Genomic DNA, 72089 nt, shown 5'->3' with positions numbered 1-72089 from the left:
ATGAAAAGAAGTATGAATATCTTCATAGACTAGACGTTCACTAATGATTACAACATATTCAGAATTGTAATACAGTTTTTATTCCTTGTTTTATTTCCTTAACCATGTGATAGTTTGTCTTAATATTTGAGGTGTAATCACTCTTTGTAAATCAATCCAATTAAGAGAATTTTCTCAAATATTGTATCACGGGCTTCTAGTCTTGGAGTTTTGCTTTCGCGTAAAAGAAAGTCCTAGCTGCCTTATTTTTCCCTCCTTCATTTGCTGTCTTCAGTGTAGCCCTTTTTGCACGCATTTTGTACCTTTGCTCTCACTATGCACTTCATTTGACCACCGCTTGTGGCCAATCCTATTTCCACTGCCCACATTATCAATACAGCATCCCAATTTCCGGCCAATCCCATAAATTTATTGCCATCAAACCATGGGCACACCACCACATGCGGCCATGCCAGCATCGATTCACCATTTTTTTTGTCCCAGACTACACGCCGGTGCATCCCCTTTTGTGTTCCAAGGGTCCTTTCTTCCAAAAACAACATGTTTCTAACAATTTCTTAGCCATTTTTCGGCATAACTGTTTCGCTGGTTTGGTTTTTTTTTTCTTGTACATTTATTTGTAGCGAGTTACCAGGTCTGAAGAAAGTCCACTTTTGTCTTTGGTCTAAAGAAAGTCAACCATAACTGTAAGTTCATATTTGCTGCCAAAGAAATTGGTAGTACCTTTAACAGATTATTATATATATGAAGAATGAAAACCAGATTTTCAATATCAAGCAAGGTAGCCTTTCAGTCGTAGAACACTATGGCATGTTGAATGGTTTGTGGATCGAGTTAGATCAGTATCAGAATTTAACTATGACATGCACTTGTAACTCTACCACTCTGGCCAAGTTCATCGAAAGAGCAATATACTTTAAGTTCCTTTCTAGACTCAACTCTGAGGTCATGTTATTAGACTTCAAATTTTAGGGAAGGAAACACTTCCTACTCTCTCTGAGGTGCTCCACACTATGAGGAACTATAATGTTGCAGGGAGTAATTCCGTCGAGGGCCCAACCTTGACCATCGGTAAAGGTCGTACAATTCATCATCTTCTATTTGCGGGAAGTCTGGTCATGCAAGGGAGACACGCTTTAGACTTTATGTGAAGGAAATTATTCTTGAGAAAATATATGGATTATTGGCTCCACAAAAAACAAATGACTGTAGCTAACAGATCCCGTATTTCCGTTACTAATTGTGGTAAAATTAAACTTCAACTTTCCATTCACTTGAAAAATGTGCTCCATATTCCACAATTATTCAATAATATATTTTCTACTCAAAAACTCACCGAAGACTTAAACTGTGCAATTACAATTTTCCATTTCCACTATTTTTTTTGGATCTTGCCATGGGAAGAAGTATGGTTGGAGTGTCTATTAGTACTTTACAACTAACAATCCCGTGAATATTTGCCTCATTACTTTCAAAATTTTATGACCTATAATGACATTCTTCACCAGACATCATGTTCTTATACTCATACACCTCAACAAAATGGGGTAGTCGAACACAAAAATCCGCATCTCATTGAAACCACTCAGATCCTCCTTCTCCATGGTAATTTTCCATCCTGCTTTTGGGGGGATGTTATATTAATGCCATGTTATCTTATAAATATCCAGCCCTCTTCTTCCCTTGCCGACAATGTCCCTCATTCGATCCTTTTTTCCTATACTCGTCTTCACCCACTTCCTCACATCTTCGGGTCCACATGTTTTGTTCATAATCGCTCTCTTAATCTTGACAAACTGTCAGCCAATCACTAAAGTGTGTCTTTCATGACTATCACCGATCCCAAAAGAGTTGTTGTTATTTTCCTACACTACAATGATACATTATATAGGCCGGTGTTACCTTTTTCGAGTGTTTGTTTAATATTTTTAGTCAACACATGTAGCCCCTGAACCTCTTCAGGCACTTGTTTATGTTCTTTATGTTATTATTCCTCTTGAACCTTGAGAGTCTCCTGCCATAGACCCCTACTGTCGACCCACCACTTCTGACATATCATCGTCGCCAACCATCCTCTATTCTGCATGTTCCTCTCATTGAGGCCATTACACACTCTCCTCTGATGCCACCTACACTAAGGATTCAACCTTGCAACCTTCGTCCGATATTCACGTTTATTATCTCGACTTATTATCTCCATTCTCTTTTGCATTACACGTGTTTGTCTTATGTCTTTTGTTATATTCCTAAACCTTAAGGTGAATCATTATCCCACCCTGAGTGGAGGCAATCAATGATTGACAAGATGTGTGCTCTCCAAAGAAGTTGTACTTGAGAACTGACTCATTTACCTCCTAGGAAGTCTGAGTGGAGGCAAGCAATTATTAGACCTCATTGCTTTTGGCTTTGTATAGTGAAGGTTGGTCCCAATGCTATGATTGCTAAATTTAAAGCTCGCTCGATGGCCAAGGGATATATGGTGTTTTTTTGGTTGGATTATAGCAATGCTGTCACATGTAGCTAAAATGACATATGTTAGACTTGTCTCTGTTGCATCCATCCGACATTGGCCTCTCCATCAACTTGACATTAAAAATGTCTTTTTACAAGGTGATCTTCAAGTGAAATCTCGACTAGTGTGAGGACAAAGGGTGGAGATATTGGTGATTTTTCCATAACAATAGAACTACACCAAGGTTCAACACTAAGCCCTTATCTTTTTACATTAGTTTTAGATCTACTAACTGAACATATCCAAGATCTATCACTGAGATGTATGTTTTTTTTTTTTTATAAATGAGAGGCTGCAGACTTCGAGACAAGCCTTAGAAACCTATGGCTTCCGCTGAGCATAATCAAGACACAATATATGGAATGCAATTTTAGGAGACGGGTCTTGCAATTTCACAGTGAAACAGATCTATTGAATGTCAGTCAGGTGATACACTTATGAATTCAAATGTCAAACTTATACCTAATTAAGGGGAACCTCTATTAGATTCAAAAACAAAAAGGAGATTGGTTGGGAAATGAAACTATCTCACAATTGTGAACACGGGAAAATGATAAAGCATACTTTTGTGGAATTACCACATGCATGACAATAAAACATATTTGACAATATGGTTGTCTTTGAAATTTACTTTCGGTGCACTATTGTCAAACAAGTTGGTTGGTTGTTGTTCTAAAGTCCATGGTGTGCCTTAAATGTAAGTTGTTGAGGCAATGGATTTTTCTCCTATAAATAGCTTGCTCGTGAGCCATTGTATTTATCCCAAATCAGTAACAACACAACAATAAGTAAACCTTGTTTAGAGTAGTGAGAGGAAAAATATAGAGAGGTATAATAGTTTCTCCTATGAGGTTTCTCCTAGTTTGTGTTAGTTAGTATTCTCCTATTTATAAGAGAGAGTGGTAATCATACTCTCCTTGTATTTAGAGAGAGGTCCTGTAATTTCTTCCACTTAGTGAAAGTTCTCTACTCTTGCCCTGTGGTTTTTCCCCTTATTTTTTGAGGGGTTTCCACGTAAATATTGCGTGTTCAGTTCCTCTTTTCTCGTCTCTTATTTTAGCTGCGTGATAACATTTGACATAAAGCTCTATATAAACCCTGCTTTAGATAGCGCTTTATACAAAAAAGGTGCTATATTACCTTTACCGACGCCATTTACAAGAGCGCTTTAATCCCTGCTTTAGATAGCGCTTTATACAAAAAAAGCGCTATATTACCTTTACCAGCGCCATTTACAGTAGCACTTCAAAAGCACTATCTAAAGCAAAAAAAAAAAAGCGCTATATAAGCCCATTTTTGTAGTAGTGTCACCAGAAATATCTATGGGAGGAGCAAAATATTTTGTGTCATTCATTGATGACTATTCTAGAAGATTATGGTTGTACCCAATCAAGAAGAAGTCAGATGTGTTTCCAGTATTCAAAGCACAAATAGAGCTTGACACTGGGAAGAAGATTAAGTGCTTTAGGACAGATAATGGAGGAGAATATGTAGATGGCGAGTTTCCAGCATTTTGAAAACAAGAGGGTATAGTAAGGCAATTCACTGTTGCACATACACCTCAGCTGAATGGTGTGGCAGAGCGGATGAATAGAACTCTCCTAGAAAGAACAAATGCTATGCTGACAATGATCTAAACAACGATTGATTTGAACAAGTGCTATTTAAACAACGCTTGATTTAAACAAGTGCTATTTAAGTTCTATGCTAAATGGTGTGGCAGAGCGGATGAATAGAACAAGTGCTATTTAAACAACAATTGATTTGAAGACACCGATGGATATGTGGAAAGGAAAGCCAGCAGATTATTCTTTTCTACATATGTTTGGTTGTCCTGTGTACATGATGTACAACTCCCAAGAAAGAGCGAAGTTGGACCCAAAGTCCAAAAAATGTATCTTCTTGGGTTATGCTGACAATGTTAAGGGGTATCGCCTGTGGGATCCCACTTCCCGCAAGGTTGTTGTTAGCAGGGATGTAGTCTCTGCAGACAATGAACTGCAAAGTGAGCAGAAAAATGACAGCACTTCTAAAGAGACTGCTATTGTGCAGGTGGAAGAAAAATCCAATGAAAGAGATTTTTCTAAAGCGGAATCAGTGCACGAAGAACAAGAACTAGATGAGGTCTATAATGCTATTCGTAGATCAACACATCAGATGTAGAAACCAACTTGGCAATCAGACTATGTTATGACGAGCCACAATGCATATTGTCTTCTAACTGAAGAAGGCGAACCTTCAACTTTTCAAGAGGAGTTGAATGGTTCAGATGCTTCTCAATGGATGACAGCAATGCATGAAGAAATGGAGGCCTTACATAGGAACAAGACATGGGAACTTGTTGAACTTCCAAAGGGTCGAAAAGCCATTGGAAAAAAATGGGTATACAAGATCAAACGTGATGGCACTGATCAAGTGGAACGATATCGTGCAAGACTGGTGGTAAAAGGATATGCTCAGAAAGAAGGTATTGACTTCAATGAGATATTTTCTCGGTTGTCAGACTTACTACAATTAGAGTAGTGTTAGCGATGTGTGCTGCATTGGATTTACATCTTAAACAACTAGATGTAAAGACTGCTTTTCTTCATGGAGAACATGAAGAAGAAATTTATATGCTCCAACCGGAAGGATTTAAGGAACAAGGAAAAGAAAACTTGGTTTGCAGGTTGACCAAATCTCTGTACGGTCTAAAGCAGGCGCCAATATGTTGGTACAAGAGATTTGATTCTTTCATAATTAGCCTTGATTATGATAGGCTGATTTCAGACCATTGTACATACTACAAAAGGTTTGATGGTAATGATTTTATCATTTTGCTATTGTATGTGGATGACATGTTGGTGGTAGGCCCCAACAAAGATCGAGTCCAGGAATTGAAGGCACAGTTGGCTAGGGAGTTCGATATGAAACACTTGGGCCCAACAAACAAGATTTTAGGGATGCAAATTCACCGAGACAGAAAAGACAGGAAGATTTGGCTTTCTCAAAAGAATTATCTAAGGAAGGTTTTGTGCCGCTTCAACATGCAAGACTGTAAGCCAATCTCTATCCCACTTCATGTGAATTTTAAATTATCCTCAGGTATGAGTCCTAGCGATGAAGCGGAGAGGATGGAAATGTCTTGAGTACCGTATGCATCGGCGGTGGGAAGCCTTATGTATGCCATGATATGTACAAGACCGGACATTGCACAAGCGGTGGGAGTGGTTAGTCGGTTTATGGCGGGTCCGGTTAAAGAGCATTGGAATGTTGTTAAGAGAATCATGAGGTACATTAAAGGAACCTCAGGTGTTGCAGTATTTTTCGGAGGATCAAAGTTAACTGTCAGGTGTTATGTTGAATCAGATTTTGCAGGTGATCTTGATAAAAGAAAATCTACTACTGGTTATGTGTTCACGCTTGTTGGAGGAGTAGTAATTTGGTTATCCAAGTTACAAACTATTGTAGCTCTGTCAATGACTGAAGCTGAGTGCATGGCATCTACCCAAGCATGCAAGGAAGCTATTTGGATGCAAAGATTAATGGAGTAACTCGGGTACAAGCAGGAGCAAATTACTGTGTATTGTGAAAGTCAGAGTGCCTTAAACATTGCAAGGAATCCAGATTTTCATTCAAGGACGAAGCACATTGGCATTCAATATCATTTTGTTCGAGAAGTAGTGGAGGAGGGGAGTGTGGATATGCAAAAGATTCACACCAATGATAACCTAGCAGATGTAATGACAAAGTCGATCAATGCTGACAAGTTTGTATGGTGTCGATCCTCATACGGTCTACTGGAAACGTAGCAACTGAAGTTGGCAAGGTAGAGAGATTTTGAATGCTTACAAAAGAGACATTAAGTGGGAGATTGTGAACACGGGAAAATGATAAAGCACACTTTTGTGGAATTACCACATGCATGACAGTAAAACATGTTTGACAATATGACTTTGTCTTTGAAATTTACTTTCGGTGCACTATTGTCAAACAAGTTGGTTGGTTGCTGTTCTAAAGTCCATGGTGCCTTAAATGTAAGTTGTTGAGGCAATGGATTTTGCTCCTATAAATAGCTTGCTCGTGAGCCATTGTATTTATCCCAAATCAATAACAACACAACAATAAGTAAAGCTTGTTTAGAGTAGTGAGAGGAAAAATACATAGAGGAAAAATAGTTTCTCCTGTGAGGTTTCTCCTAGTTTGTGTTAGTTAGTATTCTCCTATATTTATAAGAGAGAGTGGTAATTGTACTCTCCTTGTATTTAGAGAGAGATCTTGTAATTTCTTCCACTTAGTGAAAGTTCTCTACTCTTGCCCCGTGGTTTTTTCCCCTTATTTGTTGAGGAGTTTCCACGTAAATATTGTGTTCAGTTCCTCTTTTCTCGTCTCTTATTTTAGATGCGTGATAATATTTTGTTACTCTGGTACCTAACAACAATCACTTGTCCTGATATTTCGTTTGCAGGCAGTGTATTATTCCATTTCATACATTCTCCTTCCCAAGAACACATGGATGTTGAAATTCATATTATGAAATGCATCAGACATGCTCCATATTATGAAATGCATCAGACATGCTCCAGGGAAACACCTAATTCATGAAGATAGCATACTCAAACATATTCACCACAAGACTTCCCATTGAGCGGGATCAAGATCTTACACGCATGTTGGGATGAAAGATATCTATTCACTAGCTAGAGGAAGTCTTGAGTAATCTAAAATCATAAGGAAATATTTTAATTTGATTTGATTTGTACATTTTCCATTCCTTTTTAATTTTCTTTATTAGGTGATGGACTGTCTATATATTTGAGGTGTAATCACTCTTCGTAAATCAATCCAATTAAGACATTTTTTTTCAAATAACAAGTAACAACTACGGTAATCATAATAATGAAATCGTCACCAAACTAAGCAAAAACTATCTTATAATAGGATAAAGAAATTGACCTCTTGGAAAACTATAGGAATATCTTGGGATCGTAGAAATGCATGAATCAGCCAAGAAGTTATTTCTTTAAGCTCGATTGAAGCTTGATTGCTGAAAATTTTACTGCAGCAAAACCAAAATGTACAAAATATAAGAAAGTTAAATAAAAGATGTTATGTTTCAAATCGAGCAATGCACTAAAACTTCATAAATATAGCCCATAAGGAGATAGACCTGTAGGAGTACAAATAAAGACATTACAATTTATTAAGCATTTTCATTAGTGGATTCTAAATCGTCATTGATTTTATGGAATGTTTTGTTTCTTTTCTTATTTCAGAATATCTCCATAAACTATGCTTTCTGCTTCATTATTACAATCAATACACTCCTTGTTTAGAAGACAATTATTGGAAAGACCCAAATAATTTCAGAAAGCCCGTCATAAAGTATCTTATACATTATCATTTAAATATTACCTCGCAGAATCGGAGCGGTAGTTCTTCATAAAATACCAGCAAACGTCAAGAACAATCTGTGCACGCTCAAATGCAAATATGTCATTTGGTGTCCCCATTTCAACCAAATGACTAAAGTGACGTGGTTGAATGCATGAAAATGTGTACTTAAATTCATTTTTGGAAACCAAAATGGATATTCTTCTTAGAAGACTTTTTTGCACTTCATTAGTTTCGTTCAAATTTGCAAAGTATTTCCCTGTAAATAAACAATCACATTAGGAAAAGAAAAAAAAACCAAATTACTGCATGTCAAAACTAAACCAAAGCTCACACATTAAAAAGGAGGGATAACTTCTCAATCATATCATATAGTATAATGCAAGTTATATGCCAGCTCGTGTACACTTTCACATTTAAAAAAGTATGCAGTTACATGAACAGAATTTTCTTAGCAAGCTAATCATCATCAAATATAATTCGAATGTTATGGTTTGCGCTTGGAAATTACTACCGTGTAAAATCAATCACTTCACATTGATTTTTGCTACTCAAGCTTACATTTACAAAGAATTACAACCATAAACACAATAATAGTGTAGGAGAAATAGGAATATGATTTGATTCTGCTTGATTTTATTTTAATTGATCACTCAATATTATTTTAAATAATGGTACAACCTCTATTGTATTTTCTTTCTCTATATAAACATTATAACATTGTAGTAATAAAGTGTAATAGTATTATTCCATCAATGACTCCCTTCGTTCTTTCTCATAATGCACAACAATGCGTGTAAGCAAGCCGCTATGGGCACTGCCACCAACGTTGTTACTAACGACAGACTAGACGTGACCAGCAACGGTCTTGGCGATGGACTATTAGTTTCCAGAAGCAACAGAAATGACCTTAGCAGTGGCTAGCAGAAGCCCTAGAAGTGGACAAAGTGTGACCGGCAGTGGCTGAGGCAACACCGCAACAATGACCCATGCATTTTTTTTTCTTTCAGTTGCGGTGGTTTGTCCTGATTTTTTGGCCACAAGGGACTAGTCAGTAAGGGAGAATACAGGTTTCTTACAAAGGATATGCATATCCTGCAGTAACGGATCGTCCAAGTTTCAAAAGTTTGAAGTTTGATAACTCCTTAATTAATATATGGCTGGTTAACACTATAAAAGCAACAAATGTGAAGCCCTTTAAGTGCTTGCCTTTTATACGGATTTCTTTCTTTGCACATCTTGTGGTACTGTAGGCTTGGGCATCCCCACTTTGATGCTTTTAAAACTTTTACAACTTTGTAATATTTCAATACCTAATAAGAGTACCATAGATTTTTGTACTGCATGTTGTTTAGGCAAGGCACGTAGTTTTCCATCTTCACCTTCTAACACTGAATATTCTAACCCACCAGACCTTATCTTTTGTGAGTTGTTGGGGCCTGCCCCCATTGAATCCTCTTGTGGATACTGTCATGTCCTAACTTGTGTAGAGTGCTGGGTACACTTGGTTTCTCACATGAGTGTTATAAACTAACTTGTTTGTAGAAAGAATACACTTCTACCAATAAGAAATACTGAAATGCACCCATCCTATTTCAGAGCAAATATAAATTTCCCAACGGACTGATTTACATAGACTAAAACACGCATAGCTTGTGGCATTGTATGAATAGATTTTTTTTAACATAGAAATTAAGTGGCAATTGTCAAGAAGGAGTGAATGCTTCTGCAGATAAAACTCGAATAATATGAATCTGGCCAAATTATACAATAACCTATCTTCAGATTGAGTGATAAATACTTCAAAAATATTACAGAACCTGTACATGCTACATGTTTTTATCTTTGTATCAATATACTTTTCACAACCACAAGCATTGCCATCCAGAAAAAGTAAAATTACTCCCAAAATGATCTTCTAAGCCTAAGACTCTAAGACCACTTACAAATTAAATCTAGGAATAACAATCTATTTAGAGGGATGGAATGATGTATTATCGAGAATTGCTATATGTGCTGTATAGAGACATGTCCCAACTTTGAAGTAAATAACAAAAATAGATAGCCAATAATTAACAGAAGGACTGTATCCCAATATTACTCTCAGGCGAACATTTCCAAGAGTAAAATTAATTCTTCTTATGCACATTTTACTCAAAAGCAACTCAATAACTCTGTATCAAGATTGAAGTTAGAACTTTGACATGAATTCTTTCTCTGGACTATTCTAAAATGACTCTATTTCGATCTATGTTGTTGCTAATAATACTTCCAATTTAACATCTAGCTTTGGAATCACTTCTTATTGAACTTACAATTCATATACAGTATTATTGAAATGGGGAAAATGATTTGCATTGAAATCACATCCCTCGTAGCTTAAAGTTCTTATTTAGACCTCCTTGGGCTTATTGAACTTTTGAATTTGGACCCCTAAGCTAAGGGAAAGTTACAAGAGTCCATACAGTCTATTTTTTTACAAAGAGTATCTTTATATTGTATAAACATTGTGTACCGATTTGCAAAGTCATATTAAACCCCTAACTATACCTTTAGCTGACATTTCGGTTTAATAGTTTAATAGTTTTATCACTATGCCCCTTTTCATCTTAATCCAACCTTGAAATGAAGCAAATCTGAGTTCTACCGGTTAGATTGATTTATCCCCTTGATTCCACATTCGTTTTCAACTTAGGAACTATCAATGAAGGGTTTGTAAAATTTTCTACAACAAATTTGAGATTTGACCCTTTAAGCCACACATTTCATTCTTAAAGTCTCAGTTTCGGTTCTAGAGATCAAACCAGAGATCTGATTGTTTTTAATTGGTCTACTTTCTTTCTTACAATTAGATTTTGTAAAATTAAGACCACAAGTACAAACCTCATGTCAATATAATTTTTCATTTAAGAGTTATGCCTATTTGAAGTTAGACTTAGAATAGTACTTCGGTATCTTTAACTTAGAGGCTCAGTTCGAATTATAATGAAAATACAGCTATGAAACTTGGTTTACCACATCATATCAGTGTATATATGTTGTGAGGAAGCTTATAAATCAATCCTGACTTCTTTTGCCCAACTCAGTATTGTAAAGCCACTATTTAAACATTATGTTATGTTAAACCCTGCTTTCAAGGCCATTTCTCCAAGTCTTTACTTCTTTCCAATTATTACTAGTTCTCCATGTATCAAAGTAGGTAACAACTTGTTTCGATATACTGTAAAAAACCAGTAGTTATTCAAAGCCATGGAATAGCAAAACATTGCTTCATTTGATACCTTAAACCAATGCCTATGTGAAGTTAACACCATTTTAATATATAAACTTTGTTTTTGCATAAAAAAAAAAAAACACATTTAAACCCTAGGTGACATAAGCAAGAGTCTACATCTAATCTCTCTAGCAACTTATGGATTTTCAAGCTAAACACTAAAATACATTTATATTGACCTATCACCGTGTCATTTCGGTTTGACCTAACTGATGAACTATCTATGTTTTGTGTGCTAACTCTTAGTCACATCCTTAGGTAACCCAAAATCATGCCTATTTACACAAACAACAATTAATTACACTTCCCTTTATACTGCCTAATCACTTAGCCTAAACCTTCAAATACACCCCTAAACCATAATTAGGAACCAAACATTGCTAATAGAATCAGAACCTGCTCTGATACCATGAAAAATATGTAAACTCTGTAAATTGTGTGTCTAATGAGATCACACGCCTTGCATTTATAGTTGTTTTACAATAAATGTATTGAGTACTTAATAAGTAAGCACTAGTATAGGAAGTTGTATACTCTAGGAGTAATAACAATCAATTTAGGAAGTTGTACAATTAAAGGAATATCTAAAGATTCTTAATTTGAACAAAGGCAAAGAACATGAGTCCAAGCATCAAGTAACATGTTTGGGCAGTAACTGGTAATCTAGACATTAGCAGAAAATTTGTTAGCTTGTAGATACTTGGACAACATCTTTCTAAAGATTACAACAACAATAACAACAAACAAGCCTCATCCAACTAAGTAGAATCGGCTAAATGGATCAAACATTGCCATAATTTTCTATCAAATACCATATTTCTCTCAAACTCGTAAGGACAAATACAGAAATTTACTTCCAATTTAAGCAGCCAAAGACTAGTAGCTATGTTCCATATCAATATTACAATAAGGCAAGCATTCAAGCCATAATCATGTAACTTCAATTTGTTTTCACTTAGACAAGAACAACCGAATTAAATGCTTGAAAGATAAAATACCTTGGCATGTACTCATGTCAAGTTTATGTCCCAAAATATAAAAAACAACTGTATGATTGAGGGAAACAGAGCTCATACCTGATTGAGAAAGTAGTTTCATTGACAATTTTCTTCTAACAAATTCCCACTTAAGACTGATCAAATCTGTAAACGACCCCGATTTCACAACTTCTGCCGGAAGACAGTGCCAACACCCCATTTTGGAGAATTCACATTCAGTTAAGCACGTAGAATATGTTGTGCAGCCTATCTGCTCTAAAACCTTATTCTTTTCTAAGCTCTTGCTCGCATCTGGCTTGCTTGGATGTGGTTTCTGCGAAGCTTGAAGATTAGAATGAGTCTTCCTTGTCTTCCTTGATTCACTCTCATGAATATTGAGGGGTCCTGTTTCCCTTTCTCTTTTAGTGTTCCTTTGTTGTCTTTCATCCTTCTTATTTTCTAGCCCTGCGCTCGTTGACTTCATTTTATATTCAATTGCTTCAGTGCATGAACATTCTACATGTTTTATCTTTGCATTAATACGACCGCTAATGGAGTTATCCCATTCTGAATCCATCAATTTCTCCATTGCTGATTCGTACAAATTTCTTTCACGCTTTCGTAAAGCAATCCCTTCACAAGCGTCAGGTTTCATTTGGCGCAAATCTCCAACGTGCTCAATCACAGTAGCATGCAGAAGTAATATGCATTTTTTGCATCCAAATTCCCTTTTAGAGTTTAAAAGGTCTAGAGCAAGATTAAGTTCCACTTCAGCTAACTGTAATTTTCGTTGCTGAGCATACAACTTTCCTAGAAAAATCAAACAAGTGGAAAATCAATTTTCTATAAATCGAAGAATGAAAACTTATCAATTTGAGGAACGCTGTAAAAGTATACCTAACAAGGAAGAGAAAGAAACGACAAACAAAGGCAAGCTAACAGAAGAAGCTATTTCTTTTCCCAATTTGAGATGGGCTACAGCCTCAGCGCCATCTCCTATCATTTCATATATCTTTCCAACCTGCATGTACATATTAAATTGAAATGTAGAGAATCACATAAATCTTCCTAATAAATTCAAATTTCATGTGGGAGAAGGATGAACAAAGAGAAATCAAACCTGTAGGATGCTCTCAAGATAACCCTGCAAAATTTTCCAAGGAGAGATATATGCGTTATCGAAGTCTCTCAATGAAGAACTCGACGGCAATACATCTCCAGCTACCGAAATGATCATTTTCCAGAGATTAGTTGTGAAATCAGTTATTTCACTCTGTCCATCATTAAATTTACTGTTGAAGAGCTGGGAATGTAATCTATGAGCTTCTTTTGCGTATGCAAGAGCCTATATGTATATAAAAAGGACAAAGGAGAAAACATGAGTCCAAGAAGATCTAAAACAAAAGATTATTTCAACGGTCTCACAACCCGGAGTTAAAATCCTCTCCATTTATAAAAATAAGTTGATAATGCTGTTTAAAAAAGGATATAGAAAGGTTGTGGGTCTTGCCATTGAATGAGTTCTATCATCATTAATTTTTTTTACTTTTTATACGTCTAAATCTCTCCAAATGAAATAAATAGAGAAAGACATAAATAGAGAGATCTTAACTCCACAATAAGTGTCAATTTCAACATTTATGATGTATCCATCATTATCATAAATAAATAAGGAGTAGAAGATGATGACTTGGGAGTGATGCAAATAATACTTCCTTTATCGTACTTATAAGTCATTTTACAAAAGAATTTATTCTAATTAATAAGTTGTTTTACGATATCACAAATGCGCATTTTTTTATCATACATGTTACTAATTTATTACTCTCTCTTCATCCAATTCTATTAATTTATTTTTTCTATACCAATCAATTATCATAATTTTGCCATCAATTCATAATTTATTTTTGTCATACAAGAATTAACTATATTTCTTGATTTGTATGAAATTGTCAAAGTGGTTTTTTTTTTTGAAATTTTTTTTTTAAACAAGCCAAAGTGACCTATAACCTTTTTTCTTTTTCTTTTTTTTGAAAAAAAGTGACTTAATTTGGGGAGGTAGTATTAATCAGAGGTATAATTAAAAAAAGATCAATAGTGCATTAAAAATTGAAAGGTTCCTTCGTTAATATCTGATTTTTTATAAATTTGACGCTCCTTATAGGACATACGGAGTAAGACCAGAATCCTATCCTAAAAATGTAAAACCAAAAAATAATATCTGAATTTCTTTCATTGGCAGGTTACTTCAAAGAACCACCATTATCCTTAGTTGGGGCTTGTGGTATGTCTAGACATTAGGATCCCCTTCCCTTAATTTGTTCAGTTATTAAAAATGAAACAAGAACTAAGTACTCTCTCTGTTTCACATTATTCTTTTTTTTTTGGTCAAGTGTTTCACATTATTCTTATTAACCTACATAGAATTCATTATAAAGCACAGGTTTTAGCTAAATTCAAGATAGAAGTTTAGCAATCAGACAACATGCCTGAATCAAACAACAATATCCCACACCAAGAATATCTAGTTAAAAACCATATAGTAGGAGTTAAAAATTGATCACCAGTACAACAAAATCCCACAAAAACAACAACACTTGGACAAATATGAAATGAGTTTCAAATAGCAAGATCTTTAGTAAAGTTAAAGCACTGATGATGAATTATAGGAATCCAAATCAACTGTTTCTACTTACCTCCATTAACTTCCCATTTGCAGTGAGTTTCTGGCTCAAGTCAAGATAGAGATATCCCGCAAGAAAAGTAGAATGACTCTCCATAGGATTCTAGGAGAAGAAATAACAGACAACATACTAATGAATTTTCTTTATATATAAAAGAAATGAGTATGATGAATTTTGTCTCAAAAGAACCTTACCTTTGAAGACAGATCATGTGCAACTTTTTTAATATCATCATCTGAAACGTCGGTTTGAAAAAAATTTCCATGATCTTCAGCACTTGTGTGCGAGCTTTCAAATAGAAAATTGAAATTCTGTTGTAGTCCTGATTTGTTTTGCTTCAAATAATCTATACAAGTTTCATTCTTTACAAAACCAGACGTATCCGTTAATTGTTGGATGAATGACATGTTTAAAGGAGAAATGCACATAGGGTGACTCAGCCTTCTACTCTCCCAAAGTAATGTTAATTTTTTCTCTAATGAAAAATTCCTGAATTTTGGCATTCTGATCAGAAGTTCATATGCTTTACTGGAGTCAATGATACAACCCTGAATAAATTACATGAAACCAAAAGACTATTAGCATAAATCATATGCAGAAATAATAGAAAACAAAATTTTTAAAGAAGAAAAACAAACCTTCAATTGTAACAAGTCATATATGTTGTTAAGTAAAATCATTATACTTTCGGACAATGCTATGGGATCTTCAAATGTTGTCTGCTTAATGTACAAGCCAAGATAAGTTTTTCTTGATAAAATAAGGAAAACTATTAAGATAAAGTGAATTTGTTATCACAAAAAGTTAGCAGAAAGGAAAAAAAGAATCTTCAAAATACTTAGAAGAGATAAATAAAGGAGAACAAATAAAATATCAATCATGTAAAACTGCTTAATATCTCCATATAGAAGTATTAAATCATTAGTAACAACTTTACATCTTAAAAAAAAAATGAAATCAGAAATCTTCTGTAATGACAATAAGGAAACTATTAACATATGTTAGTACCTTTATGATAGGGTTGGCTTCTACTTTAAACATGTCACGTAGACAATATGCTACATACAACGTGTGATCAATGGGATTTGCTTCAGAAGGCGTCTGCTCAGTTCTGGAAATCATCTCCTGTTGAAATGAACATACTTCATATTAGATAGATATACATCTCTAATATATGTTAAAAATATTTGCGAGAAACAGAAGAAAACCATCATGTTTATTGCTTTTATCAGACACGTAGTGGCTTCATCAACACTCTTTCCCTTTGTTGGCTTAGCTTGTGCTTTTTCAGAAAAAAATTCTGGAGTTGTATATATGTGTTGCATGAAGACGGCTATGATCTTCCATTTCATTTTTTTACAAAATGAATTATTCATTTTCCCATATGACTTGTATTCCTAAACAAAGATACACATTTGAAAAATTCAAGTTTACTATACATTAAATACGAAACAAAATATAATGAAATTTTTATATAAAGGAAATGTTAACCTGCTCCAAAAGTATCCCAAGGTTTCTTTTTGATACTTTTTGAGATGATGACAATAGATCGTATAAGGTCGGAGAACTAAACCTGTCATCCTTATCGTGATACATGCACTGGCACTGCATGCATATATAATATATGATAGAATGATCAGAAGAAAGAAGTTGTAACATGCTAAAATCTATCAAGTGAATGCTTAGCAAAGCTACCTTCACCCAAGTGTTCACAATAAGCACAGGAGTTGGAAGAAATTTTAATTGGTCTCTCACAGTGGACCAGTCTTCGAGAAATTCAATCATGTAATTTTTCATCTTGGAATAATCGGTGTCATAAAGAAGATTCAACAATTCATCACTTTTTTGGTAGGAGTCTGATGAAAAGTTTACTAAACCAGCTTGTTTCAGATTGTGTGGGTGCAATTTAAGGAATAACCAAAATACTTCACAGCGCAAGCTTAGAACCGTTAAAACCTGTGGTAATACAATGGATAAGAACATGTAAATCCGAATAACTATCTGAGTGATTCATAAAGGATTTACATCTATATACAGAAGAAGTAAGGAAAACGGTCCCATAATATCGGGATCAAAACAAATAAATTACCCTAAGCTATGTAAGGAAACCAAGATCCTATCAAATAATAGCATAATCAATAATAAATATAACCATATATATATATATATATATATAGGACCATATATGTAATCAACACTCTGTTGAAGCACTAAATCAGACACTCTCTCAGCAAGCAGATATAATGAAATAGTTCAAGTTTACACATTAAATACAAAACCACATGTAATGAAATTTTTATTTAAAGGAAATATTAACCTGCTCCAAAAGTATCAACACTCTCTATGCAAGCAATAGTGCCTAATATATATAATAAACACTTTCTCTGTAGTTGGAGCATATATACATGAGTTATCCTAGATCTTTGTAAGGACTTAGTTAACATGTATGCGAATTGATCATTAGAGTCTTGACCATGCCTAATAGAATCTTCTCTCTAATGAAAGGATAATCAACCTGAGTGGATTTAACCCTTTCATGAAAGATTAAATTTGGCAAATTAATAGTTTGTCCTTATTAGTTGTCCCTTGTAATGCAGGTTAAGTTTGCTAGTGTAGGATAATAGTCACATCCAAATAATTTATAAAAAATTAATAAACCAATGAGCACAATCTCTTCCATGATTTTCTTGTTTATCTGTCGATTCTTCTACAATTTATCACTAAAGCTGATCATATTACTAGTGCACTAAATCCTGATTTACGCATTTGGAGCCAACAGGATCATATATTGCTTTCATGGATTCAATTTAACTGACTTCCGTTTCACTTGTGCGCATGTCTATGAAGTTTGGGAGGAACCCCTTGCTTACTTCTAAAAGCAAACATGTGCATGGCGCTTCAACTGTGTGTGCAATTATGAGCTACGCTACTGGAAAATTTGCATGGTTCAAGAGTATCTCTTTCGCATTTAAGTGATTTTCTACTTTTTAGTCTCTATTGGAGATCGTGTCCCTATTAATCATCATGTTTATGTCTTGAAGGTTTGCCTGCCGAATACGAATTTGTAATATCTCTGACTTTATAAGCAAATTTGAATCTACGGATATAGCATATAGGTGAAGTTGTTGAAGCACTACTGCTTGCTCATCAGTTGCGCTTTGGAGCACTACCCCCTACTCCTAACAAAACAACCCAAAAGGAGGCACATGTCATGGCTAGAATGATAGACTTTATTCATTCTAATATTTTTTTCAATCTCAGATCCTTCACCATGACAGATGTGGCAATATCTGAAGAAAATTTATTGCCAAAAATATAAGTCGTAGGTTCCATTTTGAACATGAAATTGTCATTTTAAACAGAAAATTCTCTTGTTATATGAATCTTATTCTCATTTCATGATTCTCTGGGATGAGTATACTGACATTATTTATAAAGATTTGTCAACTGAGGGGCTAACTACAATCATAACAGTTCATGGAACCACAAAACGAGACCAACTTTCTTATGAAATTGAGATTTGACTTTAAGAGCACTCAGACAAGTCTCACAACTAGAGCTATTCTCCCCTCGAATGAATGCCTAAATGAACTGATTCATGAAGAACAATATCTCCTCACTAAGAAAACCATTGAATAAAATGAATTTGCCTCCGTCTATGTGGCGTATCTCGTAAAAGGCAGACCTTAAGGGTGTGACATGAGTAATGTCCAGTGTTTCTTTTTCACAATTCTTGTACATTTTGTTTACCATTTTTCTAAAACATTTTGCAATTATAGAAAAAAAGAATGCCGCGTCACTAAAGTGTCCAATCAGACCGCCGAGGCGGAACGCAACAACATTCACCACCCATACTAGCTTTTCTTCTGTTGGGTGTGTGCAACAGAATCTGCCTAGTTTGACACTTGACATGGTTCAACATGTTATTGTTTCAGAATTTTCTGCTTTTTGTCATTCGGGATAAAGCGTTTTCACCCTGATCTCTTTGTTATTTTGACTAAGGCATCTAATCATAACAAAAAATGTTGTTTCCCTCAAAAATGTTACAAGTTACAGTGGTAATTTGAAAATACATGCTACAAAAGAAAACAATTTGCCTATCACAACAATCAATGATATTTTCTCATCTCTCACCAATATTTCTTTATGTTTCTCCTGGTCTCACCAATAACCTTATTTCAGTTAATCAATTAATTGACAATGATTGAAGCGTTCAATTCTCAAAACATGGTTTTCCCACTTCTCTTTTCTATCGCATACATTATATATCAGGATTAAATCACATAATAACAAATACAAAATACATACAATCAACAAGAGCAACATCGAAGTACTTTGTATTTCACGTGAATCACGGTAGAGTTAAAAAATATCTACATTCAGGCTAAACTGATTATTTAGCAGTACATGTCAAATAAGAGTTATGAATGGTCATATAATTGGATTCTTTTTCAACTTTAATTAGTCGAATTCCCTTGGAAACAACTAATAGTTTCGTCCAGAGTTGGTAATTTCTAGTGGAGGTATTTTTTTTATGAAACTTATGAAAATATTTAAGAATTAAATTTATGTTTGCACGTGATATTATTATGCTAGATAGAAGATTTTAATAAAATGGGAATGTAATACCTGTTTTCCTCTGTTGCTTTCTTGCAAAATTTTAAAACCTTGATTTAACCAAGTGATCAAGTGTTTCAATTCCTCTTTGCCAATCCATTCACTTGCAAAGATATCCTTAATAATGTTTGTGCTCTCCTGAAATAGGCACGATAAACATTAGCTTTTTAAAAAAAATACAATATCTCATTAAAGTACTTGTTTTGTCATCATAGTTATGAGAACTTCATGGCATAAAAACCTGGAGTTTGAGATTGGTTCTAATTGAAAAGGAAAAAGCTGCACAAGCTATTTGAACCACCCAATTCTTCTCTACTTGTTTCTTTTCAGATGTAAGACTGCAGTACGGAAAAATTGTCTTTAGTGGAAATTGAGATTTAATAGTCACAAATATAACAAGATGAATCAAACATGTGTAGATATATAAATAATAAAGCTAAAATTGTCTTTAGTGTCAACAAGATATACCTTAAACTTGAAAGAACAAGTCGACAGTGAACATGAAACATATTCATGACAGTGGAAAGCCTATTTCTACTCAAATCACTGTTTCCAGTAGTTGCTAGTTTTTCTATCCATCCAGACATCCGGATTGATTTAGAAAGCTCGCAGCAGATAAGACTTAAGGAACTTATAGCAGGAGACAAGTAAGCCAGAGAAGTTTCACAATCCGACATTGATTGTGTGGATGATTGATCTTCAACATGTTTCTCTTCAATCGTGGATGGCTTGTCTTTGCTTTTGAGGTGGTTAACCATAGACTTGAACAAGAGTAGTGACGTGTCAAGTACTTTCTCATTTTCAAACAAAGATTTAAGTAAATTTTCAAAGTCTTTACTCTTGCAACTAACAAGATCTAACCCCTTAGCAATGATCCTCAGTATTGATTGAATAGGAGCTTGTACCTACCAAAGCACTTCAATCAAAATTGAATACAAAATATGCAATACTTGTGTAAATAAAAAATTGGAAACAAGAAAGCGTTGACAATAATAATACCCCTGCATAATTGGTTGTCTCTGCCTTGTTGTTCAAGTATTTTTTAAATATAGTACAAAATTCTGAGATTTCAGGTTTGCAGCATTGTGTTGCACATTCAAAAACAGTTGTGACAAACTCCACTCCTGTATTTTCCTCCTCAACCTAAAAGTTACAAATATAATGAATATGAGAACCAAACACTCCAATAAGAAAATATCAAGTAATAAAATATCAGGCTGTTATTTTTTTCCTCATTCATTTTCACATGGTATGAACCATTGTTTGCATAAGTAGTGAGATCATGAGGAGAGGACATGTAATTTTTTTGATATTTCTTTATTTTGTTTTATTAGTTCATTCTTACCAAAATTGTATTTAATCTACAATGATGGCTATTGTTAAATGTCTACCACATCAAATTTCAAAGCTATTTAACCAAACTTCACATCCATAAACGACTCAAAGGGTTCTCTAGCCACTTGTTTAGTGAATGCATAAATCCTCTTGATTTAGAAATAAGGATTTTTCAAGATAGAATTTTGGATTCCACACATATCTCCCTATCAGAACCCTTTTCACAATCATATTTTCTACTACCTTGTTCCAATACCCACTATTTCATCATAGTCCAAATCAGTTCAATAATTCATGAGATTAAAAGAAAACTCAATCTAATTAGCACCAACCTTTGGCCATACTACTCTAGCATGTTAGAGATTTGAGATAGAAAAGTAAGAAAAATGGAAGAAAATGGATGAAAAGAGAGAAATAGAAGATTGAGTATGTGAACGAGTTATTGGATTTTTGTAAACAGATGGATTGGTGCAATCCTATGGAGAAATACTCTCGTATAGATATATTATAATATGAAAGTGTCTAAAGGAAAGGTCAAAGTCTCACTTAGTCACTACTCACTAGGATCATTGTTTTTTTTCTTTGTTGGCATAAACCATGCTTTGCATTAATGAGAAGGAAAGTCATTACAGTAGTCTATTAGACAGGAATCAAAGATGCACCCTTTCCAACTATTACAACCAACATGCTTGGCTAGGCTAGCAAGGCTATGAGCCACTTTGTAACAATTTGTGCTAATGCTACAAACAGAAATATTCACTAACTTAGATAGGTAGTCTAAACAGTATAGAATTAAAGATGCAATTTCAGCAATCAAAGGAGCACCATGAAGGCAATTACCACTGATTCTACATCTAAGTTCAATAATAAAATTAGAAAGTTGCTTTTCCATGGCCCAAGCAAGGCACCACCGCAGACCCATTACGCACAAACCAGCCCCCCTCCTGTCTTACCATCGCTAAAGCAACCTGCGTCAACATTGATCTTAAAAGAACTAGTTGGAGGGGAATCCACTTTGTAAGAGCACCCCTCGGAGGGGAGTTTCGGGGAGGATTAGCAGAGTTGAATCCTTTACTAATGAGACTGCCCTCTATGAAATAGCAATAGACTCAAAAGAAGTTTGGTTAAACATGAATTGGTTCCTGTGTTTCCATATCAACCAGAGGGAGTTATAAAACAATTGTTGGGCACTGATGTCTAGAGCTGTCAGCCACAATTTCATCCAGGATAACAAATCCAAGTGATCCGAAACATGGACAAGTAGGGAAGAGAACCAGTCTGCCAAAGCAGCAGGGCAGTGCATACATAGGTGATCTGAGTCTTCCATTGAGGAGTTACAAAGAGGACGGCTCATATCAAGTGATATACCTTTCTTTCCCAAATTACTCCTTGTTGGAAGGATATTCTTTGCCAACCTCCATAATAAATTATGTGCACTTTTTGGGGTAGGAATACTCCAAATTCGTTTCCAAATCTCAAAGTTGTTACCATTTGAAGATTCAGCCTGCTCTAAGTTTCTACCCTCACAAATTACATGATGCGCCGATCTCACAGAGTAAACACCATTCTTTTCCCAATGCCAGATGATTATGTCTGCAGGACGCCTAACAGATAAAGGGATGCTTATATGATTTTCCTGGCTGTGTTGTTGTGAAACTACCAAAAATGAGTCCCCGGTCCCACTGGTTTGTATCCCTGTCAATCAATTCAGCAATGATAGCCTTAGCGCTTACACCCCCTCCTGGGCCGTTGAGTATGAATCCATTGGAGCTAGGGATCCACCTATTTTTGAAGATGTGGACGAGTCTCCCATCCCCTATTTCCCACCTTGCACCAACTTCAGTTACCACTTTCGCAGACATTAGACTACTCCATGCATAACTGGGTTGGAAATCCAACCTTTGCTTCCATGAAAGGGCTTAATCCCCGATCTACCATTAGTCCACATGAAAGGATGACCCTGGAAGCCCATATCATTAAGTTCACAATCACTAACCACATCTCTCCCAGGCCTCATTTGATTGAAACACCTCCTATTGCCACATTTTTTCTAAGATTTTGCAAGAATGTCATTTACATCACCCGAACAAATCCACTTTCCATCCATACTAGCACTGATATCTTTAATCAACTCCTAAGTTTTCTTTTTATTTGATTCCTTCGGGAGCCCATAAACACCAGAGAAAAACCAGGGTATACCACTCTCCTCATCTCCAATAGAACCACAAATATGGCTAAGAGAGTAAGAGATAATTGTAACATTTATGCTCTCATTCCACATCAAAGCTAGACCTCCTGATCGCTCCCACCCTTGCCCAACACACGATACAAACAATCCATAATTAAAACAGCAGCGGATTCGAAGTCTATTCATTTCACATTACTTTAACCGAGTCTCCAGTAAAAAAAAAATAGGTGGGGATTTTCAATACGAGTGAGCCTTAACAAGCCCCCAACTGCCCGAGGGTTCCCAAAACCCTGCAGTTTCAACTGAGCATCTTCATTGGACCCGGTGGTGTTGGTCATCACACATCAACTTTCTGTGAACTCGAGTCAAGTTTCATTGTTGCTAGTAACAATCAAGTTTTTTATCTTTTTATTTGCACGTTTTAATCATTTAAGTTCTTAAAGGTTTACATAATTATCCTTTTTGACATAAAAAATCCTAAAAATCAAGAAATGCATGACATTTATCTAATATTCAACAAAAAATCCAGATATTCATCAAATAAACTCATATTTCATTTTTTTTCCTTCCAGATTTAATTATTTTATTTCTAATCAAAGAAATTTTAAGAGAGACTCAAATCTTCATCCCAATAGACCAAATCCCTAACAATTTATTCTCTCTCACGGTGCTCTACTCTCTCTCATCCACAGACATTCTTCTTTATTATCGGTACTCTTGCGTTTGTTCCTACCCAAAAACCAAGATCTACAAAAAGTAGAACCATGCACATTTTTTCCTTAGCTTGCTTATGTGCGTCAAAGATAAAGGACTGAATTCTTCCTTAAAATTAAGTAGAGGGATTAATAATGTAATTTTGCCGAATTATTTTTTCTTCCTATATAATAATAATAATAGATTATACAGTTCTAGCAACATTAGGATTTTAATAGACTTCAAGTTATGAAACATTTTAACGAAGCACAAACACAAACACTAAACACGATATTGAGACGAATGCATCGATATCTAATATATGACACACATGTCTAACATCTAAGACAAATTTAACAAGTGTTGGTGCTACATAGATATAAATCATTCTAAAAGTACATTAAGAGGACACTTTTTACTAGATTTTTTTTTTAAAAAAAATTCTTCATCTCAACGGGTTAACGTCTAATTTAAATTATTTTGTTTCCAAATCATATGGCAGACTATACATGTGTTTGGATTTGAACTTGACTAAAGCAAGTTTGACAAATGACATATATTATTGCCATATTGGTACTCCATTGCATACTACTTATTAAATTTTTATAATAAATCACTAATAAGATATCACAACATGTATGTATGTATGTATGACTTAAATTTTATTGTCCTTCTTGAACTCTCATTTTGAAGCTTAGTTCATTTGTAAAAAATTTGATCGAGACTCTAAAATATCAACAAATCATCTCAACAAAATAAATTTACCTCTGCAGGAGATGCTATCACCATGTTAGGTGCAACGCAATCGAGTATCTTGGTAACATGTATGTGATTCTCCTTTGGCAATTTGAGAAGACGGGAGCACATTGTGTCTGCAATCTACATTTAAAATAAATTTTATAAGGGTAATTAATATAAATAAAATAAAAATAAAATATTAAACATCTAAAAGTTAAGAACTAGCTAGATTACCTCATAAACATGTAACTTAATTGTTGGAGAGTTGAGATACTCATTCAGAGTAGTAAGACATAAAGTGATCCCTGACTCTATATGAGAGAATGTTTTCATCTTCAAAAAAAAATAAGCATATTCACACAAATCTTCCACTATCTCTACATGAAACTCTGCACACTTTTGACAATTTAACCTAAAAAAGATGTATAATGAGTTAACCAATTAATACCCAAAACAAAGAAACAAAAAATTATTAGTCAACAAAGAACTATATATACCCCTGCCACTCTTTCGCTTCCTCCATGAATTTAAGTAACCTCTTACAATGTTGATCTTTTGTTGTGTTGCTTTTTGGTGAAGTCTTGAACAAACTTAGGTATATTTCTAAGACCAGGCAATGCATAGACTCACGAATCACATGATTTCCTTTCACCCTTTCCAACACAGTTAACCCATGATTTTCAACAACATTGAAACGTCCATGTATCTCCAAGCACTTTATGAATCGAACTTGTTGTCCTAACCAGTATCGATCGTGATTGTGAGCTATATTAAGCTTCAAAAGTACAGCATCCAATGCTCTCAAGCAAAGTTCATATACTTCAAATAATTCATCCCAAATACTTTTACTAAAAAACTTCAATGATTGAGATTTACATAGACTTGAGCTGAGAAATCTAAAGCATTTAGAAAGAAAAGATTTGAAACTTGTCGCATCAGCTGCATTGATATTTGCACTCGGATTTAAGATGGGATGAAAGTGTAAGCTAAGACTCTTGTGAATGCCTATTGGGTTCTCAGATTTAAGCTTGGAGAGGAGGTTGGACTCTATTGACATATTGATTTACGAAGAGAAGAAGAAAGCAAAACAACAAACAACCCCAAATAGCAATACAAGGAGCAAGTAAAACAGGAAAAAAGCTACACTCCCCAGCCGCACAACAACAAACCCAACCAAGGGCACTACAATGCCACACCCACACAGTTGGGTGCACACCAACACAAAAACTACTCCTGGATAACAAAACCTACATACTAAAGTTACTATTGAGTTCAAGCTTCAACATTATTAAATGCCAAAAACAAATGATTTCAAAGAAAGAAATGATTTTTATTCAAAAGGAGAAGAAGATGTGTAAAGAGAACACTCCTAAACAAAGTTGAAATTCAACTCACCTCACAAACTAAAAGTATTTCCTTTCATTCTTTCAAAAAAAAAAAAATGTATTTTCCTCTCTTATGACCTTGGTACTCACTTGTCTTTCTTCTTGGTCACCACCATTGATTCTGTCAATTACTTTATTTATTTTTTTAATTTGACATTCTTTTTTATTTTGTTTTGATAGAGACGTTCTAATTTGACATTCTCTTTATGTCTTATTTTGTTTTATATGTAATATTCAAATTGTATTTTTTTCTGACATTCTGGTTTTGTTTCCTTTCATGGGGATTTCATTTTGGTGCAAATTGTGGTGACCCCATCTATCATATTATATATTTTTTATATAAGTCCCGTTGAGTCTTTTTGGTTACGTTGTAACTTACTTGCATGGAATAGGTTGGTGTGAGAAAAGGTATAAAGCATAAAACAACTGGTTTCTATCCAAAAGAATCACATCAATGCTTGTGTAAGATGATTTTACATATGTATATTGCGATATCGTGATACACTGATGGATTAAAACAAAGTCATGCTTTTGCCTGTTTTTGTATTCAACCATGTTATTTGAACTACCATTTGTATAAAAACTTATGAGATAATCATAAATTTATCGAAAAAAAGTATATATTGACACGAATACCAAAACAATAGAGAGATAAAGTCATCAAAAAATGATTGTACAAGTATCATTTCTCTTTTGTATTATGTGACATATATACCGTAGTAAATGGTTGTGTGTTTTTTGAATTGTAATATATCGATGATGTGATAGTCAGATAAAGATAGATAGGAAATTTAAGGGTTAAATATGTTTTTGGTCCCTATAAATATACAAACTTTTTCGTTTTAGTTCCGATATAATTTTCAATCACCACTTTTGATCCATATTTTTAAGTCAAGGCATGTGTAGCATTTGTATTTTTCAATGCAATTATTCAGAAATGTGTAGAATATTGTAAATATATCTTCCAAAAAAATTTAATTTTTTTAACAAAACATTAATTAAATATGAATTTTTAACCTAAAAAAATATACAAATTCATAATTAATTTATGTTTTGTTAAAATATTCTATTTTATTTTTTGAGAAATTTTTATAATATTATAAACTTTTCCGCCAAATTTTATTCAAAAATATGAATTCTACATAGGGTTTACTTTAAAGTTAAGACCAAAAGTGAAAATGGAAAACTTTTGAGTGACTAAAAGTCGAAGAAATTTTTTAGAGGGAAAAAAACGAAAAGTTGGTATATTTTTAAGGATCAAAAACATATTTAACCCAAAATTAAATGTTGATTTTTTTTTTTTTTGAATTATGATATATCGGTGATGTGATAGTGAGATAAAGATAGATAGAAAATTAGGTGCTGATCCTGTAAGTATAACTCAATTTAAAAGCTATCAGGAACATTATGTGCTTGTGTCAAAGTTCGAACCTTAGATTCCCAACTTCTCCACATTTAAAAGTATGTGAATCAGTCATTATGTTATTTGAGAATAAAAATAGGTGTTGAATAAATGTATAGGAATTTGGGTTGTCTAAATACAAGAGTTGCTACTAATATCATCCGTAATATTAATTGCAAATTTCTAATCAGACTTAAAAAAAAAATTGTTACACCCAAATTTAATTAAAATTAAATTTAATACCAAAATTTCCTTGCTTCTTCAAAAAAATACCAAAATTTCCTTCCTAAGTGTAAGTAATTTAAGTTTACATAGGTATCAAAATTCAGATTTTTAAAAACTACACGTAAACTGAAATTTTAAGCATGTTTGTTTTGTTCATTTTAGAGTGAAACCAGATTTTCTTGGGGATGTAAGTTGAAATTGTCATATATATTTTAATTTAATTGATTAAGCAACAATATTCATTTTTTTTAGTTGATTAATATCTGATATATATCTTAGTTTACTTATGTCAGAATTTCAAGTTTTAAAAACAGACCCCCAGTTTATCCTTTAAAAAAAAAAAGAATACCACAGTTTATAAAATAAATAAAAAAATTCCCATATGCTACCGGTCTATATAACATGGAGAATTTTTCAAAAAAAAAATATATAACATGGAGAAGGTTAGATTTTCTCGATATTGACCCGCGTTCCGATAATTTGAGCCTGAGCGTAACTTGAAAAGTGGACTATTTTATTTTATTTTATTTTATTTTTTTGTCAATGTTTTTATATTTGATAAATGTTTAGTGAGACAAAGTAAAGAATGTTCTTTGATAAATAAATAAATAGAACTTCTTACAAAAATAAAATAAAATAAATAGAACTTACCTTACAATTGAAATTCAGAATAAAAACTCAAAACAAAATTTGAATAAAGGTGTCACAAAAAATAAGACCCGGGTAAAGTTTGCTTTTGGTTTAGTTCATCAACATATGACTTTACAGCTTGTGCTTTTTTAGTTTTTGCATAGATTTAGTACTCTTTGTTTATTCAGAAAATGATTCAGTCCAAAAGTTTTGTTTTGTTGCTATTTTCGGATTCAATAAATGCTTATCAACGGAAGAAAAATAAATTTAAATACAACAATGTAGACGAATCCGACACTATACTGTGAAAGTGAAAGCAACCTTTAGTTTTGCATTGATTTGGAATTAGGGCGTAAGGGACGATGATGTCACATCAACAAATATTGCCAACTCAGTGAAAAATTGAATCGGGGTTACAAAATAAAAAGAGGCTAGGTATTTTAATTTGAGTATTAAGAAAACAATACTCCATCCGGTCCTATTTATAAGAGAAACTTAAGTCAACAAAAGTTGATGTATCTAGTTAACAATTCAGTACAAATACATTGAGTTTTGTTGACCCAATTTTCTCCTATAAATAGGACCGGAGGGAGTATTTGAATATTGATCGTTTCTCGTATTCATTAATCACACTCACTTGGTTTGAATGAATAAATGAATGGTATTTTCTTTGTCTTATATTATAAACTAAAAAGATCAAATAACATTTATTAAAAAACTAAATGGATAATAGTCATTTTGATCTTTGAATTTGTAACGAGTAGCAGCAACAGTCTCTTAATGTATCGAAATTTAAAAATAGTCTTTATTTGTGCACTACGTTAGTCAAAATAGTCTCGAATGTCAAAATAGTCTTTATTTGTGCACTACGTTGGTCAAAATAGTCTCGGATGTCAAAATAACCTCTCAATGCTGACATTAACTTTGTTCTTATAGAAACTGATATGATATAATAAATACGTATATTGAGGGAGTTATATGACAATATTAACGAAATATTTTAACTTAATGGACTATTTTGACTAACATTGTGCATAATGAGAGACTATTTGAAATTTTTCAATATATTGAGGGACTATTGTGGTTATTCATTACACATTTAGGGATTAAATTGACCATTACACTGAAAAGTAAAATATACTCCATTCGTCCCAAATTATATGTTATTTTAGCAAAATTTGTGTTGGAACACTAGTTAAATGAGTGGAAGTTGAAAGAGTAAACACAAAGTCTCATTGGATATAACTAGTGTTAATATCCGACATTTGATAAAATACACATTAATAGTGTTTATATAGGAGGGAGTCACTTACAAGGATGTTGGGGTATCCACTTTTGTGAACAGGTATATATATAGAATATATATATATATATATATATATATATATATAAGATGACTCGAATGAGATGACCATTTATAATGAGAGAGTGAAATAATGACCATTTAATTAAATCAAATGTTTTTAATTAAATTCTCACTTTACTAACTAACATGACCTACTTTTCTCAGCTGAACAAACATAACACGCGCCTTCTTTTTCCACACTTAAACGTTCCAACTTCCTCTTCTTCACTCCGTTACTAAAACAAGGAAAATTTTATGGTGAAGTTATGAGAATGACTTTTCTGGTGAAGTTAACACTATAGCATCAAAATTGTAGTGAGTAACACCACATTGTTTGTACAGTGGCATCAAAAGTTCAGTCCATATAGTATTATCAATTCATCAAATTAACAAGACTACATTTAATCTAATTTTATCCTACCTTGTTTTAAGTGTAACACCCCACAAAGTGTAACACTTAAGACTATCACATAATATCATCAACTTTGTATATCCATGTTAAAGATGTCAACGATAAAATAGTACCTATAAGTATGTTGCAAACATTACTAGATGAATTACTATAGATCATTAATCAATAATCAACAATTTAAAAATGAATCGAACATTAAGATCAAAATTGACTTTACCAAAAAAGTTAGTTTCCTGACTGCACCGCTCCCAAATTTTCTCTCTTCCCACTAAAATTATGTTTTCTCCTTTCAATGGACAAAAGTTCTAGCTTGAATTTGCAGGAAAACTCTTTTCTTGGAACCAATCAATTATTGGTAATTTCACATTTCTATTATTCAAACTATGATTTAGATTATTTCAAAAGAGTTGCAAAATATTACTTTCAAATTGGGTTTGTTTAATTTATTTAAAGATAAACGAGCCTGTTAGATTACTCATACACTATGATTTATTCAAACTGTGTTTTATATTATTCATACATACTCTATTCCAAAGAAAACAACATGGTAATTTGTTTGAAATTGGAGTATATGTGTCAATATACACGTTCCTGTCTTTTAATGTTTTTCCCTTTACATCACAATAAAGATAAACATAGTGTCGAGTTTTGAACTTAGAATCTATCTATCTATCTATCTATATTATCTTTGAATTAGAAGCTTGAGCTATTCTTAAGCTTCCATTTTGCTTATGTGGCATGCTTTAGAGATGTTTCTCATCTCTAATTTTTTTAAAAGCTTCTCATCTCTTCTAATTAAATATGACCCTCTATATTTTACCATCACAATAATGTCATGCTTTTGTAGTGCTTCATTGAACCTCCATTCATAGTCCAATCCAATAAATTATGTAACTGCTTGTGAAATTTTGGCATAACCAATTAAAACCACAAACCACACCATGTCATTGGTTTGTTACGGTTTCAGAAGTGGAACTTTAACAATCATTTGTAAAAAAAAAAAAAAAATTAATAATCATAAATACACAATAGGTAGATATGTTACTAATTCTTCCAATTCCATTTCATCTTTTGGTTCATTTTTGTTTCTACTACACTTTTTATTCTATCAATTAATTCTTAGCCACCACTAACCTTTTATTTTCCCTCAATTAGTAACAACTCATGTTACTTATTATCCTCCTCCCATTTTTCTTTCATTTCATTTTTTTGGTAGTTTTCATTTTCATTCCTTCTAATATTTCTTCCTTTATTAGTTTCATTGCAGGTTTTAGAAACATGTGAATTTTGTTGAAATGTCACTTCTTATATGAAAAGGTAGTCATCTTTACATTTTCTTTCATTTCATTTTTTTTGGTAGTTTTCATTTTCATTCCTTCTAATGTTTCTTCTTTTATTAGTTTCATTGCAGGTTTTAGAAATAGATGAATTTTATTGAAATGTCACTTCTTATATGAAAAGTTACTCATCTTTACATTTTCTTTCATTTCATTTTTTTTGGTGGTTTTCATTTTCATTCCTTCTAATATTTCTTCTTTTGTTAATTTCATTGCAAACCATAGAAATTGGTGAATTTTGTTGAAATGTCACTGAAAAGGTAGTCATCTTTACATTTTCTCTCATTTCATTTTTTGGTGGTTTTCATTTTCATTCCTTCTAATATTTCTTCTTTTATCGGTTTCATTACAGGCCATAGAAATATGTGAATTTTGTTGAAATATCACTTCTTATATGAACAGGTAGTCATCTTTACATTAATATTGATTTTTCTTCCATTATTTTTACTTATTCTATAATTTAGCGGTTTCATCTTTACATTATTCTTACATTTGTCATTAAAGACTCATAATTATTTTTTGTGACAAAGCTATAACATATTCTATGGTATATGAAAATTTTCTAAAAAGATTCACTTTTAGAACTCTTTTTTGGTGATAATTCCCTTTTGTAACTTCAATTAGCATTAAAAATACACTATATTATATTATTTTGAGTTGGAATAATATGATAGATTTTGGAGTATTTACAAAAAAACTATAATGCCATCGGTAAACTAAAATTGAAATAAATCATCAACCAATATTGATCGGAAATTTATTTAAATTCCAATCACTATATGCATATATCCCATGCAACTTCAATATATTTTGTGTTATTTTTTCATTTCTATAAAGTACTTTGACCCTTCCATTCTAACTCCACCAATTCTTACCTATTAAATGTCATGTGTTATTTTTTCATTTCTATAAAGTACTTTGACCCTTCCATTCTAACTCCACCAATTCTTACCTATTAAATGTCATTTTTCCTCTTGGTTATTCTTAATCTTGGTTCATCCACTAAAGTTAAGAACTATCAATTGAAAAGTTTGATTTATGTGTAAACTTTTGAGCAGTTGTTTGTTAAGAGTAAATTATCAATTTAATCTTTGAAATTGTCATGCTCAATCAATTCAATTAAAAAAATAATTGGTCAATTTCCTCCTAATTTTTCATCATAATGTTAATGATTCAATATTTTTTTTGATAGTAAAAAAATTGTGCATATTTCAATAATTTGTTGGGAATAAAGCCAAATTCATGATATGGAAGATAAATAATTTTTTATTATTGGAGTAAATATTTTTTATTATGGTAGATAAATTGTGCATGCCAATAATTTGTTCCAATTCTTTCATTTTCTTCAACTACCTGAGTTTTTTTTCTCTTTCTTCTATCTACTTGCCGTATTCTATCTTTTCTATCTCTATCTTTCCCTTTATACATGCATTCTAATAATGTGCATTCGGATGATATGTAACCTCACCAAAACTTCCTCATTCTAACTAATCTAAGGTACACTATCCAACTTATTAATATATGATTTTTATTTTAATACTATATTAAACCAAGTGCTACATATTTTTACCATATAGAAGTTTTTGTTTTGAGTTATCATCGTATTCTCCAAGCACCTAATGAATGATACTATGCAGTTTTTATTATATAGAAATTTTCACAAATATTTTAGACCATTCATTGATTTTTGTGGGAAAGATCAAAGACTCAAGTTTTTGTATAATATCGATAATATAGATTGGTCAAATTCTTATGACCCTACTTTTTTCATCTTTCATTATCATTTGATTTAGTTATATTTTTTTGTGTGTAGATATCTTTTTCATGTAAATGTGGATAAGAGGATAAAGGACGCTTACATTTTTGTTTTTGACGCATCATTGCTACTTGAGAAGTCTCTAAAAAGTGTTTGAAAAATGACCGTTCATGTAAGTATATGCCTTAATCCGAATATCTGCATCAATTAAAATAATTTTTTTTTTGAATTTATATGGAGACTAATTTATATATTGTTGGTATAAGTAATGTTTATTAGTTTTATTTTTAAAGATAAATTAACTGCGTTTTAAAATTAGTATATACTAAATAGTGCTAATCATATCATCTATTATATTTTTATTTTCATCCTCCTATTTTGACTATCTTTTATATGTTATCTAATATTTTTTGTGGGTTTATCTAACCTAAAATTATTTATTCAATTATTTTTCTTATTGGTTTTAAATTACATGTAGTGCCTTGATGTTTTCATGACTCAAAGAAAGTGGAAATTGGAGGCCTGATTAATCTACGAATCCAGATTGTGTCTTATTTGCAAGAAATGTAACTCAACTTAGGTAAGTTTGGATGTTGATATCATATATTTAAAAAAAAATAATTGAATGAATATTTGAAAATATTTAGTTTACTGTTATCGTGATGTATACAAGCGTGAATCTTGGTTAAAAGATTAAATGAGTTAAAAGGAGTTGAGCCGTTAAAAGTTCTGGGTTCAAGTCATTGCAACAAGAAAAGGACTAAGATAACAATTAACATACTAACATTTTCCATTAAAAAAAAAACTTGAATTTTGATTCATATTTTCGCTTTTAAGCTTTAACTTATTTGGCGTGTCTTAGATATATTTTGTACTTATTTTTTAAAATAATTACATTATTATTTGAATCAAATTAATAATTGTGTAAATTATGGCTTTGAATAGTTGATGATGATATATATAAAAAGTTTCTTTAACAGAAGATTATACAACTTTTATTGTCAAATGAATATGATATAAATTCGTTGCTATTTGTTATAATATATAGATTGAATTACTCATCTTTTTTTTTTTTTACTTTTTCTTGATGAAACAAGTCACTTTTTACTTACAAATAAGTTTTATAATACAAAAAGTTAGCCTTAAAATGCATTTTTGGTCCTCATATTTTTATAAATGAAGTTTTGGTCCTTATTTCAATAATCAGTTTTTTGTTCCCTTTATATAAACTTTTTCATAATTTCACTCCCTCATATTATTTTATTTTTTTATGATACGGTTTATTCATTTATGACGTGACATCATTTATTAGACATATTTTTGCTAATATGAATATTCAGTGTGGCCTACCAAAACCATCATTTTTAACTTATTTCTTAAGCATTTTTTTAAAACAAACCAAAATAGAATATGTTAACCAAACAAAGAGTTCTATCCAACACAAGGAGTGCAATGATAGAAATCAAGACTACAAACACTTAATTACAAGACCAAAACAAACAAACAAGAAACCAACATAGATTATTATAAGCTAAGGGACAAATACGAAATACATAATCGAATTAAGCCAACCAAGATGAAGATCAAAGTTAAGTTTGGAGTGAATGATTAGCAGCCATGGAGACAATTTCAGTCACACCTTATTAGTCTTAATAAATAGAAGTCTACCGTTTTATTATTAGTATAAATGTATTAGTCATAATTTATTTTTATTTATCTTAATATTTTATTGCAATAAAAACAATTTACTGCAAGAACATTTGCATTCTTTTCATTTCCTGGTCTTGATTAATCAATCATGTTTTTTTTTTTTGTGAGGAAGCTGAAAATTTTAACATCAATGCAATAACTAGATGTCTATTTTAATTAACTTCATGTCTAATCATACATAAATCAATTTAATACGATTTGAAGGAATATCCATTAAAAAAATATCAAAAGCAATCTGTAAATAGTTTTTGAAAAATATTATTTTGTGCATAAGCAATATGAGCAAAAGAAATAAGATGCTTTTAGGATAAGAAACTTATATAGGCATATTGCACACATGGGAGAGATCAAGAAAGAAGAGAAGGCGTGCACATTTCTTTGAGTTTGATATTGTATTTGGGGTTTTTCGAAATACAAGATAAGTTGCCACAATTTTTAATAGAATAGAGACCAAGAAAAAAATTGACGTAATTTTTAAAACACATTCGATCACAAAACTATCTCTGATTATACTTGATAAAAATATTATTTTTGCAAATTTATATTTTAATGAAACCCGTGCAACGCACGGGTTATATACCTAGTTAGTTTTATTATAGTGTATATCTTGTGAAAAATATTTTCTTTTTTATGTCATTTTATTCACATTATATATGTTTTGCTTTATAGGAAAATGATTCTGTGCCGAACTGTGAAGACGCATTGATGCCTAAGGTTGGACAAATATTTGATATGTTAGAAGAAGGTAAACAATTTTATCAAAATTATGCACATAGTGTCGGGTTTTGTGTGCCTTCATCATCAGAAACTATAGATAAAAATGGTGTGAAACGTTGGAAATACTTTGTTTGCTCGAAAGAAGGTTATTTACTAGATAAGAAAAAAGATGAAGTGCAGAGTGCAGTTGCTGTCAAATCTAGAAGAAGGAGCCTTACAAGAGAAGGATACAATGATCTATATATATATATATATATATATATATGATGGTTTTATACTCTTTTGTTTATAATTAATAGTTTTAATTCTGAAATTTCGACATTCAACTTTGTCATAGGTATGATGCATCTGTACAAGAGCCAACTGCAAAACTATGCTCAAAAGAGGAAAAACTTGAAGCTTTTGCAAGAATTGATTGAAAAGGAAGGAAAATTTTGCGAGGCTCACATGCCTACATTTACTTCACAAGTGGAGATCGAAGGGAACAAGAATCTAAGACCAAGAAGCAGGCAGAGATGAGTGCAGCCAAGGTTGCTTATACAACTTTGAAAGAACTAGGTATGTCTATAATATTAGTGTCTCAATGTTCCATTCTAACATATGCTTATAGATATGGATAATTTAAACTACTTTATTTGTATCTAAGAATGTATTTGGCTGTTGATCTTATTATTAACTACAAAACATTGTAAAAGCAAGTATGGCGTGGTATGTATCATAGTAGTCAATAGCGGTGCTATAGCGACCGTGCGTGACGTAGCAGGCAATCGTAGTGCGGAATCAAATAGCGGCCGCTTCAGCTGCTATAGATATGGATAAATTAATTGTTAATATATAGCAATTGCCCATGATTATAATTCATTGTATTAATCCATAACAGGATTATAGTAATTAGTCTAACAAATGATATATCTTAATTTTCATTCATTCTTTCCAAGATTTGATATATCTTATTACTTTTCTCATAAGAACGAAGTAGTTTCACATTCCATGATCTTTTCCCAATCAGCAGCATCACATTCTTCTCCTTGTTCTCAATAACCCCTTTAAAATTTGGTACATTCTGCATATAGTATAATTATAAATCATATTCATTTATAATCACAGCATAACATATATATAATGTATATATACATAGCACTGCATAAATGGATAATATATTGTTAAAAGTGATTCTTTTAGATTCTGATTTTTTTTTAAAAAAATTGTAACAAATGGATAATATATTGTTAAAAGTGATTTTTTTAGATTCTGATTTTTTTTTTCAAAAATTGTAACAAATGGATAATATATTGTTGAAAGTGATTTTTTTTTAAATAGTTTTTTTTTATTAAAAAGGCTATAAGAAACAAACTCTAAATTAATGAATGACAATATCAATTTTATTTTAATTCGTGGACATTTAACAATTTCTTATTTCAAATTGCTTAAGAACTTTTTTAAGATTCAGTTTCTTTTAGAAAATTGTAACATATGCATGAAATACTCTTGAAAGTAATCAATTTTTAAATAAAAAATGATATTTTCATTAAAATAAACTATAACAAACAAACTCTAAACTTGAAAATAGATTAAAACTAAAGGTCATGCTAATCGATACCCCTGAGACATCGTTAATGAGGCAAAAAAAAGAAGAAGAAGTTTTATGTTAAATAAAAATGACACTTTTTAGAATTTTGAGAAATTGACCGCACAACTTTCATTATAATACATAATTGATTCTTTAACCAATGTTCGAAAGACATCAATTATCATTTTCCAAAAAAAGTTGTTACTTGAACATCAATTTATATGATAACTTTTGAGACAACTAAAATTTTACAAAGAAATGAGGTACTGACACAAAAACAATAGAAAGAGAAAGTAAAAAGATAATGTGAGTATGAAAGAGAAACTTGTCACAATAGTTATTAAAAAATATTTATTCAAATATCATTTCTCTTTCAAAAAAAAAGTTGATATATTCATAGGCAAAAGTTATGGTGCATAAGGAAATCCTTATGCACCGTGCATAAGGACTTCTCAACCATCAGATTTAGTGTACACTTGTTATAATCCTACGGTTCTCAGCTCACACCCCACAATCTGATCCTACGGTTCTCAGCTCACACACCAGAATCTGATCATACGGTTCTCATCACACCCAACAACACCAACCCATTTATTTCACCAACCAAGTTTCACTCACTCTTCGTTTCTTTCACCGCCGATCACCGTCAAGTTCCAGATCCACCGCCGATCACCGTCAAGTTCACCGGTACGAACACTTCACAACTCCAATTGCATTCTCATTCTGTTAATTAAACCGATTCTCCAACTTTAGGTTCTCCAATTGCATTCTCGTATGAGAGTTTGCCCGAATTTCGTTGTTCTGATTATTGAATGTTTGAATTTGTAGATTCAAATCATCAGACATTTCCTCCATCGCAAGCTTAGGGGAAGATTACCGGTGGTTCTAGGGCACCTCGAGATGCAGATGATATTTTCTAAGTGCTTTTTCGTTTTTCTTGTTAATCTTCATTAGCTTCTAGATGCATTTTACCACTCTTTCAATCATATTAATAACTGATCCAATTTTGATATTTGATCTGTACTATGTGTTTGTAAGAATGTGCTTTCACTTCTCCATCATTGCTAGTCATCGTGAAATTAATTTTCTCAATGGGGGTAATAGTTGCTATGCCTGAGGTTTTTAGTTGAATGGATTGTTAGAGATAACAACATGTGTCATGTTTGCCAAATTGTTTTCATATAAGCCATAAACCGTTTTCATAAGCTATCTTGGAGAGCTTATGAGAAATAAGCTAAAAAACAACTCGTGGACATGTCATAAGTTGTTCCCATAATCTCTCCCAAATAAGCTATGTTGATTAATACCACACCTTAATCAAAATCATACATGAGAGGCGATAAATCGTCTAATTAAGAAAGAAGGGGTCCGGTCCGTTCCGTCTCTCACTAATACAAGACGGGGATAAGCCGGACATGACCCCTGACTCTATTACCGTCTTCTCTAGTGGGAATTTTGATTCGCTCAGTCAGCGAGGATGTCCATGCTCAGTAGCTTCTATGTCAGCTTCTTAACCGCGTGTGGCCTTTCCCTCTCTTCCTCTTTTTTTAAGGTAACCGTCCAGTCTTGGAAGTGTGTGTTGTAATCATTCCAATCCCTCTACTCGTCTATTAGCAGTTTCCGAAAGCCATTCTGCTATCATTCTAGTTTTTAGTAAAGTGACTGTCGTTGTTGATGTTCGATCGTTTAACTCGCAACCAAGGAATGTTCATGATCTGCGAACAGAACCAAAGTCCTACTCTCTTGACTAAAGTCCTAATGTAATGCCCTTTAAACCACCAAAAGGTCCTATTCCGACAACACTGAAAAAGTGCTCTCTCTGTCTCAGTTGGTCAGTACCTTAAACTAATTAGCCATTTCCAAGCTGATCTTTCATAAGCTGTGATGGCTCTTTTGAATAAAAGGCATAGTATATGTCATCTTCCTTTTGCCTAGGAGCATTCGACTGAAAAAGTATGCCATTAGTCAGACTCTCTAGAAGCCTTAGGAGCAATGGAGTCTGGTGAGTCTTGTCTCTTGGTCAGCGCTCGAGTGAAAATGCTTGATGGGGCGAGATTTGCCTTGGGTTCGCTTTTCGGGTGAGGTTTAATAAAAAAGTCAAGTAGGACAGCGGTGACCTCGAATGGCTATAGTTCGTCACTTGCGCTATAAAAAGAAGTAAGGAGGAAGATCAGCCCTAAGCTAAAGCGCTTTCTGAGAGATGGAAATGCCTAATCAAGTAGCCAAGAATCATAGATTTCGGAAGGGGAACATATTCTTCGTATTAGATTTACATTGATCGATATATTGTGATATTATTATGTTTTTAGCTTTGTATTTTTTTATCTGCTCTTTTATCTCAGTTATTCTCTTCTATCTCTTCTACGCCTTAATTGTAGCTTCAAAACATTTTTAGGATGAACTTCCCCTAATTGGATATCCATTAGCACTTTGTGTACAATTGTAGGATTTAGAAAGATGGTTGTATTTCTATAACCTGGCCACAAGGACCTTGTCTAAAAAATTAGGGACTTTTATTGATAAATATGGATCTATGTTTGGATTTGGTTACGATACTTTAACAGACACCTATAAGGTAGTGAACTTCTGTGAAATGAGCAGAGATGCAAGGATTTTTAGTTTGGGTGATAATATTGTCTTTTTATGGTTTTGAAAATCCTAATAGTACATATACATAAAAAAATTGCAGGCAGAGATGCATCTTAATCATTGTAGGTCTTGTATACGGATCTACACTACAACCGCGAAAACCTTGGAAAGAAGAATAGCAAGGATAATCTGATTGAAGTGCAACCTGAAACAGAGGAGAATAAGAGTTCAAGTAATGAAAAAGGGATGGAAGTACTTGGAACAGATATAACCCGAAAAAGAAAAGAAAGAAGTTCTAGTATAGATAAGGAACATGCTCAGAATGAATCTTTTGCATGAAGTTTCTTGCTGAATGGGAGGGTGGCAATAACAAGATGGAATCTTTCAAAAATTGGTCCAAAATGAGAAAGCATGGGAAGAATGACAAGTTTGCAAAAATTATGGATTTGAGAATTGGAATCTGTTCCACAATATTAAGCAACTCAAGCAATTGCAAAAGAAACTATGTGGAGAAGGCAACAACTTCATACTATGAAGAAATGCTTCAAAAGCTAGCACGTCCAACATGATATGTAACCTCCTATTAAGGACTGGATTAGTTTTAATGTTTTTTTTATTGAGTTTGTATAAAGATGTTGATGAATTTCTGGATTTGTACCAAGTTTATGATGAATTTCTAGATATGTACCAATTAAATTTAATGATGTTCTTTCCAGTTTATGATTTTAGTTAATGATCTTTCTAAGGAAGTCAAAGTTGATTCATGAAGTTCTTTGCAATCTTGTAACACTCCTCTTCTGTTCTCTATGATGTCTGAATTTTGATGAATTGAAACAAACTTAGGGGTATGGATTACTGAAACCATAAGTATGGTTTAATGGTTTTGATAGTCTTGTATGTGAAACCAATATAATTGTGTAATGGTTTTAAATGAAATTATTATTGGTACATGAAAATTGTTATTGAAACCATAAGTATGGTTTAATGGTTTTGATAGTCTTGTATGTGAAACCAATATAATTGTGTAATGGTTTTAAATGAAATTATTATTGGTACATGAAAATTGTTACTGAAACCATAAGTATGGTTTAATGGTTTTGATAGTCTTGTATGTGAAACCAATATAATTGTGTAATGATTTTGTAATAAAACAAAAGAACAAATGTGATAAACATTTAAACCATTATTCACTGACTATAGTACACACTTTTTTTTGTAAAACCTCATCATCTCTCTTTTGTTTCTTCCGTTGCAAAACGAATTTGTGCCTTTGTCTAAATATAATTGTGGTTTAATAACTATTACTGAAACCATAAGTATGGTTTAATGGTTTTGATAGTGTTCTATGTGAAACCAAAATAATTGTCTAATGGTTTTGTAACAAACTATAATCATCAATACATAACAACAAAGAATGTGAAATGTATAATTTCCAATAGATGATATCAAAATATTCCCAATAAACTCTAGTACAAACTTATAACATAAACACAATCAATCAACGACCACTTTTTTTTTAAACCCTTATCATCTCTCTTTTGTTTCGTCCAATTTATAAGGAATTTCTGCCTTTCTCTAGCTTTTTCATAATCACTTTTAAGTCGCTTCTTTGACTTAATTGGATTTTGTCTTTCTTTGAACTTTGGTGCAGTTGACTTCACCCCAGCAGATGGTTCACCGACAGCAGCTGCTTTTGAAGACTTATATGACGTCACGGAAGATGGGTCTGTACGAATACATTTAGAAAGAAGCAACTCCTCTGCCTTTTTCCGAGCTTCAAGAACACTGTTGAGAAAAATTTCAGCAACGCTTTAAAACATATTGTCCAGGTATTGTCTTCAAAAAATGATATTGCACATAACCACCTAAGAACTCTAAGATCTTCAAAACATGTCGACATAAGAAGCCCCTGCACGAGAGCCGAGATTTTTCTTTGCATTCTCTGTCATGTGCCATGAGCAAAGCCCATGAAAACACCTGGAAAAATATTCGGAATTGAACTCAACAAAGCACTAGCCTGGTCTGTATATATCGTCTGTGGTTTCTTATTGGACATACACTTCAAGAATGTTGTAAACAACCAATCAAAGGTAGCTGCTGTCTCATCATACAGTAGCGCAGCACCAAATAAAACACTCTTACGATGATTGTCAAAACCAATAAAGGCAGCTGAAATGTAAATGAACCAAATTAGAACAAAATACAACATATATATCTAATAAGTATGTACTCAAACACTAAAATAGATCACAAAAATAATTAAACTATTGAAAAAAATAATTTGAAATTGATTGAGATGATTCGACCAGCTTGGGTGTTCATTAATTTGAAAATCAAATGGACTACTGAGATGTCATGGCTCATTCTCCCACCTAGTCAAATGCATTCAACATATGCCCTTGATATTGTCAGTATCTCTACCATTCAATTCAATACACTTTTTAAACATAAAATGGCTTAATGGTTGCTCAGTAAAGAGCATTCTTATGATCAATGCAATTTTCATGTATCAATAATAATTTCATTTAAAACTATTACACAATTATATTGGTTTCACATACAAGACTATCAAAACCATTAAACCATACTTACGGTTTCATGAACAATTTTCATGTACCAATAATAATTTTATTTAAAACCATTACACAATTATATTGGTTTCACATACAAGACTATCAAAACCATTAAACCATGCTTATGGTTTCACTAACAATTTCCATGTACCAATAATAATTTCATTGAAAACAGCAACAAACACTATTAAGAACAAAAAACCATTACATATCATAAATTGAAACTACAACTGAAGCTAAATTGATCCTTATTAATTGCTACAACTGAAGCTAAATTGATCCTAATATCGACAATTGAATCCCTAAATTTGAATCACTAAATTGATCCTAAGAACAGAAAACCTTTAACAAATCCGAAATTTGAATCAAAACCTAAATACAACAAAAATTATATACATGATTACCTCTTCAAAATGCAGTACGAATGTAGGCGGAGAAATCACGTCGGAGCGCGAGCAAGGGTGAAATTCGTGCAACCTCGCCGGTGAAATCATGTCGCAATCACGCTGTGACCTAGCCGGATAAACTAAGTCGGAGCGGCGAGCAAGGGGCAGCACGTCGGAGCGTGTTTGGAAGTTTGGCAGCACGTCGGAGCACGTCGCAATTGGAGGTGGTGAACAACGGTGATGGAAGTTTGTTTCCGGTGGTTAGATGATGAATGACAGTGGTGAATGACGGTTGTTTCCGATGGTTAGATGATGATGATGATGATGAATGAATGAACAGAGGTGAATGAACGACGTCACAATTGCAGCACATTATTTCCGGTGGTTTTGTTTGATTCCGGGTTGGGTTTTCTTTGAGGGGTGTGTAGGAAGCAATTGAGTTGGTTAATGGGCTGGACTTATGCAAGACTTATGTATAGTGCATAAGGATTGCTTATGCACCATAACCACACCCATATTCATATTTCAAATGATTAAAAACATATAACTTTTTTTTTTTTAAAAAAATCCCTGAAAAAAACATATAACTTTTTTTATTCATATTTAAAGTACTTCAAACTTATTTAACTTTTTTTAACATTTATTTAATTTTTAAATCTTATATAATTTTTTTTCCAAATCCCAAACTATCCTCGTACCTTACTAGTCTCGTCACATGTCTTTTCTTTTGATCTAGCCTCTCTTCCAAGTTCCAACAGTATTCAGTGCTTCTCTCAAAGTCTAATACATCATCGTACACACAAAACAAAAAAAACTAATACTACACCATCCTCCATAGCACTTTACGAAGAGTCTAATTTGACATTCTCTTTTAACTGACAATTCTCTATGCAATGTTTTGTTCTATACGTGATGTTACATCAAATATTATAATCATTCTATGCCTGTTATGCCAGGGTCAACGGGATTTTGATTCTCTGTACTGGTATTTATATAAAACCATCGTGTATTTGCTAGCTCTTGTTATATTTCGTCAAAAGGAAGAAGCATAGCTCACATGTTAGTTTGCTTTTTTTGTTTACATCACCAACTATCACACTAAAGTGTGAATATTGGGAAATACTTGGATTGGATGCCAAGTTTTTTGGTGTCAATGGTGACGTAGGTTCATTTTAGATGAGAGAAAATGATAAATGAATAATTAAAATAAATTATTTAGATGAGAGCGAATGAATTGTTAAGATAGAGATAAACACAAAGGTAACACTAGCACGCCACCAATGGATCTTTTTCTAATGTAATACGTTTCATATCCTATTTTTGACAAACATAAATTTCATATTTTAATTATAACTTTTTAATGAGTTTTATATATTTTTAACCTTTAGCCATTTTTATATTTTAGTACTTTATTTTTTAAAAAATTAAAAAAGAAAAAAAATATTATTATTGAAAACGATGAAACTAATAATAAGTTGTAATTTTACAACTGTTCTAGATGAGTTTTCAACTTTGTCCTTTAAGATTAGAAAGGCAATCTCTTATTATTGAATTGACAGACGTTTTAGTATTTGTTTTAGGCACAATTACTTGTGTGATCTCATAACTTAATTTTAGAAACGATTTTGTCGTTAGGAGTGTTAGCAACACTCTATCTAACACTTATTTTCTTATTTGATGTAATTCTCGTAGATCCCTCATTTTAGAAATGAGTCACACATAAAGTTATAAAACCCATATGAATTTCATACAATAAAAAATGAGTGTTAAAACGAGTGTTCTTATCATTTCTTTTCGTCATTTACCTTTTTTCATGTCATTTTGATCTTTTTTTATCCATTTGCATATGAATTTTTAAGTTTTAAATCTATGGTTTTATTTCTCTGCGAGCTCTTTGTCTCCAATCTATGGTTCTTCACCCACGTTTGTAGATGAATCTTAAATTTGAATCTTGAAAATCCATATGCCAATCGATTAAAATGACGTAAAAAAAGATAAAAGATAAAATCGTTATCTGAAATTAAATTAAGAGACCTCAAGTGTAATTTTTCCTAGTTTTTATTTTAGAAATTTGAAGTTATTAGATTTAAAATTATTATTTGTGAAATTATGTAAAATCATACAAAAAAGAAATTGTAAGCCTTATGGCCAATTTTTGTTGTTGTTTAAATGTAGAAATTATATTTATGAAGCCCGGATACAAGATACGATACGGATACGATACATCACCGATACGGAAAAATTTCAAAAATCAAGATACGATACGGCCGGGATACATTAATAAAAAAATTATATAATTAAATGTACAATATAATTATAACAATTTTTTTAATATGCAAATATATTAACAATCACAAGAAACCAGTCATAGGCTCGTACTATATCAACATAAATATAAGTAATATTGACGATTAAGAGAGTGATGATTAATCAATTACATATACAATATATTCCAAAAAGAGCATCATCAATGTTATACTATATCTAAAAGGAACATTGTTAGTGCTATAGTAATATAATATTTTTTCTTACTTTTTAAAGAAAAAAATCAAAATAATATAAAAAATAAAATTTATATTATCTGATACTCTTCCAATACGTATCAGGAAGTATCGGATAATTATTTTAAAAAAATAAAATTTAATGATCTAATACTCTTCCGATACGTAGCGGAAAGTATCGGGCAGATATCGGTGCAGGATACGCAGGGGATACGATACGTCACTCATTTTGAAGTATCTGAGCTTCATAATCATGACTAGTATTTATAATACAAATAAATTATTTATTATGTTTGATTCAAAGAAATAAAGTTCCCCATTAAACATAAAAACAATACACCATTCGGTCACTATTATAAGCAAAAAACTATATTTTAGATTCATTCATTAAATGATGTATGTGGTCTATAATAAAGACCATATACGTTATTAATTGAATGAATCTAAAATTTAGATTTTTGCTTATAATAGTAATCGGATGGTGTATTTGTAAGGTATCCGTCGTCAATCTTTATTGTGAATTGAATAATAATAATGCACAATCAATATTATGAGAGTAGATCGATGACCATCTCTTACATGAGTATGAGATATCGAGTTTTCACTATGACTTCATGAGGATACTCCATTGTTAAGATCCGTTTTTTTTTCTTAGATGAAGTGGTAATCCACTGAAATTAAACTCACACAACTGTGTGGTCCCGGGTACGAACCAAGGTCACGACATTCAGCCTTACAAACATTTGTCAGTTGAGTTAGGACTTTTAGATGTTAGGATCCGATTTTTAGAGGTATAAGCGAGTGACTATTTATTTTTTTCTTTTTTAACGAAATTGAAATAGACAATCTCTTTGAAAACTTTCGTCATAGACGTCTTTTCGTCATATCAAAATATTTTCCATCATAAATCTTTTTTTCTTTTTCAAAATGGCGTTTAAAAATATACCATGATTCATAAAACTTAGTGGAAACCCAAAACTTGATAGAATTCAAACATATCAAATTCTTAAAAGCACATCATTTTTCTTTTGAATAATAAACTTTTATAAAGAGGAGTGTTATTTGAACAACTAATTTGGTGACAACTTATTTGACAACCATATTTTACAAAGAAAAAAGTGGTATTGACACGAAAATCATAGCAATAGAGAGATAAAGTAAAAAGTAATGTAAGTATGAGAGAGAAAGTTGTTGCAAAAGTTGTTACTAAATGAATGTTCAAATATCATTTCTCTTTTATAAATAACGACAAAGAAGTAAAGGCTTCAAAAGAAATCCCTGAGATGATCTTAACTTTTACAAACAAGGGCTATTAGATATTGAAGATCAACTATGTGTTTGGTTTCAATTTTAAAGGGTCAAAAGTGATTTTAGAAGTCGTAGAATTGATTTTAAGATGTTTGGATGATTTAAAGTAGAATTGATTTTGTTTTTAGAATTTGTTCTACTTGAAGCTACAATTTGTAGCTTTTGGCTTCTACATTTGATTTTAGCCTTAAATTCATTGCTAAATCCACTTTTACATAAATACATCCAAACATAAATCACTTTACATTCAACTCTTTTTATCCAGAATCAATTTTACAGAATCAATTCACTCAAAATCAATTCTACTAATAGTTGAACCAAACATAAACTATGACTTTAAGCCCAAGGTGGTTGACCACTCATCCAAGTCATGATGTTGTTCGACTTACATTGTTCCATTGATCTCCTAGCTACGCAATATTCCCCGTCATTTAAAGGGATTGCATATTGATATTGCCTGAATATCAATAACAAGGGTCGGCAACCGAAAATAACATGCAAAGAGGACAACACATGCCGACCCAACATATTTTGAGGCCTAAAGCAGACTATAATATGAGACTTTTTTAATGAGAGAAATTAATATAAATTCATAGGTTTAATAAAAGAAATTACAATTAAAAAGGAAAATAAATACTGTATTATATAAGTGAAAGTGTTGTAAGTGAAGCACTTGCGACGGAAAAAATTGTGAATATTATAAAGTTGTATGGTGAAGTGTTGAACCCATGTCGGGGCTAGCATCTTTGCTTCATGACAAAGTTGTATAATTCATTTGTTGTGTGACCTTTATTCATTTGTATATATACACATAAATTTGTCTATTGTGAGACCTTTAATTTAAGTTCAAATTTGGGGGCCTAAAGCGAGGGCTTGGGTTGTCTTACCTTTAGACCAGCCCTGAACACAACTATGTACACATATCATAAACAACATTGTAGCAACATTTAACATGCATTGTTTAGAGCACACTCCATAAACAGCAAACCTAAAATGTGACGCTACGAGTGTAGTCCTTAATGGTAGCCACATGAAAATGATTTCGGAATTTACCCTATACGCAGAGGGTTGTAGGACACACCTCCTACTAAATATGCAGTCTCTCATGGGAGCATAGACACATACAATCTTTCTTATGAGATGCATATACATATACATTCACAATATTTGCAATTCACTTTAGCCATGAATAATTTTTAAAATATTCTCATCATATGAAACACCAAAGTCATGACATACATTGTTGGGAAAGTGACTCAAAATTGGAGTTTGGAGGCCAAAATTGATGTTTGCTGAAAGTACAAATCGGTGGCCGATTTGGAAAATCGGTGGCCGATTTTGGCTGCCTTTTGGGAGGCTTTCTGTTCGGGAAAAATCGGTGGCCGATTTGGAAAATCGGTGGCCGATTTCGCGTGCTGTTATTTTTCAGAAACGTATTTTTGGGCCAGATTTGTTACAATTTTGTGGGAGTTCCTTTTACTATAAATATAGGCCTTGTATCAGACTATTTTGAGAGAGAAAGAGGGGGCCGAAACAAGGGTTTAGAAATCAAACTAGGGTTTGTATAGAGTTTGTCTCTTGGCAACAAACTAGGGTTTGAAGGTTGATTCACCTTGGGAAACACTATTAGGATTGAGTCTCTTGGTTACGGGAAGAGGCTGGGATTTGGGTAGAATTAGGCGGGAGACTTATTCTTGTAACCCATTGAAATCTCTTTTGTAACGTTACTCATCATATAGTGGAACGGAGGGCTGCTCTCTCCCCCAGACTAGGTCAATTTGGACCGAACTGGGTAAACAGATTCTTTGTGTTCTCTCTTCCTTTTTTTTTTCTCGCTGTTGTTTTCTACTTTTGGCTTGTGTTAATTGTTCCATACACTTTGATTTTGGTTGCTTAATTATCCCTTGCTCCACACATCAAGTTGTTATTGGTGTGAGTTTTTCATCGAATTCGCAACAATTGGCGCCCACCGTGGGGCAAAGGTCAAAGGATAATCAAGTACCATGGGTTCGAAGTGGGATATTGAGAAGTTTACCGGCGATAACGATTTTGGGTTATGGAAGGTAAAGATGGAAGCGGTGTTGATACAGCAAAAGTGTGAGAAAGCTTTGAAGGGTGAAGGTTCGTTACCGGTCACCATGTCACGAGCGGAGAAGACCGAGATGGTGGACAAGGCCAGGAGTGCCATTGTCTTGTGCCTCGGAGATAAAGTTTTGAGAGAAGTAGCAAAGGAACCAACCGCGGCATCGATGTGGGCAAAGTTGGAATCTTTGTATATGACAAAGTCTTTGGCTCATCGGCAATTCCTAAAGCAACAACTCTACTCATTCAAGATGGTGGAGTCAAAGGCCATCATGGAGCAACTTACGGAGTTCAACAAAATCCTTGATGACTTGGAGAATATTGAGGTGAATCTTGAGGATGAAGATAAAGCTATACTCTTGTTGTGTGCTCTACCTAGATCTTTTGAATCGTTTAAAGATACCATGCTCTATGGAAAAGAAGGCACTGTTACCTTGGAAGAAGTTCAAGCGGCTTTGAGAACCAAGGAGTTGACTAAGTCGAAGGACTTGAGAGTTGATGAAAACGGGGAAGGCCTAAGTGTTTCAAGAGGGAATGGTGGAGGTAGAGGTAACCGGGGAAAGAGTAGTAACAAGACAAAGTTTAAATGCTTTAAGTGTAACAAGATGGGTCACTTCAAGAAGGATTGTCCGGAGATTAATGGTAACTCCGCACAAATTGTCACTGAGGGTTATGAGGATGCAGGTGCTCTGATGGTGTGGTGTTGTTTGGAGGATGAAGGTGATGTTGGTCACCTTGGTATTGATGCTTAGTGGAGCGGTGATCGTCTGGAGAGACGTTAAACACTCAACATCAGCCTGGAGAGGCGGTGGTAAGAATACTCATGATCTACCGGTTGAGGTGGAGGTTCAAGGAAGACATAGTGGGATGTACTCATTTGCAAGTTGAGAGGTTGGAAGCTCAGCTTTAGGTGGAGTTGAACACACTGGGAGTGGTACGACTATGGAGGACCTTGGGTGCTATGCTCTAGTGGTGAGCAAGGGTTTTCTTCATGAAGACGGAAGGCATTCCGGAGGTTGAAGAATGTATAGCACGGCTTGTGGAATTACCCTAAAAGTCCAAGGGTGATTGGATGCAAGGTGATCTTCAAGGAAGCGGGAGATGTCTCGTATTGAAGAGGTATGGTGTAGTCTTGTAGAACTACCTGAAATTCCTAGTGTAGTTTGGATACAAGGATCTTCGAGAAGGCGGAAGACATTCCGATGGCTGAAGAGGTTAAGGTGTGTACTTGTGGAACTACCTGAAATTCCTTGAGTAGTTTGGACACAAGGATCTTCAAAGGGGCGGAAGGCATTCCGATGATTGAAGAGATTAAGGTGTAAACTTGTGGAGCTACTTGGCGTAGTGGGAAGCAAGGGAAAGAGCAGCAAGGTGTTGATGTTAAATGGGCATCATCACTAATTTGGAGTCAAGGTGGAGATTGTTGGGAAAGTGACTCAAAATTGGAGTTTGGAGGCCAAAATTGATGTTTGCTGAAAGTACAAATCGGTGGCCGATTTTGGCTGCCTTTTGGGAGGCTTTCTGTTCGGGAAAAATCGGTGGCCGATTTGGAAAATCGGTGGCCGATTTCGCGTGCTGTTATTTTTCAGAAACGTATTTTTGGGCCAGATTTGTTACAATTTTATGGGAGTTCCTTTTACTATAAATATAGGCCTTGTATCAGACTATTTTGAGAGAGAAAGAGGGGGCTGAAACAAGGGTTTAGAAATCAAACTAGGGTTTGTATAGAGTTTGTCTCTTGGCAACAAACTAGGGTTTGAAGGTTGATTCACCTTGGAAAACACTATTAGGATTGAGTCTCTTGGTTACGGGAAGAGGCTGGGATTTGGGTAGAATTAGGCGGGAGACTTATTCTTGTAACCCATTGAAATCTCTTTTGTAACGTTACTCATCATATAGTGGAACGGAGGGCTGCTCTCTCCCCCAGACTAGGTCAATTTGGACCGAACTGGGTAAACAGATTCTGTGTTCTCTCTTCCTTTTTTTTTTTTTTTCTCGCTGTTGTTTTCTACTTTTGGCTTGTGTTAATTGTTCCATACACTTTGATTTTGGTTGCTTAATTATCCCTTGCTCCACACATCAAGTTGTTATTGGTGTGAGTTTTTCATCGAATTCGCAACATACATCAATTTTAAATCAAGCATATAATAGTCATGAATTTTAACATTTAGCACAAGTGCCACATATGAGTGCACATAAGAACATAATTATCCATGGGTGTTTTTGCCAATTTTGATCCACATGTGACACCAAATGTCAGAGAGACATGGATAATTTCTAAATACTTAGTATCCTTTCTTTACCGCGATGCCAAACTCAGCTACAATATCTTTGGTCAATTTATATTTTTTCTCAAACACTTTTTGAAACAAAATAACTATAAAATAAATTAGCATTTCAATTACTGTTAAAATTGTTAACGTTGCACTTCTCTTGCAACTTTTTTTTTGTTACCATTGCATATTAATGAGTTAAGACTGTTGAACTATTTTACTGTTAAAATAACTATATTTTTGTTCCCTAAAAAAATTATATTTTTGTTATAAAAGTTAATTTTAACTATCTAATTTTTCATTTACATTTTTTCTATATTTGAACTATTTATTTTACCTCTTTATATCCTTCAATTTTTTTTACCCCTTTTTAATTGCTTCTTCTATACATTTCATTTGCAAAATGAACCCCAATCATCATGATTTTTGGTCCAATTTCATGCAAAATTTTGGCTATTCTCCATTCAAGTCCGGCCCTAGGCATAGGCCGAGAGTGCGACGGCCTAGGGCCCTAAAAAAAATTACGATAGGAGATGTATATAGAAATATTTGGTTTTTCAAGGGTGTGTATAGCAAAGATTACTGAAAGGCCCATGTTGAAAGGCTGTGCTGAGGCCTGTTAATGTTTATGACTCTTTTGTCTCAATTTACTATATGTATCCTATTATATTCAAAAATTTCTATATACACCCTCCCTATAAATTTTTAGTTTTTCTTAATAATGTGCCCAAAAAATTATTATCAAATAAATTTGTGATTTGCTCAAAAAAAAAAAAATTGTGATATTTTTTTGGGCCCTTTGTTTCTAATAATGTGCCTCACTAATATTAAATATATTTGTCATATTTATTATCCAATAAATTAGGAATTTTATAACAAAACAAATTATATTTTAGTTGAAAATAAGAGTACTAGAGAAATTACTCTTAATGTTGTCTTTCAAATGTTCCAAAAAATTAAATTATATCATTATGCTAAATCATGTGAGACGAATTTAGGATCATGTGGCCCACTCTTCTTTTTTGGTAGTAAAAAGCGGGCAAAAAACGAAAAAAAAAGACATGATAAAATCACAATGAGTTAAAAAATTATGATGTATTATGTAAGGGGTCCTTTTCTCATATTACGCCTAAGACCTGTAAAACTCTAGGAACGCCCTGTCTCCATGTATCCTAAATTAACAAAGTGTACCATCCTTTGAAAATGATCCAATATCGCAAATCCAAATCATAACCTAAACTTTCAAAATTCAAATTCTTTCACAAATCCACAAAATAACCAACACTCTGAAAATTACCCATATCATACATCGCCTTACCCCTATCAACAATTTTCTTAATCAAAGAGTCCCAATATGCCTCATGGGGTTGAAATGGGTAGTAGTGGTATGTAATTAAATGATCAAGAGCTTAAAACACCACATCAATGTGGCTTGAAAACTATTAATCTTAATGAAGAAGTTGGAACTACATCAGTTGTGAATACTTCGAAAGTGAGATTTCAACCAAAGAATGATGAACTTCTCATTCAATCATGGCTCAATATTTCAAAGGATCAAATTGTTGGGATTTATCAATGAGGAGATAGTGTTTGGAAGAGGATTGGTGAAGTTATAACAACCATCACAACAAAAATTTTCAAGAGAGCAAACAAACGACACTAAAAGGTCGATGGCACACAAAGATTAATCCCTCTATTTAAAATTTTGTTGGGTGCTACAAAAATGTTGTCGCTCTAAAGAACAATGGTAGCTCCGAGAGCGACATCATTCGGCAGGGGGTAAACTAAAATTTTCTCAAATTATAGGAGGGGGGGGGGGGGGGGGATTTCGCCATGAAGGTCCAAAACCAAAACAATTTTTTTTTTACAAGGACAAAAACAAACAAAAAAAATTACAGGATGGAAAACCGGAAATGACCTATATTCCAAGGGGGGTAAAACACCATTAACCCTATTTATTACCAAGACATACATGAAAAGTTCACATTTGAGAATGCATGGAGATTATTGAAAGATGAACCCAAATAGCTTGCAGGTTCATCAGAACCTTATGCAAAAAGAACAAAGAATTCAGCTTCTAGGGCACATTCGTCATATTTTAACCCACTGACACAAACAAGTGAATACAATCCACCATCACGTCCAATCGGTCAAAAGGAAGCCAAAAGGAAGGAAAAATAAAAGCTTGTGGAGATGTCTACTCCAAAATTTGATGCTTTGAAAAATGACTTGAACAAAAAATTTGAAATAATGTTAGGGTTTGCATCTGATTATGCATATATTAAGAGTGAAAAAGTTGAGATAGAGAGGAAAAATGTTGATGCAGAGCTGCAGAAGGCTGAGAATGATAGGGAAAATATGAAGATCAACGATTTAAAAATATTCTCGAAAGATACATCAAATATGAGTCCAAGGCAACTACAAGATTATAAATTTTTATGTGGCGTGATTATAAATAAATATAGACTTCATTGATATTATTATGTATGTTGGACGTGATCAATCAGAGAGATATTATAATTTTTAGCATATGACTAACAATTTCTATGTATGTTGGACTTAATTTTTTTTTTTTTTTTTGCTAAGCAAGGAGATAGGGCAGGCATCAAGAGGGAACACCGACATCCCAACTAGGTTGGCACCCCGGGATCCCTCCATCCTATGCCGCCTAACTCTAAAAATTTATTAAAAAGGGGAAAAACTGTACAAGAAGAGGGGGGGGGGGGGGGACTAGGCCAATACCCTCTGAATCAAAAACAAAGAAAAAATGCAGCAAACGACAAGCACCTAAGGAAACCTGTAATTAGGCAAGCCTATTATATCACGAAAAAAATCTAGACCTGAATGGAATGACCCCTATTTGCTAACCTGTCTGCACAACAGTTACCTTCACGAAAAATGTGAGAAGAAATAATCTGAATTCCAAGGCTACGAGCATTGTACCATCAGTTACGAAGCAAAATTGGAATTAAGGAAGGATTTGAAAAAATCAGCAATGCACTAGTTGAGTCGCTTTCCAACCAGACATTCCACCACCTATTAGTTGTCGCGTGCTCCATGGCTAAAATAATAGCCAGAACTTCAGAATGGAAAACTGAAGCCTCACCAATGTTACAGCAAAAAGTACCAAGAAAGCCTCCCATAGAGTCTCTAAACAGCCCTCCACAAGCCGCAAGACCAGCAATCACGGAACCATTAGTGTTAACTTTCACCCAAGGAGAGGTAGGAGCTTTCTAAAAGACCGGAATGATTTATTTTACGTTACGACAATGGAAAGCAACCGCAAAAGAATCTAGAAAATGAGAGTCTGATGGCAAGCATTTTCCCAATGAGGTATTACCAGACAACGCCACCAAGGAGTGAATGCGCACCTTTGAGGAATGAAAGGTTGTAGCTTTAGAGGAAAACCGAATATTATTTCTAGCTATCCAAATTGTATGAACCGTATGAATGACTGCTGCTAGAAAAATATCCGCAAACTGAGAAGAACACTGAGCAGGGATGCAAGATAGGAGAGAAAGGGCCGAAGTGAAATCAATTAAACAATTGAGTTTACCACCAAGCCAATTCCATAGGTCCGTTGCAAAAGGGCACTGAAGAAATAGATGGTCAGAAGTTTCAGTTGTATGTAAGCAGAAGCAACAAGCAGAAACAATTATACAACCCCGAGTCCGAAGATTTTCATCTTTAGGCATTTTTCTATGCATCAATCGCCAAAAAGTAAAAGAGTGAGAAGGAGGGATACACCCCTTCCAAATCAGTTTCGCCCATGGAAGCTTAGGGGATGCCGGTTTAAAAATGCAAGCGCCATTTTTGAGGATAGTTTACCATCTGCAGCATGAGACTAAACAAAAATGTTCGGGAGAGGAACACGTGGTAAATCAATTGAGGCAAGCCTATCAGTCACGTCCTCAACCATAAGAGTTGGAGGCAAATTCCAGCCGCCATCAAGAATAATGTCCGACACTTTTCCGGTGAAGCCAGCATGGAAGAATGGATCCACATCAAATAAATCAACAAGAGGTACACCAAGCCAATTGTCATTCCAAATGGAAATATTCACACCCGTGCCCACGATCTACAAAGAATTAGCAATAACATTAGAGAAAAATCTACGCTTCATAAGGGCTGCCCATTACGAGTCAGTGCCTATAAGGTTCCAAGCTAACTTTAAAATTAAGGCCTCATTAATCATGCGGGTTGGCTTCAAATCCAAACCACCTTCCGCCCACGGACGACTAATACACTTCCAAGAAACAGTGCAAACCTTTCGAGAAAGAACATCACCACTCCAATTGAAATTCTTAATCCAACTATCTTATAAACGAAGCAAGCGTCTCGGCCACATATAAATATGAAAGGGGTAGTGTAGCGTCCGTTTCGATTATTTAATTATTTTAATGAGTTTTAGAATATATTTATATGATTAGTGTGATTTATAAGATTTATGTGATTTATATGATTTTAGAGAAATTTATGAGACGTTGTGACTTATTTTATTGTTTAATAAAATAAGATTCGAAAATAAAATAAATATTAAGTTGTGGGGTTATTTAGTGTAGAAATATATTTGTTATTCAGTGAAAAAGTATATTTGTTATTTGGTGTTAAAATATTATATACATATATATTTTGATGAAATATGCTATTATGTGTTATTTGATGTATTAATATTATTAAGTGGGAGAGAGATATATATTTAATTTAGAAATAAATAAGATTATGAGGAAAAGAGTAATTTTGAGGTGTAAGAGAAATTAGATGAGGGGTTATAAATAAGAGAAATTAGGTTTAGAAAGACATAGAACGTACGATCAGTTTTTGGAGAAAACAAGGTTTAGAGAGCAGAGAAGAGAAGAGAAGAGAAGACAAAGAGAAGAGAGAAGAGACTGCATTGATTGTTAAGGTAAGAGTGAGACTATCATTCGGTAATATTAAGTTTGTAATTCTGAATTTGCAATTAACATGTTCTAGGATTAGTTTGTGAGAATTTGCGAATTAAGGTTCTGAGAGAGAATTGATGATTAGATGATGAGAAGTTGTTAGATTGATGTAGAAATTGTGTACAAACCTTAGATAATCCATGGGTAATCATAATCATAGAGCTTGAAGTGAATTTATGTTGTTCTTGAAGGTTTTCAAGAAAAATGGGTCAAATGGTGATTTTTGTTGAAAGGGTGTTTTAGTTCAAGTTTTATATGGATTTGGGTGTCTTTTCATGTTTAGAAACGTTTAAACAAACTTTGGGACCAAATTTGGGCTTAGGGGATTCAAAATTGGGATTTTGGGATGAAAAATGGAGTTTTCCCGAGAGCTATCTCTAACAGCATTCTCTCTTTCATGTTTTTGCATCTTTTTCACACATTTCAGTTTTGAATTGGCTTTAGGTGTAAACACGAAAGTTGTAGGTATGGATGTTAGCTTTCTAATGCCGTTGGTTTGACTTCAAAAGGATTTATAGAACTTGAGTTATGGTCAAATTACTGCACAGGTCACAGTGAATTTTTATGGACTTTCAGCACAACTTTTCCGAAGTTAAAATGAAAACTGGTATTGATAGGTACAAAATTAGTCTTAGGCGTAAACATGAAAGTTTTGGATAATTTTGTTAGCTTTCCAGTGGATTTGGTTTGACGTGAAAATGATGTTTGGTCTTTGAGTTATGATGAAAATACTACAATGAGGTCTTAGCGAAATTGCACAGTGACAACATTCTCTGTTTCATGTTTTTGCGTTTTGTTCATATGTTTCTGTTTTGAATTGATCTTTGTTGTAAATATGAAAGTTGTTGATAATTGTGATATCTTTTTAGTAGCCTTGGTTTGACATGAAAATATGTTGTGCATGATTATTTATGTTCTTACAAAGATGCATGATGAATTGTTGATACTTGAATACGATGTTATATGATGAATTGTTGATGTTTGAATATAATATTAATGATGATCTGTGAAGTTGTTATAAGATGATTTAATGTTGTTACTGATGATATATATAATCATATATGCATTATGTGTTATTATGATGCTTATGTTGATGTGATGCTTAAGATGCTATTATTATCATTTGATACTATTATGTTGTGATGCTGATATGAAATGAATTTATAAGTGTTGCATATGTTGTTGTTGATCTTTATTAAGATGAAAATGTCGGTAAAAGTCAAGAAGTTATAAGATGTTCATAAAGTTTCTAAGACGTAAGATGTTGAGTCCATGCATACTCATTTAAAGACAAGGGCTTATGCCCTAGGAGCTTTTGCTCAACGACGATGAGGGCTTATGGCCTAGGAGTATATTTATGCTCAACGACGATGAGGTCTTATGCCCTAGAATGGTACCACATGCATTTGCATTATTGAGATGATTTAAGATGATAAGAGTTGCATAGTCGAGTTGAAGTTGCATAATCGAGTCAAAGTCGTCACGTTGTTAAGATTGATTAATGAAGTTGTTTATGATGAATGATTATGAAGTTGTTTATGATGATTGATTAATGAAGTTGTTTATGATGAATGATTACGAAGTTGTTTATGATGATTGATTATGAAGTTGTTTATGATGATTGATATGTTGATGATGTTTATGTTGACGCTATAATGCTACATGATTATTATTATGATATGTTGATGATATGATGCTATATGATTTATGATATGATGCTACATGTTTATGATGATATGATGCTATATGATTTATGATATGATATGTTGATGAAGTTTAAGTTGTTAAATGTAATTGATGAATTATATGCTTAATAATGTTGTTTGTGAAATCTCACCCCTTCTGCTTGAAAATGTTGCTCTTCGTATGAGTAACTTGCAGGTAACCAAGATTAGTTGCGGTCGTGAGTGGACTCCTCACAAGTGTGTGTCTTAGGTGCTCTGATACGTAACGGGATAGGAATTTTGTCATTGTTTTCTGTTCCTTATGTATTACTTTATGAATCTTTCAAGAATTGATGTTGAACTAAGTTTTATGAGATTTTATGTTGAAGCCCTTGTGCCAAAGATTATTTAAGATGTTGAAATAATTCCGCTGCGAAGTTTTAAATAATATGTTGTTGGATTTTTGAAGGATAAATATTTATTATTCCGTTTATGATTTTATGAAAAGAAGTGTGACACTACGTTTAAGTTGATAAACTCTGATTTATTTTAAGAAATTTTTATGTTGGGAAAACGGGGTGTTACAGGTAGACCAACATTCCGTGAATAATAGACTTAACAAGTTGAACACGACCCATGATGGAAAGAAGAGAACCCTTCCAAGTAGGGAGCTTAGTCTTGATCCTGTCGGTGATCATTTGAAAGTGGAGACAACCTTCGGCTTGCCTTGAAAAATAGGGCATCCCACATATGTGAAAGGTACAGTTCCCACATAAAAACCCAACATGTCTGAAATCATCTGAACTCTCATGGAATTCATAGCACCAGTATAGAATCGACTCTTGGCATTATTAATAACCTGACCAGACACCTCTGAATATCTCTGAAAAATATTAAGAAGAGTGCGGATATTACGCTTAATTCTTGTACAAAAAATCATAACATCATCAGCGTATAAAATGTGGGTGGGTAAAGAGACCCCACGATAATAAGACATAGGGAGGAGACTCCCTGCTGCTGCCGCCATAGTTAATGCTCTACTAAGGACCTCTTCAGCAAGACAAAATAGTAACGGGGACAAAGGATCCCCTTGCTGAACCCCTCGTGAACAAATAAAAAAACCCACAGCCTTGCCATTCGCTAGCACTGACAACCGTGCTGATTTCAAAATAACCAAAATCCAATTCACAAATTTCAGCAAAGCCGACCCTCCTTAGGACCTCAAGCAAGAAATTCCAGTCCAAGGTGTCAAAAGCCTTGGCGATATCAACCTTCAAAGCTACATTACCTTCGTATTGCTTCTTCTCAAGAGAGTTAATCGCTTCAGATGCAAGAATAACACATTCAAATATATTACGGTCACGGATAAACCCACACTGCTTAATGGAGATTATCCTCATAGTGATGGGCACCAATCTTTCTGCAAGAATTTTAGAAATTACTTTGAATTGGAAATTTACAAGAGCAATAGGACGATAGTCCCCCATTACCTGCGGCCCTGACACTTTCGGAACAAGCACAATCAAATTGTTATCAAAATTATCAGGAAGCACATCTGTAATAAAAAACTCTTGAACCGACCGTATCACATCATTACCCACAATGTCCCAATAAGTTTGATAAAAATGGCCACCGAAACCATCTGGTCCCGGGGCTCCATCCCCATTAAGAGCAAACACCGCATCCTTTATCTCGTCGCGTTGAGGAACACGCATCAACATTTGATTTTCAGCGACTGACACCATAGAAGGAATAGTTTCCTCAATCAAGTTATTAGAAACACAATTATTAGCAACCGAAAAAATGGACTGAAAATAATTGACCACATGTACCTCAACATAATTATTATTTATGTTGGACTTATTTTATCTTTTATATTTTTAGTATATGAATTATAAAAAAAGCTTCAAGAAATATGAGCAGTATATTGCATCCAATGTTTAAGACGTATTATTGTATAAGCAAGAACTAAATAAAATGAAATCTTGCAATCATATTAAAGTATTTGAAATGTGAATTGTATATAAACCCTATTACAATATTTAAAATCATCAATTTTTTTGAAGAAGCTAAACTATCCCACCTAAATTGGCACCGGGGAGAATCGAACATGAGACCTCGAGGAGGAGCACACTCCCAGATCCCAAGCCAATACCACTAGCCCATCAATTTTATTCAAACTCGCGGTTATTCAAACTTAATTTTAGTCAAATTAACTATTATTCAAACTCAATTTTAGTCAAACTAACGGCTATTCAAACTAGCCGTTACTTAAACCCGTTATTCAAACTAACCGTTTTCCAATCTGATTTGTGATCATATGTAATCCGACTCAATCTTGGCACCTCAATTCGCTGAAGCGTATAATAATGGGTACGCACATCATATTGCACAACATAATTGTTGAAGATGAATGTGCCAAATACGGTGGCAACTTTGATTATTCTTATGTCTAGGCAATGATCAAACTACACCACTTGACGATTCTAATAGTGATTTTCAAAAGTTTCTGCTTAGAAGACACCATGTTCGCGATAAGCAAATTCATCGACACCTTCAAAAAGACTTGATTGAGCACATATGTGAATGTTTTGGACATGAGAATAACCATCACCAAATTATTTCAAACGTTCATTATATTTTGTGATAATAGTTTATTTTAACATCTATGAACTTTTTTATTGTATTTTCTTATAACTAATGTGTGTAATTTAGTTTTCTTTTTTTAAAAAAAAAATGTTGTGTACCGTGCTATTTAATATTTTTCATGTATTTTTAATTTTCTTTTTATTGCGTTCTGATATTAAATTAATTTGTTTTTTTTCTCCATGTAATTTTTTTAAAAGCCAAAATAGGAAATAAAATTAAAAAGATCATGAAGTACAAGACTGGGGGGCATAAACCTGACCCAGAAAACCGGGGCATAAATCTGACCCAGAAAACCACTAAAATAACCCAAAGTGGATGATACAACAAATCATAACATAAGTGGTATAAGAAAGACACAACTCTAAACAATCACTACCACGGACAATCCAGCGAACCCACGTATAGGCACGAAACCGAATTGCAAAAAAACGCAGAGTGGCCGATCAAAGCTTATAAAAGGCGTATGGATCGACTGCCAACACAGAAACGATCCAAGTTCCAACAACTCCCTCCCGAACGAGGCAAGCTAAAACCCTTTCAGACTAAACCAACCAATTACGAGCCGAAGCACGCATAGGTCTTGTTACCACAGTCTACCAACGATGTAAGAAACAACTGCGGCAGATAAAGTCCTTAAGGTGCGATAAACAACGACTACCATCAACATGGAGCGTCTGCACACCTAACCCTTTCGAGCACATCAGGACATAAGAGAACCCATCTCAAACCCAGAAAAATCCAGGTTCAAGATTTACTAACCAAACCAGTCGAGACCTATTAATGTAAAATACAATAAATAACGTCTACGCATGGGTCTTGTTTGAATTATACATTTTATATATTAATGTAAAATATAAATTTAGATTATATTGTGAATTTAGTATGACCTATTTTAAAGTTTTGGATGAGTAGTATATATATTTGAAAAATATAATTGAATGGGTTTTTTTAATAATATAATTGAGTAGTTTAAATAATTAAAAAGTGTAAAATAATATCTTTTATTAATAAAGCTTAACATGTCTCGTTATACTTAACCTAATTTTAACCTAATTTTTCACTCCACACTTTTGCATCTAATGTTTATCTAAAGCTAAATTATGTTGCTAATTTTATACTATTTTTTTGGAAAGGAATTACCTCGCTCTATATCCTTATTTATTAATTTTGTTAAGTCTACAGCAATTTAACATAATATTTTTCCTCTCATTTGCTGTATTAGGTTAGCTATAATTCAACCTAACAAATTCCATATAAAAAAAATGCATTGCACCAATTTCATTCCTATCCTCTTGCCTTTTTTTTTCTTCAATATTTTGCACACTTATTTAATACAATAAAAATGCATCACACCAATTTCATGACTCTTTTTTTGACAATATTTTGTACACTTTTTTTTAAGGAAATATTTTGTACACTTATTTAATACTAGAAAAATGCATCGCACCAATTTTATGGCTTTTTTTGACAATATTTTCTACATCTTATTTACTAAAGCTTAACCCGTAAAGCTAACCCTAAACCTAATTTTTTCATCCACTTTTCTAAGCCATTGGATCTTGCGCATTTAGGCGCCATTCAATTTTAGCCATTGATCATATTATATTTATCTCTTCTATTTTCCGAAACAACTATTTCGTATTTATCTCTTCTATTTTCCGAAACAACTATTTCATATTTATCTCTAATTATAATTTTGGTCATATCCGAAATTTGTTATCAATTCACTTAAATCCGAAATTTGTTTTCCTATAGTTTTGGCCATCCGAATCCTTATTTATTAATTAACCTAACAAATTTCCCTTTCAAAATAAAAATAAAAAATTAACCTAACAAATTTCATTCGTATCCTCCTTTTCTTTTTTTTTTGAAACAAATATTTTCTACACTTTTACGATTGCAATTTAACATAACAAATTCCATCTAAAAAAATGCATCGCACAAATTTTATTTTTATCCTCTGGCCTTTTTTTTTATGAACCAAATATTTTGGTTATATATACGAAGCCCTAAACCTGTTTCTCTCAATCTTATATCTTATATCTTATATATATAATAAAGTTTAACCCCTAAAGCTATTTCTAACCCTAATATTTTCCCCCCATTTCTCCCTCCACTTTTCTGAACCATTGGATCTTACACATTTAGGAGCCATTCAATTTTAGCCATTGATCATCTTACTTAATTAATGCCAGCCGAATTCTGTTATCAAGTTTGCTATAATTTTGGCCAGACGAATTTTGTTACGAAGTTTGCTATAATTTTGCCATATTTTCATCTCTTTAGTTGTGAAGCAACACATCACACGATCCATAAAAGTAGAACTATATTTGCTTGCATTCACTAAACTATCTACCAATATCACTAAAACTATATTTGCTTGAGGTTCACTACTTCGAATCTCTTCTCCCGATTCTGCCAACTTCGGATTCATGAAATTGCTCCGTCATCATTTTCAGGTCAGTTTTCAATTCTTCTTATCTTAAGCTAATAATATTCCTTATGCATTTCTCATCAATTTTTGTCACTCTAATAACTTTCACGAACACGCATGCGATTATAGTTGAATTCGATGAAATCTCACTCAATTGTTTTGATTATTATTATTTTTTCTAATTATTTTGTTGATTTTTGTTTGTTCGGCGAGAACTGTAAATGGCATCGAAACAAGTAGCTAAATAGAAACGATTGGGATCGATTGGAGCAAGAAATGTGTGAATGGGTCGTCCTCTTCAACAACTTCGTCATCTAAACACTGTCGGTGTCGGCGTCAATGCGAAGTAAGCCACAATTTTATCATGAAAATGTGCCTTTGGATTCTCAAAAAACCAAAGAGAATATAACTATGACTATTCAGTTTTGTTCTTTAAAGTATGTGATTGTAAATTTTGTTATTGTGTTGTGCGATAGCTGTTGATGTTAATTTGATTGATGTGTGATATATTATTTGTGTGACAGTCAGAGGGAAATTCGTGGCAAAGAGATTGCTGGTATACAGATGGAGATACTATAGTGAGAAACGAGTATAATCCGTCTATAACTTATGCTTACGGTAAAAAATAGCAAAGCTCATATTTGTTAATAGGTTTTTTGCTGTTTAATTTTTTTCATTTGGTATTTAGGTTGAAGTATTGAGTAATATTTCAAAGGTCATACATTATAGTTTTGAGATTTGGGTTAGAGATTCAAAGCTCTGTATGTCATCAAATTAAGATGGCAACATAGGGAGAAATATTTCAAAGGAAGATTTTACATTAAGCCATTTAGCATTGATCGCACCATCGCCCTTCTTATTTGTATTTACCTTAGAGTTGGTGGTTACAAATGATTTGTATTTCAATGGTCAGGAATTAATGTGCCAAAATCGCATAGGTTCTGGTTTAGGATTTCCATTGAGTGATATAACAAGTGGTAAGCATAGCTTTCACTAATCATGGTAATTATGCTTCTCCTTTTTAAGGTTCAAGGAACTTCCACTAAGGATGTATTTTTTCAGTGTTCAAACGCAGCAGCTGTAGCATAGAGTCTTCTAAGCTTCTTGGACCTGGAAAACATGTTTTATCAAATGCAAAGCTTCAGAGAAACCTCACCATATCTTGCCCTTATGCAGACTCTACTGAGAATATTGAAGGTTGCAGTAAACCAAACAACTCGGGTTAGCAGATTACGGTTACGGACCTTTAAGCAATTTTAATTTTTGGCAGAGTTATACTTCTATTTTTTGACATTCTTTCTTATATATTATTAATTTATCACGTATAGGCCATGGTTCAAGCGTGGACAATGGAGTTTTAGCCAAAAATCCGGTTGTTGGTGATTTTATTAAAGAGACAGTGGTATCCGACATTAATTTCATGCAAAAGAGTTCAGGTCGAAACATACATTATTTGCGAAGACTTTTTGCAGCATTGATGGTCTCTGATTAGCTGTCCAGACCAGAGGTTGTTTGGAATAACACTTCGCCTAATCTAATTGATGATAATTTGCACAAACAAAGACGTGTACTTGGTGCGCCTGGTAAGTCTGATTGTTAAAACTGTAGTGTTTTTTTTATAGGTTAAATTTACTTCTCTGTCTGGATAGCTAATCTGAATATATCACTTATTTGTTTATGGCCGGTTAATTTAGAGGGCGAAACTTATGCATCGACATTGTACTACATGCTTAATTCGTATTGCAAACCTGTGTGTAGGAAGATTAGATACTAGCCAGCATGAATTACACTATATTTCATGTACTAATATACTCAAACAAATTTGTAGTTTGTTGGTGTATAGTTTACAATCAGAATTACACTATATTTTGGCCAATTTTTCTGCGCCTACTATTTAGTTATCAAGGGAACTCTAATTTTGCTCAATTTTAGTTATTCTCATTGATGTCGCAACTCTAAGCCTATTATTTAGTTATCAAAGGATACAAAGACACAGCTGTAATGCGTATTCAATGCACATTAGTTGTTATCACTTGCACCTTTATTTGTATGTATCGGCTCCCTGTATATATCTAAGGTACTCATCTCTTTACTTGCAGTAGCTTGGAAACGAAAAACAAAGGTTATACATGGTGATTTTTGATTTGAAAGTATGGCCAACACTTACACTCCGCTCTTATAGCTGTTACTAGAGGAAAGAGAGATTTTAAGATGAAAGTTAGAGTAGCTCATATTTGGTGTATACCAACAAAGAAAATAATTAAAAATATCAAATAAATCGATTGCCTTCTCATAAGGTAATATTATGCTATGAAATTTCATATTGTGTTCTATATTTAATATGATATGATGTTCATATTAGAGGCACTTATGTTTTCGTGGTGTTTAGGTTTTTCAATAGTGATGCATCAACATTTTGTTTTTTGTAAGTTGTAACCATCCTGTCGTATGCTTCATTATCCATAGGTTAAGTGCACTTTAGTTGGATTCTACATAATTATTTTTTGATGGATTGAGATGAGACTTAGACTTATTTTGGAATAGCTTCTTTTTGTGATTTTAAACAATGGATTCATGCTCAACAACTTTTTTTTGTGAGATTGTATATATTTTCAGCATAAGTGGTGAACTAATATTCGGGGATTCAAAATACTTATATGTTGCTCTAATTTCCCTGCCGTACGTTATTTTCATTCATACTCTTGATGGTTTAGCAGATACATGGACGACAAACAACAATTGCATCAGTATTAGGAGGTGAGAATTCGTACTCATTCGAGAAGAAATTGTTTTCGTTCAGAGCAGTTTGCCAAAGATGTTCAGGAGTTTTGGGCAAATTATTCATCAGTAGCAGTCTACGAGTATGTCTTGAATGGAGCAGCCAAATCCCACGCCCAGTTTTGTATCAGTCTCTGTTATTGTTTCCTAGCAGTAATTGGCACTATTGTGATTCTGTGTTTGTTATTTTTAGAGATATTGAGGTCCTGTTTTTGTTATTTTAAGAGTTGACATGTTTTTGTGGAGAGAGCTGGAATGAAGTGTCACATTTTTTTCCTGCATCTTTTAACATGTCAGTCTATTCTTTATCGAATAAATTAATTAGTTTGGGGATCGTCATGTTGTCAGTCTCTCTTAATTGGTCTGCATATTGGATCTTTACAGTATTTTGAAGTTTTCCATTTGTAGTGCTTTGGATTGTTTTGTATATAGCCCTAGATTATGAGGTTGTGGAAGGCAATTGGTTTAGTATTTTTAAGTCATCCAAAGGAATATTTTGTAGGGTTTAGATGTGAATTTGTTGAGGCTTCGTTAATAGTAAGTTGATCGAGTTATATTCATAGTATGATGCCTTCTCTAAGCTTACTATGATACTATTATTCATTTTTAAAATTGCTTTGCGTGTCACTATAAGTCATTGAGGATTTGATATCATGTAAATAATAAAGTAAATCCTAACACATATAAGAATGAAGATATTGGTTACAGTTGGAATCTTATAAGTCATTGAGGCATGTTGATCTTATTGGTTACATGTGTTGGAATGATTAACGAGTAACAACTTGCAAATTTACTTTTAAGTTTCAAGTTTTGTAAACCCTACCATGTTCTTGAATATCTTATTTGAAGTGACGGAAAATGATTAAGTTTTGTTAACTATTCAATATAAGTTTCTTTAGGTATCGCGCTTAAAATTTGTGGCTGCATCATTCTAAATAGCAATTTTCTAAAATATATTAATGTCTCTCTTTGTTCAAGCCTCAAACTCTAACGATGTCAATTTAATATGAATTGTGTAACACATCATAATCATCATGTGAACTATTCAATTCCCCTAAAAAAAATATATATATATATATATATATTCAATTACATTTTAGTTATCCGATAAAACTTATTCATGACTTTTTTTGGTTGGTTTGACCCGTGCGATGCACGGGTCGATGTTCTAGTTTATTTAATACGTTTACAAACAGAATACCCTAATTTCCATGCAAACTCGGCTACCCTAATTTCCATGTAAACTTGGCTATATATACCAAGCCCTTCCTTATTTATTAATCCTTATTTATTAATTTTATTAGGTCTGCAACAGCTTAACCTAATAATTTTCCTCCAAAATGCTGCATTAGGTTAGCAGCAATTTAACCTAACAAATTCCATCTAAAATGCAGCACACCAATTTAACCTAACAAATTCCCTCTAAAATGTAGCAATCCCTAATATTTCTCCTCACTAATGAGCTTTTCATTCCTATCATGTGTCATCGTTTGTATATATCTATTGCTTATGTAGACATTTTTTTGACAAGTTGTTGTACACTTATTTAATATATTTACAAACAGAATACCCTAATTTCCATGCATTCTCGGCTAAAAATGTTATATCACACGTTTTCACTTTGACAACAAATTACTAATCAAACAAAAATCATTAATTAGGAAATTCATTGTATTTAATTTCATGACGAATTTTTTTATAATTTTGCTAATTTAATAACAGGTACGGATTCCTACGTGTCTGGGTATTTAAAAAATGTTTATTTTATTTTATGTGTCTTAATAATTTTACAAAATCCAGTTAATTTCATCCGCTTATGCATATATTGATTTACATGTACTTAAAATATGTTTTTTATTCTTTTTGTGGGTACATATTAAGATATTCGTCCCGTACTAGTCAATGGTCAATTTTATTTGCGGATACCACACATACCGAATTTCACTCATCCTTAATTATATGTCTAACCCGGGCAACGTCGGGTAAATAAACTAGTCTCTTATTAATAAAGCTTAACCTGTCTCGCTATACTTGACCTAATTTTAACATAATTTTTCCCTCCACACTTTTGCATTTAATGTTTATCTAAAGTCAAATTATGTTCCTAATTTTATGCTATTTTTTTGGAAAGGAATTACCCAGCCCTATATCTCTTATTAATAAAGCTTAACCTGTCTTGCTATACTTAACCTAATTTTAACCTAATTTTTCCCTCCACACTTTTGCATTTAATGTTTATTTAAAGTCAAATTATGTTCCTAATTTTATGCTATTTTTTTGGAAAGGAATTACCCCGCCCTATATCTCTTATTAATAAAGCTTAACCTATCTCGCTATATTTAACCTAATTTTTCCCTCCACACTTTTGCATTTAATGTTTATCTAAAGTTAAATTATGTTCCTAATCAATTACCCCGCCCTATATCTCTTATTAATAAATCTTAACCTGTCTTGCTATACTTAACCTAATTTTAACCTAATTTTTCCCTCCACACTTTTGCATTTAATGTTTATCTAAAGTCAAATTATGTTCCTAATTTTATGCTATTTTTTTGGAAAGGAATTACCCCGTCCTATATTACTCTGCTTGCAATTTAATCTTTCCTACAATCATGGCAATTTAGGTGCTATTTTTTTAAAAAGGAACAACCACGCTAAACAAATCGCCCTAACCAGTTGCAATTATAAAGTCAAATAATAATTTACTTAATTGAAACAGTTAACTTAATTTCATCTACATGTATAGCCTAATATGTCTACTATCATAGCAATTTAGGTGCTATTTTTTTGGAAAGGAACAACCGCGCTAAACAAATCGCCCTAACTAGTTGCAGTTATAAAGTCAAATAATAATTTACCTAATTGAAACAGTTAACTTAATTTCATCCACATATATAGCCTAGTATGTTTCCTTCAATGATTTTTTCTATATGTTATGCACCCCTCCCTAATTATTCTAAAATCAATATTCTAAAATCAAATCAGATTTCCCAACCATAATTTCTCATAATTTCTCGTAATATAATTGCATTAAAGATGGTATATTTTCATTAACTTTGAATAAGCTTTGTGTATATCACGTGTAATTTGGAGTATTTCCTGTTAATTGTTTTGACTCTGCATGCTATTGATTGATTTAAATTACAGAAAGTTTTCCTGCATGATAAAGGAGTTTGGTTCTTATGTGCCCACTTAAAACGATGGGAAACTGAGAATATACACCAATTAACGTAAATTATGGAGAATGTTGGGTAATTTAAATTTCAATGATACTCTCATTTATTGTTCATTCTAATTAAAAGATCAAAATCTATGTCGGGTCGATGTCATGTTACAATATCAAGGTCGATGTCATGGACATAATATGATATGATACAATACCAACGTCTATGATAATTAATATTATGAATTTAATTAGAACAATTGTGACATTCAACTAAACTACTTTGTTACATGTTACCGTCAAATATTACCTTTGATATTATCGTCAACTAAACTATTATGTAAGAATTGAGGTGTGTTTTGAACAACCATTTATGTGAAAACTTTTGGAACAACCATAAATTTATAAAGAAAAGTAAGTATTGACATCAAAACCAAAATAATAGCGAGAGATATTAAAAACATAATGTAAATATAAAAGAAAAAGTTGTCAAAAAAGTTGTCATGGAATAAATATCATTTCCAGCAAGAATTACTCGTCCCTCTAATAGAGAGTCTCTATCAATGTCTGAAATCCATCTAATCTAAGTTTCTTAACATTTCAGCCAATATTACCTGATTAGAGTCAAGTCCAACCCCCATCAATCAACAGACCATACGGGCAGAACCATACTAAGGTTTTCTAGAAGTTTTCATATCATCTTAGCACACGTAGTCACGCGGAGACTCCAAGTGAGATAAGGTGTACACTGATGAAAACATTTTGCGAAAAAACTCGAATATTTCAAAACAACAAATTAAAATATAATTGCATTAAAGATGGTATATTTTCATTAACGTTGAATAAGCTTTATGTATATCACGTGTAATTTGGAGTATTTTCTGTTAATTGCTTTGACTCTGCATGCCATTGATTGATTTAAATTACAGAAAGTTTTCCTGCATGATAAAGGAGTTTGGTTCTTATGTGCCTACTTAAAACGATGGGAAATTGAGAATATAAACCAATTACCGTAAATTATGGAGAATGTTGGGTAATTTTAATTTCAATGATAATCACATTTATTGTTCATTCTAATTAAGAGATCAAAATCTATGTCGGGTCGATGTCATGTTACAATGTCAAGGTCGATGTCATGGACATAATATGACATGATACATTACCAATCTCTATGATAATTAATATTATGAATTTAATTAGAACAATTATGATATTCAACTAAACTACTTTGTTACATGTTACCGTCAACTAAACTATTATGTAAGAATTGAGGTGTGTTTTGAACAACCATTTATGTGAAAATTTTGGAACAACCATAAATTTATAAAGAAAAGTAAGTATTGACATCAAAACCAAAATAATAGCGAGAGATATTAAAAACATAATGTAAATATAAAAGAAAAATTTTTCAAAAAAGTTGTTATGGAATAAATATCATTTCCATCAAGAATTACCCGTCCCTCTAATAGAGAGTCTCTATCAATGTCTGAAATCCATCTAATCTAAGTTTCTTAACATTTCAGCCAATCTTAACTGATTAGAGTCAAGTCCAACCCCCATCAATCAACAGACCATACGGGCAGACCCATACTAGGGTTTTCTAGAAGTTAGAGTTTTCTAGAAGTTTTCATATTTGTAACACCCCAGACTGCTTTCAGGATTGTCGACTGACCCCATAAACCAACACGAGTCTTTTCAGCGTGTTTTGTCCTCCTCACTCGCACGCTTACCGAGAAACTTCTCGATAGGTCACCCATCCCAAAATTGCTCCAAGTCAAGCACGCTTAACTGTGGAGTTCTTATGGAATGAGCTACCGGAACGAAGATGCATCTTATTGATATAGGTAGTACCAAACAATTCTTATAAGCCTTCCTTCAACCATGCAGTCCCATACCTGCACGACCTTAGGATCCCTCTCATTCCGATGTGATTCATTTTTGCCTAGAAGCATGCCAGGAGCTGGACCACTCCCCGCCCTCATCAGCCTCGGGCGCTACATGCCCTGCAAGCGGAGGCGTTACATGCCCACTAGCTTTCGCTTGGATCGTCCTCGAACCACATCGTACTGGGAGAGGTCTACTCTGATACCATTTGTAACACCCCAGACTGCTTTCAGGATTGCCGACTGACCCCAAAAACCAATACGAGTCTTTTCAGCGTGTTTTGTCCTCACTCGCACGCTTACCGCGAAACTTCCCGGTAGGTCACCCATCCCAAAATATCCCAAAATTGCTCCAAGTCAAGCACGCTTAACTATGGAGTTCTTATGGAATGAGCTACCGAAAAGAAGATGCATCTTATTGATGTAGGTAGTACCAAACAATTCTTTTAAACCTTCCTTCAACCATGCAGTCCCATACCTGCACGACCTTAGGATCCCTCTCATTCCGATGTGATTCAGTTTTGCCTAGAAGCATGCCAGGAGCCGAACTACTCCCCTCCCTCATCAGCCTCGGGCGCTACATGCCCATCAAGTGGAGGTGTTACACATATCATCTTAGCACACGTAGTCACGCGCAGAGTCCTATGAGTTAAGGTGTACACTTATGAAAACATTTTGCGAAAAAAATCGAATATTTCAAAACATCAAATTATAATATAATTGCATTAAAGATGGTATATTTTCATTAACGTTGAATAAGCTTTGTGTATATCACGTGTAATTTGGAGTATTTTCTGTTAATTGCTTTGACTCTGCATGCCATTGATTGATTTAAATTATAGAAAGTTTTCCTGCATGATAAAGGAGTTTGGTTCTTATGTGCCCACTTAAAACGATGGAAAATTGAGAATATATACACCAATTAACGTAAATTATGGAGAATGTTGGGTAATTTAAATTTCAATGATAATCACATTTATTGTTCATTCTAATTAAAAGATCAAAATCTATGTCGGGTTGATGTCACGTTACAATGTCAAGGTCGATGTCATGGACATAATATGATATAATACAATACCAATGTCTATGATAATTAATATTATGAATTTAATCAGAACAATTATGACATTTAACTAAACTACATTGTTACATGTTACCGTCAAATATTACCTTCGATATTACCGTCAACTAAACTATTATGTAAGAATTGAGGTGTGTTTTGAACAACCATTTATGTGAAATTTTTTGGAACAACCATAAATTTATAAAGAAAAGTAAGTATTGACATCAGAACTAAAATAATAGCAAGAGATATTAAAAACATAATGTAAATATAAAAGAAAAATTTGTCAAAAAATTTGTCATGGAATAAATATCATTTCCAGCAAGAATTACTCGTCCCTCTAATAGAGAGTCTCTATCAATGTCTGAAATCCATCTAATCTAAGTTTCTTAACATTTCAGCCAATGTTAACTGATTAGAGTCAAGTCCAACCCCCATCAATCAACAGACCATACGGGCAGACCCTTACTAGGGTTTTCTAGAAGTTTTTATATCATCTTAGCATACGTAGTCACGCGCAGACTCCTAGTGAGTTAAGTTATACATTGATGAAAACATTTTGCGAAAAAACTCAAATATTTTAAAACATCAAATTATTTTTCCTAGTCTTTTTCTAAGAAAAACTTCCCATAGCCTCCTTTGTTTTCACAAGTTTTACATGAAATCAAATTCTCATTGTTTTTCTTAAAGTTGATATATTCAACTCAAGTTTTTAATAATCAATCAAGATAGTCAATTTTTCTCACAATGAAGGTCACCACTTTTTCATAATCAAAATTTTATAAAATTAAAAACCTTTCTTCATAAAACTTGTCTCCTTAGCTTCAGTTTTTTTCTTCAAATACGAACATAATAGTACTTCAAGACTAACTTTTAAAGTATTTTTTATCCCCACTACTACAATAATCACATTTAGTAAC

General features: G+C 33.1%; 3 protein-coding genes, 2 long non-coding RNA genes and 1 pseudogene across 5 annotated transcripts in view; 3 read left to right on the top strand and 3 right to left on the bottom strand.

Moving 5' to 3' along the window:
* The window catches only part of LOC146923333 (separase-like), a 20331-nt gene extending 6770 nt beyond the window's left edge, over positions 1–13561 (bottom strand). Inside the window, exons 1-5 of the mRNA XM_085710883.1 lie at positions 13257–13561; positions 13034–13157; positions 12236–12946; positions 7907–8144; positions 7448–7550 (exon numbers count right to left, since the gene is read on the bottom strand). Of these exons, the coding sequence (XP_085567009.1) occupies positions 7448–7550; positions 7907–8144; positions 12236–12946; positions 13034–13157; positions 13257–13373 (1293 nt within the window). The 5' untranslated portion in view covers positions 13374–13561. The remainder of the gene's footprint in view (positions 1–7447; positions 7551–7906; positions 8145–12235; positions 12947–13033; positions 13158–13256) is intronic.
* Positions 13562–14592: 1031 nt separating this feature from the next.
* Positions 14593–25448, bottom strand: LOC146923332 (uncharacterized). Its single transcript, XM_085711688.1, has 16 exons — positions 24889–25448; positions 24626–24803; positions 24419–24532; positions 22672–22732; positions 22141–22467; positions 21726–21862; positions 20437–20580; positions 19906–20342; positions 19679–19775; positions 19450–19575; positions 16516–16776; positions 16312–16425; positions 15829–15945; positions 15015–15368; positions 14833–14922; positions 14593–14625 (listed from the first exon to the last, which is right to left on the bottom strand). Exons 1-16 carry the CDS (start codon positions 25446–25448, stop codon positions 14593–14595), a joined length of 3150 nt encoding a protein of 1049 aa, XP_085567814.1.
* A 7097-nt stretch (positions 25449–32545) lies between these two features.
* On the top strand, positions 32546–33441 carry LOC146923331 (uncharacterized). Its single transcript, XR_015010899.1, has 3 exons — positions 32546–32624; positions 32941–33055; positions 33362–33441. It is a non-coding gene; the product is annotated as an uncharacterized LOC146923331 (long non-coding RNA).
* Positions 33442–51946: 18505 nt separating this feature from the next.
* Positions 51947–53067, top strand: LOC146923330 (glutathione S-transferase T3-like; annotated as a pseudogene).
* Positions 53068–53537: 470 nt separating this feature from the next.
* Positions 53538–58944, bottom strand: LOC146923329 (uncharacterized). The gene is made up of 4 exons (XM_085711687.1): positions 58354–58944; positions 57915–58082; positions 54464–54670; positions 53538–53825 (listed from the first exon to the last, which is right to left on the bottom strand). Exons 1-4 carry the CDS (start codon positions 58942–58944, stop codon positions 53538–53540), a joined length of 1254 nt encoding a protein of 417 aa, XP_085567813.1.
* Positions 58945–62262: 3318 nt separating this feature from the next.
* Positions 62263–65284, top strand: LOC146923328 (uncharacterized). Its single transcript, XR_015010898.1, has 5 exons — positions 62263–62628; positions 62807–62900; positions 63196–63259; positions 63345–63865; positions 65000–65284. It is a non-coding gene; the product is annotated as an uncharacterized LOC146923328 (long non-coding RNA).
* Positions 65285–72089: the final 6805 nt, after the last annotated feature.

Source organism: Medicago sativa, chromosome 5, assembly GCF_051527215.1.
Source record: "Medicago sativa cultivar Bolivia chromosome 5, Bolivia_mono, whole genome shotgun sequence".
Lineage (NCBI taxonomy): Eukaryota > Viridiplantae > Streptophyta > Magnoliopsida > Fabales > Fabaceae > Medicago > Medicago sativa.
The sequence above is the reverse complement of the archived record's forward strand: the minus strand, read 5'-3'. Positions and strand labels throughout refer to the sequence as shown.

What these genes read in the sequence shown, in the direction of transcription:
- LOC146923332 (XM_085711688.1), bottom strand. Translation starts at nt 25,448, where the DNA reads ATGTCAATAGAGTCCAACCTCCTCTCCAAGCTTAAATCTGAGAACCCA. An exon ending in AGACAACCAATTATGCAGGG is followed by an intron (nt 20,343 to 20,436) that starts GTATTATTATTG and finishes GTGCTTTGGTAG; the next exon opens with GTACAAGCTCCTATTCAATC. An exon ending in TTGGGATACTTTTGGAGCAG is followed by an intron (nt 15,946 to 16,311) that starts GTTAACATTTCC and finishes TCATTTCAACAG; the next exon opens with GAGATGATTTCCAGAACTGA.
- LOC146923329 (XM_085711687.1), bottom strand. Translation starts at nt 58,944, where the DNA reads ATGGTGTCAGTCGCTGAAAATCAAATGTTGATGCGTGTTCCTCAACGC. An exon ending in GTTATTTTGAAATCAGCACG is followed by an intron (nt 58,083 to 58,353) that starts GTTGTCAGTGCT and finishes AATATTTTTCAG; the next exon opens with AGATATTCAGAGGTGTCTGG. An exon ending in TTTTTCAAGGCAAGCCGAAG is followed by an intron (nt 54,671 to 57,914) that starts GTTGTCTCCACT and finishes AATTCTTTGTAG; the next exon opens with ATCGTGGGCACGGGTGTGAA.